This window comes from Periplaneta americana, chromosome 16 (assembly GCF_040183065.1).
Source record: "Periplaneta americana isolate PAMFEO1 chromosome 16, P.americana_PAMFEO1_priV1, whole genome shotgun sequence".
NCBI classification, from domain to species: Eukaryota; Metazoa; Arthropoda; class Insecta; order Blattodea; family Blattidae; genus Periplaneta; species Periplaneta americana.
Window position 1 is genome coordinate 8,162,893 of NC_091132.1, and position 60,948 is coordinate 8,223,840.

General features: G+C 36.3%; 3 protein-coding genes across 5 annotated transcripts in view; 1 reads left to right on the plus strand and 2 right to left on the minus strand.

Annotated features, from left to right (window-relative positions):
• The window catches only part of LOC138716413 (RRP12-like protein), a 53,714-nt gene extending 53,387 nt beyond the window's left edge, over positions 1 to 327 (plus strand). The window contains exon 23 of the mRNA XM_069849483.1: positions 133 to 327. Coding sequence (XP_069705584.1) covers positions 133 to 235 — 103 coding nt within the window. The 3' untranslated portion in view covers positions 236 to 327. The remainder of the gene's footprint in view (positions 1 to 132) is intronic.
• Positions 328 to 10,986: 10,659 nt separating this feature from the next.
• Positions 10,987 to 34,939, minus strand: LOC138691127 (serine/threonine-protein phosphatase 6 regulatory ankyrin repeat subunit B-like). Of its 2 annotated transcripts, none has more exons than XM_069812860.1 (3): positions 34,789 to 34,939; positions 21,817 to 22,412; positions 10,987 to 11,554 (listed from the first exon to the last, which is right to left on the minus strand). In XM_069812860.1, the coding sequence occupies exons 2-3, from the start codon at positions 22,404 to 22,406 to the stop codon at positions 11,068 to 11,070; spliced, it is 1,077 nt and encodes a 358-aa protein (XP_069668961.1). In that variant the 5' UTR covers positions 22,407 to 22,412; positions 34,789 to 34,939; the 3' UTR covers positions 10,987 to 11,067. The 2 variants fall into 2 exon arrangements, with proteins under 2 accessions (XP_069668961.1, XP_069668962.1); XM_069812861.1 differs by having other exon boundaries at positions 21,817 to 22,408; positions 34,789 to 34,936.
• Positions 34,940 to 44,132: 9,193 nt separating this feature from the next.
• On the minus strand, positions 44,133 to 58,743 carry LOC138716407 (cycloserine biosynthesis protein DcsG-like). 2 transcript variants are annotated; one of them, XM_069849471.1, is made up of 2 exons: positions 55,261 to 58,743; positions 44,133 to 48,162 (listed from the first exon to the last, which is right to left on the minus strand). In XM_069849471.1, exon 2 carries the CDS (start codon positions 48,152 to 48,154, stop codon positions 47,240 to 47,242), a length of 915 nt encoding a protein of 304 aa, XP_069705572.1. In that variant the 5' UTR covers positions 48,155 to 48,162; positions 55,261 to 58,743; the 3' UTR covers positions 44,133 to 47,239. The 2 variants fall into 2 exon arrangements, with proteins under 2 accessions (XP_069705572.1, XP_069705571.1); XM_069849470.1 differs by lacking the exon at positions 55,261 to 58,743 and adding an exon at positions 55,053 to 55,248.
• Between the last annotated feature and the right edge of the window lie 2,205 nt (positions 58,744 to 60,948).

The window sequence follows — 60,948 nt, forward strand, 5'->3', positions numbered from 1 at the left end:
TTAGGTCAAGATTCTTGACATAGTGTAGTAATGCTTGCACTCTTGGAGTTCAATCTATGTTTAATTATTTTGCATTTAGTTTATAAACTACCGTCAATACGTTCATTATACTTACAACTTTGTAATTTTCAGCAAAAAGAAGAAGTATGCAGGCCAGTTTGCCAGTTACTGTCATGCTGCTCAAAAAGGTGTACGAAAAGGAGTCAAAAGCAAGAAGAAAGAAGCGAAAAAGTAGGAAAGCAGGCAAAGTGAATCTTGTCATTCTTGTAAATTAAATATAATTTGTTATTTATTATGTAATATATAATAAATTATTTGCTGAGCTAAGCATTCTTCCACTCTTTTCTTGGGATCATTCTGAACAATAAAGCCAATGCACTAAAAATGTCATAAACAGATGTTACTGATTTGGACAGTAAGTAGTATTCTCCAAAATACAGCAAGTTCTTCTTCTTCTCCCTCCTCCTAAATGGTCTGCTTTGTGGGGCTTATCCCATTAGCTTTCTCGCTGACCAGTACAGTATAGTGATGATGTGTTCTGGAGGTGCTGATTTAATTTTTTGCATACTTGAAAGTGATCAGTGTTCATCTTCTTCCTCACAATGCTGCACTCCTTGAGTGCTGCAAGACAGTTATGTTTGGTTTCCAATCTAAAGACTGCTGTAGCTTCTTTCTGTGGTTTGGTTTTGTATTTTCCCATTTCTGACGCATATCATTCCAAGACTTTCCCCTTATCCCTTGTTTAAGTCTGGTTAGGGAACAATGGCGAGGCAGTCGAGGAGGAGTGAAACAGAACCAGAAAACAGCGGTGAAGGAAGAGGGAATAATAGCAGAAGAAACAATACGATTTAAGGTGTGGGGGGAAGTAGTGCGAGAAAAAAAGAAAGAAAAAGTAGACAATGGGGGGGGGGGGGACAAGGATGCCAATGGCAAGTGAAGTGAAGTGAGGAGATGGAAATGAGTGTGGGTGCCATTAGTAGATCATCACGAGTATGAGAAGTGGAGAAGTAATAGAAGAGTAGAGGTGATAAAGATACATTTAGAAGGAACATGAGTGGAAGAGGGAATTAAGTAAGATATGACTTGCATAAATTACGATGTAATAACGTGGGATCGCACTGGATGCAAAATATGTAAAAAGTACCATCTTGCTGAAAGAAATGCTTAACTACAAATATATTATATTACATTACAAGTCTGGTTAGGTGTGTGTGTGTGTGCGTGCGTGTGTCACGCGCATAGGTATCCATTGAAATGTGATGTTCCTCTGAAGATATGCGAGAGTTTTGATGATGTTCTGATTTCAAGTATAGTGGATGATTGTGGTCTGGTCTTTGAGGTTACAACTCGTATAGCTGCTTGAAAGTCTACTAGGAATACTCCCCAAAATAAGTAAAAAAGAATAAATAAACTGATTTCAACCATCCTACTATACAATATATGTTAAAACAATTGCAATAACAACAATATAAGATAGTTTCCTCCAAAAGAATGGCTTCCCATCTACACAAATGGATCAGGAACGAACAACAAAAACGCATCAGCAGGTATACATTGCATTCTGTTTTCCCACTATGTTCCAGTTGGACAATATCAGACAAACTTCACACCTGAAATAGAGGCTATACATATTGGCACTCAACAGTTAATATTAAAAATAAACATGTTCAAGAAAGTGGTCTTTCCGATTCATTTCAAAGCAGCAATACAAACTATAACAAACAAACAGCCGCCATCCAAGAAATCAGAAAGAAAATTCAAATCCAATACCTACAGTATTCCAGTGGATACCATCATATATCGGAATTGTAGGAACTGAGGTGCTACAAAAAGCCATGACAGAAAAATCTGTTACACAATTAATCAAAATTCAAGCAAATACGTAAGGAAATACAAATATTCAAAATCAAATACAAGAAACATCATGGAAAAACACTGACCTGATTTGGGAAAAATTCAGAAGTAAGTAAACCCAGATTAGTTATTGAACATACTTATGTAGCAGCTTATCTTTATGAAATTGGCATCTATTCATCTGACGAATGCAAAGAGGACAGCAATGTCCTATTATGTTCTGGTCTTCATTTAAAAAAACTACAAACAGGCAACATAAATGGATATGCACTCTATTGGACTGCTAGCCAACACATGGACTCATTCTCTAATTTTGGCCATTAGAAAGAGAAGTAGTAAAAAAAAAACCCTTCTAATGAACACACAGTAAAACCTCTGCTAACTGAAAACTAATGTCCTTTTTTTAGCAGTTAAAAGATTAGAAATTGACACATAAGTTGTGAACATGAAAGCATTACATGTTACTTACTTGCTTACAAATGGCTGACAAAAAAAAAAGCAGACATTTTTGTTTTCCCCAAAATTGGGGATATTATTTGCATTAAAAGGACTATCTACTACATTGTACCAAAAAAAAAAAAAATAAATAAAAAAATAAGAGCGAAATTAAATATTTCATAATTCTATTGTCAAAATATGTCATTAAGTAACACACAACAATTAAGAAAAAAGTATGGTAGGTAAGACAAAATAAATCATACACTTAGCTACTTTTCAACATAGGAGCCAAGTCTCTCAGCACATTTCTCCCATCATGGCACTATACTTGTTTTTTTGAAAGATGGGACATGACAGGAGCGTTGCGATCAGAAAAACAACTGAATGTCACATAGCGTGGTAGGCCTGTTGCTATGGTAACAACGTTTGAGTTGCCAAACTTACAGTTTCCATATGGCGAGAGCTTAATAGCTCTCTTGGCGACATTTATTGTGCACACAATGTTAGCATTGGTACGTTTCGTCTTCGATTCTCTGTCGATTTTTGTATTGTTTTCTTACCTTCGCGTCAATTGTCAATGAATGTTTTAACGTCAGCCATTTTAACGACAATTGCTAGCTAGCATCAGCTGGCAGCATGTTCGTCCATATTGGCAACATGGCACTGTAGTTCCAAGCTCGGCCGCTTAACTGTCATGTCCCATCTTTCAAAAAAACAAGTATAGTTTCAAGATACACTGTTCATAGAACACTGTCTTTTGGGAGTATAGACATCTGTGCACAGCTGATAGCACTTCTTCATTGGAATTTAAGTGTTGGCTGCCCAGGAATTTCTTCAATAGGCCAAACAGATGAAAGTCTGATGGTGGAAGATCCAGACTGCATAGCGAGTGCTGGAGCACCTCCCAACCAAACAGAAGCTGCAAGCATTGTCACGGAGCAGCCTGACATTTCCAGCATTGGGTTTGTCATGAAGGGCATGACGCAACTTCACCATGTTCTTTCATACAATGCAGCATTCACAATGACCCCTTGTGTAAGAAATTCCACCACAGAAGACTGTCACTAGAACTTTTTTTGCAGATTGCGTCATTTCATCACCAGTTACGATTTCTTCCAGAAAGGTATGTCCTTCTGCAGCGTAACACCATAAGTGGTCCAAGCATGTCATCATTCGCTCGCCTTTCTGGCCATTTGTCGGTTCTTCGGCACCCAGCAGGCAATTCAGTTTGTCATGCATGATAGTGTACACCATACCGTAAGAAATTTTTAATCGCTCTGACAAGGTTCGCAGATGAATTCGCCGGTCATTCAGTATTGCCTCCTCAATGGCTATGACATTCCATTGCGTTGCAGCTGTTACTGGTCATCCAAAACGTGGTGAGTCAACAAGGTTCACACGGCCTCCTTCGTGGAACGTGCACCACCTGGAGATGTTGCTATGGTCTTCCCCATACACGTCCAACATTTTCCTGCACATTTCAGTCAGGTTTTGTCCTTTCGCCCACAAAAAACGAATTACAACTCTTTGCTCTTCACAAGTTAACGACAATAACATGCGCGCCATCTTTGGTAAGTAGTTTATGCTTGTCGAAAGAGCTATACATAATTGAAAATATGACGTATCTAGCGCGAACTTCAAACTATATATGAGGCGTTCAGAAGTCAACATAATTAACTCCACTTTTGGTTATTTTAGAGTTTCTAAGTTGGCAATGTATTAAATTGACCATATTTTCGGTGGTCAATGTGATTAACTCCATAGTTCAGTAAAAAGCCCACAGAATGCAATATTCCTCTTGACTACAACACAGAATCAATTATGTGTATTCAACTTTAACCTTGAATATCTCAAAACCTTTGGAAAAGGAGTTAATCATGTTGACTTCTGAACGCCTCATATCTGCAAAATTTCACTGTTCCAGCCAAAATAACATCGCAGGAAAAATTGTTGTGTATTACTTAATGATCTACACTCGTATTAATTTTAATATAAAGGGATCAGATGTCCTGTTTTGAACAGGACAGTACCATTCTTCGATCTGTTATTCTGGTATCCCAATAGATTTTGTTGGGACACCTCTTTGTCCCATTTTGTCAGAAAATGAAATTTAATTTTAGTCTCTATTTTCGTTAATGTTACTTACTTACTGGCGTTTAAGGAACCCGGAGGTTCATTGTCGCCCTCACATAAGCCTGCCATTGGTCCCTATCCTGAGCAATATTAATCCAGTCTCTATCATCATATCCCACTTCCCTCAAATCCATTTTAATATTATCTTCCCATCTACGTCTCGGCCTCCCCAAAGGTCTTTTCCCCTCTGGCCTCCCAACTAACACTCTATATGCATTTCTGGATTCGCCCATACGTGCAACATGCCCTGCCCATCTCAAACATCTGGATTTAATGTTCCTAATTATGTCAGGTGAAGGATACAATGCATGCAGCTCTGCGTTGTGTAACTTTCTCCATTCTCCTGTAACTTCATCCCTTTTAGCCCCAAATATTTTCCTAAGAACCTTATTCTCAAAAACCCTCAATCTCTGTTCCTCTTTCAAAGTGACAGTCCAAGTTTCACAGCCATACAGAACAACCGGTAATATAACTGTTTTATAAATTCTAACTTTCAGATTTTTTGACAGCAGACTAGATGACAAAAGCTTCTCAACCGAATAATAACAGGCATTTCCCATATTTATTCTGCGTTTAATTTCCTCCCGAGTGTCATTTATATTTGTTACTGTTGCTCCAAGATATTTGAATTTTCCCACCTCTTCGAAGTATAAATCTCCAACTTATATAGTTCCATTTCGTACAATATTCTGATCACGAGACATAATCATATACTTAGTCTTTTCGGAATTTACTTCCAACCCTATCTCTTTACTTGCTTCAAGTAGAATTTCCGTGTTTTCCCTAATCGTTTGTCGATTTTCTCCTAACATATTTACGTCATCCGCATAGACAAGAAGCTAATGTAACCCGTTCAATTCCAAACCCTCTGTGTTATCCTGAACTTTCCTAATGGCATATTCTAGAGCGAAGATAAAAAGTAAAGGTGATAGTGCATATCCCTGCTTTAGCCCGCAGTGAATTGGAAAAGCATCAGATAGAAACTGGCCTATACGGACTCTGCTGTAAGTTTCACTAAGACACATTTTAATTAATCGAACTAGTTTCTTGGGAATACCAAATTCAATAAGAATATTATATAAAACTTCTCTCTTAACCGAGTCATACGCCTTTTTGAAATCTAAGAATAACTGATGTACTGTACCCTTATACTCCCATTTTTTCTCCAATATCTGTCGAATACAAAAAATCTGATCAATAGTCGATCTATTACACCCTCTTGTATTAATATTTTAAATTATTATACATACTGAAATCCGTTTATGGCAAGGTAACTATTTTTACGTCCATAACAGCTAAGCAGAGAGAAAGGAACTGGCCACCCTACCCCATTATCTCCTGGCCTAGTTGCCTCATAAGTGGTCCCTTCTTGGTATCACTTGTGAGGTTGAGACCTGTCTTCGGACAGTTGACTAAACAACAGCTAAGCTAAGAGTAAAGAGGAAATATAGGAAGCTGTGATAATAATCATTACGAGCAACAACCAATATAGCAATGCCATTGCCCTGCCTGCATTTGTTTCCCTCGCTTGAAGCAAGTCGCTTCACTTCACTAGTTCACTTCATTCCATTCTCTCGGCAACAACAGTTGGAGTATATTGTGATGCGAGATTAAAGATGCTGAAACGAAAATGTATGTTCAGTTGTTCACTACTGCGTTGCAAGAAAGGTATGTCTTATGACTTAGAATTTACAGCGAATTTAATGCAATTCAACTCCCAGTAATTATTTATAGATCAACAAATACTTATTTTCTATTGTAGATACACGTTCACAAAGAAAACACTGACTGATTGTGATGTTCGTTGCATCACCGAATTTTCTGTCTCGTGGAGGGAAGAGCGACATTAACATCTAAAATCAAACAAACATAAAAACGTAGAAATTGCGGCAGCGTTATCCAGAAGTGTAACTTCATTTTTCCGGCCAACTTCAGCAACAGACAGTGAATTGCACTTGGCTGCAATTGACGGAGCCTGGGCTTTTGCATGTGGCTGAAGAAAATCAAAGCTTGCACTCAAATGATTGTGTTTCGAAAGTAGTAAGAAATTGGTTTGAACAGGAATTCTCTTGCGGTCATACAAAGTGCAAAGCCATTGTTGTAAACATACTTCCACCTCATTCTTGTGCAATATTGCAGAAGGAATTGAATGAAATCAGGTTTGTTACGGCGTTTACAATCCTTCTAATCATGGGGAGAAAAAGATTTTCCCTGTTATGGTTAGGTACTTTTTACTGCTACATGGTGTCCATGTTCGAATTTTGGAATTTCAGCCCGTGCAAACCTCTACCATACAACCAGGGATACGAGTCTTCATGAAAAAAGAAGAAGAATTTTATTCTAGGCAAGAAACAAATTTTATATACGAGAAGAAATACTCGTGAATGTACAACAACAACAACAGAAACTCCAATTTCAATTTTTTGTGTTATTTCTTGCACAATTTGCAAATCTATTCTTCATAGTGTTTAAGTCTGCTTTCAGAGTTAATTCGAAAAAGTGAACTACTGCATTGACAAACTCTGCAAATTGAAGACTGGACATAAAAAGGCTCCAAGTGCCAATATCTTCGAAAATTATGTAGTTTTTCCAAAAAGAACAGTCTATGTCCCTGGCTCAATCCACTGAGAAAAATGATATCCCATTGTAATTTTATTTAGGCCCTAGCTTCTCCCATAGATGTGCAAATTATACATTACATTATTAGTTGCACAAGAAAGCTCTGTTTTCTACGGTCTGTCTCTTTGGCACTTAAAGCCTTTTTTATGTTCAGTCTTCAATTGACAATTTTTAGAACTTAAAAGTAATGATGTGGTATTATCCTTGAAGAAAGACCTTCACCTACATATGACTAAAATATATGTTTATCATAACATACTGATGAATTACCTGGTAAATTTTATTTTATTTTTTTAATTTGAGGTAAGTTTGGGATTCAACTACTGTACGTATGATAAACGGACATGTTCCATTTAAAATAACATGTTGATAAATTGATGTTATAACTTAATGTCAAAATTATTATTTATAATAATCTCCCTGTGACATTTAATAACCTTGCTAATAGATATAACTACAATTTATACTTTAAAAGTTATAAAATTGGAAATACAGATACTGGAGTTTACAATAAATTGTTTAGTTTCTATATGTCTCTTTGAAAAGTGGAACACACACTTTGATGGTGAAGTGGAAGCAGTAGGGACAGCTGTTACACAAATCACCAGTCACATAAAATCTTTAACAAGGTGGTGATTTTGAGTGATTCCAAATCAACCCAACAAGTAATTACATCGACTGAACCTACAAATAGCAAAATTAATTAAATTCAGAATAAAATTAAAATTCTCCAAAATCTACAAAAAGAAATGACATTTCAATGGATACCTTCCTGTTGTGAAATCCATGGAAATGAGATAGCAGACTCCTTGGCAAAGAAAGGAACCAAAAATTAAACAGAGGCCCCTAACAAATGTTCCCTTTCATTATGTAACATTGTGAATCAACTATATATTCCAGGAAAAATTCAAAGAAGAACTTCACGACAACAGTATAAATAAACTTAAACCCTGGAACGTTTTATTAAGACTCTAGCATCATCTCATATTTACCAAGAAATAAACCCATTGCAATCTTTCGACTGTCTGGCTGCTCATTTACATAGAATAAACATATATCTGCCAATTACCCAGTAAATTTTAATTATTTTTTTAAATTTTAAGTAAGTTTGGGGTTCAACTATGTACGTATGATAAACGGATATGTTCCATTTAAAATAACATGTTGATGAATTGATGTTATAACTTAATGTCAAAATTATTATTCATAATAATCTCCCTGTGATTCTTCACCTGACATAATTAGGAACTTGAAATCCAGACGTTTGAGATGGGCAGGGCATGTAGCACGTATGGGCGAATCCAGAAATGCATATAGAGTGTTAGTTGGGAGACCGGAGGGAAAAAGACCTTTAGGGAGGCCGAGACGTAGATGGGAGGATAATATTAAAATGGATTTGAGGGAGGTGGGGTATGATGATAGAGACTGGCTTAATCTTGCACAGGATAGGGACCGATGGCGGGCTTATGTGAGGGCGGCAATGAACCTTCGGGTTCCTTAAAAGCCATTTGTAAGTAAGTAAGTAAGTAAATAATCTCCCTGTGACATTTAATAACCTTGCTTGTAAACCTTGTAAACATATACTGGATAATTGGCAGATGACGTGAATATGTTAGGAGAAAATACACAAACAGTTAGAAAAAACACGGAAATTTTACTTGAAGCAAGTAAAGCAATCGGTTTGAGGTAAATCCCGAAAAGACAAAGTATATGATTATGTCTCGTGACCAGAATATTGTACGAAATGGAAATATAAAAATTGGAGATTTATCCTTCGAAGAGGTGGAAAAATTCAAATATCTTGGAGCAACAGTAACAAATATAAATGACACTCGGGAGGAAATTAAACGCAGAATAAATATGGGAAATGCATGTTATTATTCGGTTGAGAAGCTCTTATCATCCAGTCTGCTGTCCAAAAATCTGAAAGTTAGAATTTATAAAACAGTTATATTACCGGTTCTTCTGTATGGTTGTGAAACTTGGACTCTCACTCTGAGAGAGGAACATAGGTTAAGTGTGTTTGAAAATAAGGTGCTTAGGAAAATATTTGGGGCTAAGCGGGATGAAGTTACATGAGAATGGAGAAAGTTACACAACACGAACTGCACGCATTGTATTCTTCACCTGACATAATTAGGAACTTAAAATCCAGACGTTTGAGATGGGCAGGGCATGTAGCACGTATGGGCGAATCCAGAAATGCATGTAGAGTGTTAGTTGGGAGACCAGAGGGAAAAAGACCTTTAGGGAGGCCGAGGCGTAGATGGGAGGATAATATTAAAATGGATTTGAGGGAGGTGGGGTATGATGATAGAGACTGGATTAATCTTGCACAGGATAGGGACCGATGGCGGGCTTATGTGAGGGCGGCAATGAACCTTCGGGTTCCTTAAAAGCCATTTGTAAGTAAGTAAGTAAACATATATTCATCACCCCAGTGTACCCTTTGTAAGGAGCCAAACTCTGTAATGAATAAAAACCATCTGATGAGTTGCACAGGAATTAAGAAGACATAAGCTGATATATCAACTCAACTTACAACATACTATGGGGCTGCTTGTTAAGAAAACTGAGTGAAATTGAAGTCTTGAGCACTGGCAAACAATAACAACAGTCATAAAAAAAAGAGGAGATTATACAAATCACCCAGTGTGTACACAGAATAAGCCATAAATATAGTATGTTTAAAAATTCCGTACACATATTCATTAATGACCCTAAAGGTAGAAACACATTATTGACACGGCACGGCACGAAATGTGATTTCCTGTGCTGTCACGTTCTGCATTCAATGTGTGGTATTCGTTTTCTCCATTTATTTACGTTGCTTAGAATCACACTGTTCCCACGCCAAGGATGCCACGTCCTCTCCAGTGTAGCACTCGTGCCATCACGTTTAGATTTCCTGTTGCACCGGACATCGGTGGATGGTGGAGAGCACGTGCTGTTTCATTATGGAGTAATACATGATTGAAAAAGGCAACATGAATTTTTGTATAATTTTATAATCTGTAATTACAGTGACTGGAACATGAGAAACAAAGAATGGGAAGAAATAGGAAGAGATTTGAATATGAGCAGTGAATACTATAATTATGCTAATTTATCCAGTATTAGTAACTAAATCATCGACTGAACTAACCTTTTTATTTTCATTATTTTTTTTTTCTCGTTGTTGGTAACTCTATAGCATAGATGCTTTATTTTATTCATTCTAAAGTGCATATGAAAACTTTGTTCCAGCTGTTTAAACAAGGTGTGAAATTTACCTAATTCCTCCCGTTTCAAGTTTATGTCATGCACCCACTTCCGACACTTTTTCCTGAATGATAATAGCTGAAGCCACATTTTCGATGTCTTCTTTAAACTCTGAAGAACTGCGGGATCTACTAATCCATTCACCTTCCCTCTGTGCTACAGAAAATCTACTCAATAAAAGAGCGACTGAACTAATTGTAAGTGTGAAGTGACATGGCATGGCGATGTGCACACAATGTGGCACAGCACGTGCCTTCCAATTTATATGATCTCACAAGAGAACGCATGCCATGGCAATAGTGTGATTCCACCTTTACTTCCCAATATTTGGACACAAGTCTCAAGAGATTCAAAATTTACCAGGTGTTTCATGTTCATATCCTCTTCCTTTGTTATGCATGGAGGGGTTGCTGAATCAATGAGATGGTACCAAACAGAGAAATCATGTACTCACAGGAATCGTTCCTAAGGACTTCAACTATCATCCCACAATGAGGAGGATGGCACAAGCCTCAGGCTGCGGACAAAACTTTTGGGCCCTTGTCAGGAAGGAAGGGGGAGGGGGGAAGAGTACACGTGACTATCTGGAAAGAAAGTACACTACAACGAAGAAATTGTCAGTAACTCGGATTTCGGTCATTACCACAATAAACATAAAATTGCAGTAGAAGGAATTGAGACTTATTAATTTTATAAACTATTTATTGAGGACAATATTTGTACAAAAAGTCTTACAGTTAGTTTTTAAGTATTACCTTAGAATTAGGACACTTCTATGTTAGGAGTTGCTTGATTAGTTCTTGCATTGGTTAAGAATTCAGCCACTTCCGTATATCCATTCTGTCTCGCCCAGTCCACTGCCGAATTTCCAAAATTGTCAGTGGCATTCAGATTAGCCCCACTGTTAAGAAGGAGCTTGATCGTGTCCATGTGCCCTGCTCTCGCTGCCAGATGCAAGGGTGTTAATTTCTCGTCTCCCAAAGAATCGATTGTGGCGCCTCTGTTGAGCAGAAGACGGCATATCTCCGTATGACCATACCACACACAGTAATGCAATGGGGTGAAGCCCTGATTGTTGGAGACATCAATATTTGCACCATGTGACATGAGCCACCGAACTACTTCAAGCTTTCCGTACAAGGTTGCTTGAAGCAATGGAGTCCGGCCATATTCCTTTTCTTTAAGATTTAAATTTCCTCCACGACTGACTAACACCTGCACAGCTTTCAGGTTTCCTTTTTGAGCTGCCCTGCAAAAAGAACGTAACAGAAGGTGAATTTTTTGCTTTTGAACTATTGCTGAATTTTATTATGGCAACAGTTTGTAAGGTAGCAGAAAATCATCATTGAAACGAGTGTTCATCATCATCATCATCATCATCATCATCATCATCATCTGGATTTCTATGAGTGATGTTCTTTTCATCTTTGTGATATAGTGCAGAGTTCTGTTGGTTGTATAGTTATTTCTTCTTTTTTTCACATTCAGGTTATAATTAGATAAAATCTTGAAAATAAGACCATATTTTGATCAAATTTTGGAGATTTATCTCGTATAAACAAATGTTAAACATAAAATCAGAATATTTTGCAATTCATTTTTTAGTTTTCAGAGAAGTCTGTATTGTATATTAAAAGTATTTATTTCAGTCACTGACTTCACAACATATGTTTAAGGTGTTAAACCTTTACATTACATGTTTAAAAGACGTATAAACGTTTTCGTTAGTCAGGCCCAACATCATCAGATACGAAGTACATTTCGGTAATATCAATAATGTCTACATAATTTCTACAAATACATTACATATTTAGTGACATGCAAACTGAACCTTATTAAAATCAACATGGTTATGATACATTTTGACATTCTTATATGACAGACCTTATTGTCAATTATTTAAAATACACGTGTAAGTTGCAAAGTATATATGTTTGCAAGTCTTCACACATGGAATAATGAAGTAACTTGATGTAAAAGAATAAAAAATAAAAATAATAAAATATAAAACTAAGGTAGAAATGTTGTGAATGTGAAGAGTTCCAAATTACAGTATTTGAATACATTTATTGTGTTCATATTTCTGTTTCCCATTAATGCACATATACATCTTTTAAACATGTAATGTAAAGGTTTAACACCTTAAACATGTTGTGCAGTCAGTGACTGAAATAAATACTTTTAATATATAACATATAATATATTATATATATACATACATATATATATATATATATATATATATATATATATATATATATATATATAAAATCACATGGTAATATTGCAATCAAAGTGTTCCTGGGATTTTAATTTTTCGAGATCCTGTAAATGACGTGGTTACATACCATTTGGAATAGCGAGCAGTGGGTACAGACTCTCCCATGTCCTTGTTTGGAAAGAAATAAATCAGTGTTGCACTATAATATTTTTACTTCAATGACTGATTTTATTTTTTCATCCTTACCAAGTGACAAATGTCCTGAAGTGAAATCCTGGTTATTCAACTGTGTGTACAATTTTAGGACAATGTTTGTGGGAAATAATGAATTTTAATATAACGAACCAGGTCTTTTCACTAATTGTTTTGTAGTTAAGTACGTTTCTCTTCCATCCAGTGACATTCAATGCAGTTTCCTAAGTATGATATATAAAAAAAAATCTTTCAAATCTGACAATTTAAGCTCCATGTTGCTGTCCAGTGTAATTCTAGAATGAAAACTTAGATCAGGTATAAATTATATTTAATCGTACAAATTATACATTATTTCCATTAAAGTTACATTTCCATGCCTGTTGCAAATTGCGTATATATATAATCTTCATCTTACGATGTTGGATGACGTATATACGTCCGTTGATGTGACATATTAATGAATTTAAATACTATTATGGTCACAATCATGCCATGGTATGAATGAAAAATTTCACAACCTCGAGCGGGATTCGAACCTGCGACTTCCTGTACTCCAGTCAGGCGCTCTACCACTGAGCTATCGAATTCGTCTCACGCCAAAGGCTTGGAATTATCCCTTCATACTGGCAACTCTGTTATAGAGTACTGTCCATAGCATCTGATCTAGTCAGCACTGTTTATGGCTGGGAAGAAACTTTACAAATGTAATCTTCATCTTACGATATATATATATATATATTTTCTAATGCCAGGAACATAGATAACTTATCTTTGACCTTTGGCTTAGTGGATAAAGCATCAGCACGTAGAGCTGAAAACCTGGGTTCAAATCCCGGTGCCGGAGAGAATTTTTCTCCGTTCCATTACTCTTTCATTGTATGATGACGCAGAATATCTGCATGGAAATATCATATGTACTTCGGTACATTAAAATAATATATACAACTTCAAGGTTAAAACAATAAAACTGGATACAACTTAAAAGTAACTAAACAAAATCCTTAAAGAACTAAGACTAAGCAGAGGCATGAGGTTTCTTGCTTCCCAGTATCTAGCACATTCTGTCAGTGATTTTAGAGCTGGGCAGTGTTGGAGATGATCCCTATTCATCGCTTCTTGAAGGTCACAAAGGGTACAGGTTGGATGTTGATAAATACCGAAATGGTGGAGATGCTGCGCCAAGCAGTCATGTCCAGTTGCAAGGCGGAAATGCGTGACTGCCAAACTTCTTGGTCTATTAGGTATTGATAGAAGGCCCCTTCTGCAGTGTTTGCCATATGTTTTTTCTGCAATGTCATGGGAGTGGATGTTGTGAGCAACTTCTTTGATGTCCAACTTTATTGTCTGGAAGGGTGTTGGTTTAGGAGATGTTTATAAAATTTTAGCACCTTTTTTTTTTTTTGCCAAGGCATCAGTCTGCTCATTGGGAAATAAGTTGCAGTGCCCGGGGAGCCACTGTAGTATCATGAGTTTGTGTTTTGCTTGTAATAGTTGTATGGCATTTTGACAGTCTTCGATTGATGAACACTCGGGGTCTGAGGAACCTACAGATTCTATGGCTGCTTTGGCGTCACACAGGATGACGACATTCTTGAATTAGTTTGGTGAAATATCAGTTGAGTTAAGGCTATCCTGATAGCTTCAATTTCACCATCATAAGCTGACCTATGGGTGCCTACTGCTGTATACTGGGTGTTCAGTTCAAAGTGTGTCATGGCTCGCTGTATGCCGTCATGTGGCTAGCCGATGAGCCTAGAGAATTCAATCTTCCTACACTTCCGCAGGGGCGTATAACCTATGAGGCAGAAAAATTGCCTAGCAAGTACGGCGTTCATTCTGAAGAGTACGTACCGATATGTACGGTAACGCTGGTAGTGGCAGGAATGTGAACTGTTTGGAAATACGTACTGTCGGGATATGGGGAGAGGGTTAAGGCGATTTCTTACGTATTTGTTGACATTAACTTCGACGGTCAACATGGACACGGAGCATTTGATTTGTGTTGTGGAATGTTACCGTACACAACCGATGATAACAAATACCCTGCGTACGACTTGCCAGCGCAAAACACAGTTCGAAAGAGGTTATGGTAGCACACAGACCGTACAGACCGCCATCTGTTGCTACGACATTCAAGTTATACCGTACACATTCTCAAGTTCAGATTGAAGAACGCCTTAAATAATAGGCAACTTCTCTAACATATAAGCTGAAACTCGCTTCAAATCGGTGACCCAACAACAGTGACGTCATGACACACTTTGAAATGAACACCCAGTAGAAAGCAAAGATATCGCTGTATATACTGGTACCAACATTAATATCATCCTTCATTTGGATCCGTCTGTATAGACATGAAGCCATTATATATATATATATATATATATATAATCCACAGTGCTGAGCAAATTGTTACATTTATAGTTTCCAACCCTTAAGAATAAATGCCATTTTAAAATTTAAAACATAAATGATAAATAATTAATTACAAGATTATATTTTATAATATAATTGTTAATTAAATTGTGTTTGTTTTATTAAAAGTATTCCCTCCATATTGTGGAAGTCCCGAGTCCTTTCCATAAGTTTGTAGTTATGAACTTTTTCCTGGAGATTTACGAGTTGATCAGTGTTTACAAGGAGTGCGATTCTTTTCCCCCTAACTGTTTCACAAGTAATTTTTAAGTTTGTATGTAATTTATTATTTAATTCTTGCTTTATTTCTAGATTTTCCATGTGCTGTCAATTCATTTCTACCTTTGTAGGTGACTAATCTTCTTAGAACTTTTGTTTCCCATTTCTGAAAGTATGTGATGTAAATGTAGCAGCAAGAGATGAGTATTTGGGAAGAGGTTTTTCCAATGTAAACTTCCCTCAGTACATTCTGTACAGGCAAAGTACACTGCATACAGAGTGAGTAAATGTATGGAGCATTTTTTTTTTTTTACTAATGCCAGATACTTGACTGTTCGTCATTCAATATGAAGTCAGCTGTATAGACCAATCAACAGAGTCGTCCAGGGTGCGCCATAGGAGGCTACACCTGCAATGAGATGAGATGATGATGGAGATTTGTTGCAATTCCACAGGGGAACTGGAGCTCCAGGAGAAAACTCCTGTGTTATTTGGATCATGGCTTGCCCAGCACAATTTATAATACATCTTGATTACACAACTTTTAACACTATATCACTTCGGAATATGTATTATATGTCTTTCTTGTGTTAAATTCTATTGTACCTGATTAACATGTTTCGGTCTGTTATGGACCTTCTTCAGAACTGGTTGTTCCTGGTCTTGGCGCCTTTTGTTTTGTTTCCTGTGGGGGTGTGTTTGTGTGGTGTAACGTTGAGTCAAAGAGTGTGTGTGTTCTGAAATTGAGTTGTATGTTGAGAATTTCATTTGGATGTGTTTTTGTGTGTCTGTATATTTCGTATTGTTCTAGTGTGTTTAGTTTCTGGCTTTTTGGTTGGATGTGTGGAATTTCCATGTCTGTGTTGATGTCTCTGTAGGTGTGGTTAGCACTTGCGACGTGTTGTGGATGTGTTTTGTAATTTTGTTATGGCTGTGATGTGTTCTTTGTAACGTGTTTCAAATGATCTGCCTGTCTGTCCTATGTAGAAGTTGTTGCAGGTGTAACATTTGAGTTTGTATACGCCTGTGTGGTTGTATTTGTTTGTGTTGTTTGTGTGTTGAGATGTTTTTGTAGAGTATTATTTGTTCTGCATGCTATGTTGTAATTTAATTTCTTGAGTGAGGTTGCAATCTTGTGTGTGTTTTTGTTTTCGTATGTTAGTGTGATATATTTTTTGTGTTCTTGTGTTTGTGTTATATTCTTATGTGTTGTCTTTCGTATTAAGTTGTCTATTATATTGGGGTTGTATCAGTTTTCTTGAGCTATGTATTTGATTGTGTTTAGCTCTTCTTTGTAATCATGTTGGTTCATTGGTATGTTGAGTAGTCTGTGTACCATTGTTCGGAATGCAGCTTGTTTGTGTTGTGTATGTGTATTGTTGTTGTTGTTGGTTTTCTGTAGACTTTGAATGTGTGTTTGTTGTCGATTTTTGTTATTGTGATGTCTAGAAAATTTATGGATTTGTTGTTTTCACTTTCTAATGTGTAATGTAGCTTTGGGTGTATTTTGTTTATGTGTTGATGCAGGTTTTGGATCTGTACACGGGGGATCGAACCCGGGTCCACAGAATTATAAGTGTAACGCTCTAGCCTCTAGACCATCATGGCAACTAAAGTATGGAACATACTACAACTTTTTAATTTTTAGTTTTACTTGAAAAGAATTGGTGAATTTAGTATTGTATTTGATTTGAGAAACAGCCTGACTCTATATCAGGGGTTAATTAAAGTAGGGAACTAATCAAGCAACTATAAGAAGTAATAAGTATATATAAGAACAAGGTTGTAGTGAAGAGAGGTTGTTTCTCAACATGGCGGTATGTGTTAACTTATGATACAAAAATAAGTAAATAGGGCCTACATATTAAGTAAGTAAATAAATAAACTAATCAAAAAAACATGAGAGTGAGTAGTCGTTATTCCTTATTTTTTAAAACAAAATTTGTGTTAACTGCTTCCTCACTGTAAATAAATGACGCTCAAAGACAACAGCATTAGAAGTATGATCAATGAACAGGAACAATCTTAGCATTGGAAACAATGCATTAAAATAAATAACAACGCATCTTGCTTACAATTTAGAAATAAATTTCAATTACAGATAAGTTAACAAACTGAAACAAAGAAAACTTTCTTGAGATCAGATGAAGACTGATTTCCAGGAAGACGAATCGAAATGGAATGATTCTTTGAAGGTTCTGCACGTCTCCTAATCTTGCTGCCACTTAAATTGTTGTACTGTTTGAAAAACATGTTCGTTACACTGCTGAGTGTTGGACAAACTATTAGAAGTTGCAGAGAAATTTTTAATTCGTATTGGTTTCATCTATCATCTGTCAAAATATTTGCACTTATTTCCCACACAGCCTGTATTTATAAAATTGCTGTATAATTATATGTTACGTGAGTATTCATGTACAGCAGTATTGGCATTTCAGTCTTGACAGTCAATATCCCAGCTGGCATCAGTTCTACGATCCTATGAAGTGAAGCGAGGGACAGAGGAGTAAGTACAAGATGAGGAATAGGTATGCAGTTTATGACTGTGTAAATTAAGCTTTTGTGTTTTACCTTTACTCATAAACGCCATGATTTTGGATCGCATTCTTTCTATTGATCACTTCCCACTATGTCACATGCAATAGTCCACACCTGTGGAGTAACGGTCAGCACGTCTGGCCACAAAACCAGGTGGCCCGGGTTCGAGTCCCAGTCGGGGGAAGTTACCTGGTTGAGGTTTTTTCCGGGGTTCTCCCTCAACCCAATACGAGAAAATGCTGGGTAACTTCCGGTGCTGGACCCTGGACTCATTTCACCGGCATTATCACCTTCATTTCATTCAGATGCTAAATAACCTAGATGTTGAGACAGCGTAGTAAAATAACCTAATAAAAAAAAATAAAAAGTCACATGCAATATGACAGCCATTACACAAAGCGGAAGAATTTTGATTTGGAAAACTATAACTTACATTTTCATTCAAAATTAAGAATTACCGGTAGTCACTAATGGCCCTATTCTATAGAATTAAACAGTAAAATCCATAAAGTAAGTAACATAATTGCATTACGACATTTTACTAAATTAAGATGATCTTATAAACATAAGTGGCTTACTGTTAATAAGTAAATACAGTATTATCACAGTCTAGTATATACAGTCACGAACCTCAATACGTAGTAAATATGCATACATAGATAGTTGCTAACCACTAGGGTCGCTAATATCGCCTCATTACAATGTGAAATAGCACTGGCACAGTCAATTGTTCCTAGCACCCTCACAACTCAAGCTTCATGACTGTATAGCCTATACTAGACTGTGGTGTTATTCTCGTATAACCTACCTCGCATCTTAAATAAGCTCGTCACTTCTGAAAGAAAACTAATTCGGGGAATGCTACAGAATGATAACGAAATGAAGAATGGTGACGGAATGATGTAAATGTCTAATTTGGAGAAAATTGGAGAACCCCCAACTGCGACCTTGTCTGTCACAAGTGTCACTATGAATCTTTTCAATGAAAAAATCCCAGACTTCACGGGAATCAAACCCGGGCCACCTGCGTGACAGTCTGAAGGTCTGACCATTCAGCCACCACAGAGTATCTTGTGCCTTTAGTGCCCTTATTGGCATGCCCCCTTATTTTCAGAACTGAAAACGAAAGTCGCACAAACTATACACTTATCACACTTAAATTCGATTCTGACACATTACTAACCCAAATACCATATAACAATGTTAACCATTCAAATACCAGCGCTGGAAGATAATGGAATGCGTTGCCATCATAGGAGTTGGAAGGGAAGAAATTCGAGCAATGTTGCCAACTTGATCTCGAATAAGCCGCGCACCCGCTTTTTTTTCTTTTTTTTTGCTGTTATTTATAATTGATTTAACATCTCTGATCATTACGCGAGTAATCTTTTTTGTGAAATCCGAAGGCCTGTTTACTATTGTTGAGGCTGGTTCTATTGTTGTGAACTAGATGGCGTCTGTAGATGTATTACGGATTTCTTATGAATATGATTTTGGTGATGAATGAAGTCGGTGATATTCAGGGATGTTGTGGCCTTACGGTTGCGAAAAAACCCGAGAAATCTCAAGCAGGAAATTCAACCCTACCGGGGATCGAACTCGGGCCCTCTGCTTAAGAGACCAGCATACTGACCCCTACACCACAGAGGTGGTCCCGTATTTTTTACTTTTATTTTTTTTTTGTGGAGGGGGGGGGAAAGTGTGAGAGATATAAGGAAATACGATAATATCAATTGTACATAAATAATAATAGATAAATATCTTATTAGTAAATCTTATTAAAAAATTAATTAGTTTTAAAGGTATAAGTCATTCGTTATCTCGTGAAACCAAAATGCTTGTGTGTGCCGTAGCTCATAGCCTAGATCATATATGTAACAGATATGTCGGGGTTATAGGCTTTGAGGTTAACAACTTTTGCCAGGTTTACTACGCTGCCATCTAGTTATTACATAAGGAGTCACGTCATAATACCCATTTGAATTGCATTAGCGACTGTGCTGCCATCTCGTGTTCGTTTACGGCGGACGGGTGGCGATCCTGGCGGTTGTTCTCTTCAAAGTGCTGCCGATTTTAACGAAGCGAGGAGTTATCTGTTACATATATGATCTAGGCTCATAGTAAGAATCTTATGGTGGTGGGGGTAAGCGAGCTAGTTAATCTACCTGTAAATGAAAGACTAGCGAGGAAGGGAAGCTTCCCAGTCCATTTCTACCCTTCCCTTACGCGCAGGATGGTTTCACGACACGACATACCGAATGGCCTATAAATTTGTTATCAAAATAAGTAACGTTAAAGTAATTCCAAATTAGTATTAATTGTGCAACATATTACGTTTCTGTTCTTGTATAGTCCCTGAATATAAGTTTCACTCGTTCAGGCATCTCAATAAATTGAAAAAAAAAAAAAAAGAGTGTTAAATGTAATCTTTCGTTTGTTGTACAAACCCAATCGCAGAGTCATTTCTTTTCATTTTATTATATCAGCCTGATTGAGGTGGCACAGATGTAAAGCGCATCGTTATTTTAAAACTCATATACTATCTCGTTAAATATCAGTCCTATAAAATTTTTGCTTAAAATGAAACTTGTCAAAGATATTTTTAAAGCAATTTTTGTTATGTAATATTATCCTAAAAATCAATAATAAGCGAGATATTTCGATTTATTTACTTCAGTCCTCCTTTTAAAGAAAGTATTTTGAATGCCATATAGCCTAAAATGTAAGTGGTACCTAACTTATTTTACATCATACCAATTTTCGTAGAAATCGGTTTAGCCATTATTGCAGGCCATTCGGTATCTCGTGAAACCTACCTGCGCGTCGGAAGAAAAAAATGAACTGAGAAGCTTCCCTCCCTCGCTACGCTTCTACTCGTAGTAAGCGAGCTCACTTACCCTCACCATAAGGTTCTTACTATACGCTACGGTGCGCACAAACATTTGGTTTCACGAGATAACGAATAACCGATATCAAACATACAGACGTAGGCTACAATGGGCCTAAACGGCCTAAGTGCAATGATCCATCCCGGATCCAGCCCTCATGAAATCAATGTAAGGAGGTCAGTTTAGCACAATAACCGTCAGGTTGCGGTGCCCCCTCTATAAGAAACAGTAGCGAAGCTCTTTGAGTCTTAGCCTACCCAAAAAAATTAGTTTATTATTCCTAGTAACAGTAGGCCTATAAGTTCATAACAACAATATATCGTAACACTCAGTTGAACTCCGATCCTTCCATATATTACCTTCACTGTTGATAGTCATTACAGTATGTAGAGTTCACTGCGAGCAGCGAGGCTTAAGGCAAAAGCCTCTAATAAGGGCATGGCTAAGACTTTGACTCACAAGCTTGAGGGGGAACCGGGGAAGGGGTATCGATTCGCTACATCTCCGTAGGGGACGAGGCTAGTCTTCCGTCATAAATACGTCGCGCTTTATTGGTGTTCTCTGAAAGCGCCGCGTTGTTGAATTTAGTTCAATCAAAAGTGCGTGCATGTGTGTGTTACATGCTAATTTTGTGTAAAATGGTTCATACTGAGAGAATATTGAGATCATTATTTGTAGAATTAAAAGAGAAAACGTTTTCAAGTTGAACATATGAAACAAAATGAGCTTACAAAGATAGGAGATCGACACCACATTTACGTATTAAAATAGCGGATGAAGGAAGACATATACATTTTCAATTTTCATGGTATAAGAAATATCCTTGGCTAACAGAATGCTCTAAGACAAATAAATTATATTGTTTTACCTGTATTCTGTTTGAGGTGAAAATGAGTGGTCATAGTCCTCTTCTGGGGTCTGTGTCACAGAACATTTGATAGAAAAGCCGATAAACATCTGCTCGATATAAAGACACAAGGTAAGCAGATTTTTCAGCCTACCCAGTATTTACACCTTAGCTTCGCTAAAACCCACCTATGTAAGGCAGTGATGCCGTCCTTGTCCCTGCAGTTGACGTCCAGCTCGGCGTTGAACTGGCGCTCTGTCTCCAGGCTCCTCTGCAACTCCACGTTCCTGTGTTTCTCCTTGCGGATGTCGGCGGCTAGCTCCAGATCGTACTCCTTCTGGCTCGCGAGGTCCCTGGACACCGTGAGGCACCTCTCCTTCTCGCTCTGCAGGTCGCCGGTGATCCTGGCGTTCAGCCGCCTCTCCCGCTCCAGCTTGGCCTCCAGCTCCGACTTCTCCTTGTGCAGCTTGTCGGCGCGCCGGCTCGTCTCCCTAAGCTTCTGCCGCTGCACCTCCAGGGAGTTCCGCAGGTCCGCCAAGCTCTTCCGCTCGTCGCTCAGCAGGCGGTCCAGCTCCACGATGCGCCTGGAGCGCGCGGAGTCCTCGTGAGGGTCTGCGCCCTGCATCTGCGCCACTTCCGCCTGCGCCACGACGCGCTCCAGCTCGCGCACGGTGTCGCAGCTCACGCCGCCCTGGCACAGCTGTATCAGGTGCAGGACCTGCATGACGAGCAGGTGTGAGGGCAGCGTCGTCGGTTCCGGCAGAGGCACGAGCGACATCTCTACCTGGAACATAACACGTTGCTCAGAGCAGAGGCAGTTCCTCGGGGGAGGGAAGGGAGGAACGTCCTCCTCACATTTTTCTTCTTTTGAAAATAAATACCAAATGAAATATATGCCTTGAAATTCGAGGAAGATTCGATAATTTTTAAGTTCACAGCTATAAGAAAACCTTGGTTGATCGAGTTTTAAACCACTCGCACTCATGTGCTGCTAGGAAACTGTGAGAAGGATGCGAGATTGTTTGTGTGGAGGAAAGTCAATCCATTCCTCCTTTACTACAGTTAACACACATAGACAACAGCGTGCTAGCGGCCAGAGAAAGAAGCAGAGTTTTAAAGCAAGTAAATGAATGGATAGGGAGGAGATCCTCCTCTGAATCAGCGCATGGGCGGGAAATAGAAACCGACTGGTCTTGCAGCAAGCTCGCTACCGCTGCCATCTAACGATGCTGCATTCAACCAAACTATAACACGTCATCTAGGAGACACAATAAAAACAGTTTTAACGCAAAGCTATGGAAGACACCATATAAACTTTTTTTTAAATTATAAATCAAAATATATTATTCATTGCACTTTATATAAGCTATATTCATGGTTTGAAACTTTCGAGGATACCTAAAAGTTGAAGTTGGATTTATATAAAACAAAGAGGAAGTAGTTGTAAGTATCGCAGATTTTTTGGCCTCTGAAATTCACTTCCATTCATTGTCTACTAGACAGGACAATAGCCGAGTTGTCAGTTTTGTACAAATATATTTGAAATTGAAGGTACTGCAAACTACATTATTTTTAACATAAAAAAAAAATAATCGGCCACCGACAGCTTTGAACAATAATGGTAGTATGACTTTATAAGAATTGATATTCTTCAAAAGCATGTGATACTGAACTTATAAAATGTACATGTGGCAACACAGACCACGTGGGTGGGTGCAGTGTTTTCGCTTTCCTAACAGATTATTTCTCATTCCCATTTCCGTAAAACGGTTCCGGTTACGTGTTAGTAGCTAGTCTCTTCCAACACGTGTGATGCTGTAGTGTGCGCGAAAAATGCTACGAGGTTGTGAATGTCCCTGTAATTGTTAATTTGTGCAATTATTCAACAATGAATGGAAGTGAAAACATATTACCGGTATTACATTTTGGACAATTTAGGAAACTCAGCTTACAAAAACAGATTATTGCTATATAAAAGGGAAGGCCAAACCCAACACTACTTGGTCTTACATGTATGTATGTAGGCTAATTTGTAGCTTGTTTCTCTCAAGAAGGTGTCATTTTGCGCTGTTAACTTCTTTCTTCCTCTTAAGAAATATGCAGGAGCCGCCACTGGCTCAGAGCCGTTTTCAAGGAATTGACAGTGTTGCCAATAGAGTCCTGCAAAACCGGTTGAAAACCGAAGAAACTTACATAGCGCTACTGAACGCCAGGCTTTATAGGCAGTATGCGAAGTACATCTGCTTGCGTACTGCCTCAGTATTCGGTTTAACGAGTATTCGAGTTGATTCGATCTCTCTGTGGGTGGACGGCTCTGGCGTATAAAATGAAGATCACAGTGAACCATCCAGATATTATAGCTGCGGATCATCAAGAGGAACAAACAGCATGCAGCGTGAAACTACAGACGTTGTAAAGCGTAAATTGTAGAAAAAAAACTTTCAGTATCCACAAATTACCAAGGTTGTAACTTTTGCTTACACTAGAAAACTGAATTTTAATATTACAATAATGACATACTTAAAAAACAGTAAACTCGATCAATAGTAAAACTAAAACAAAAATAACTTTATATCTTCTGAAACCTACTACAACCAATGCTTTTAGTATGTTTACTATGACTAGAGTCTAGCAACTAATTTTCGAGCAATCGAACTCTCAGCTGAGTTGTCAATCATCTGGCCACTGTAGAAAAGTCGAACCACAGGTATGACAAATACTATCTATGGCCCACTTTGACATGCTTGACCTAGGGAGACAGACCTGAGTTCGTTGACGTCTTACATCTGTATTACAAGAAGAAAAAGCGGTGTGCAACTAGCGGCGATGTTGCCAGACTGCTGAAACTTCCAACTCAATTTTCTAATAATCGTGCATTTAATCACAAAACGTAATATAGGTTTTCCATTCATTTAAGTGAACCTTATCGCCCCGTACAATCTGCAGGGTTATTTCACTTCTACCCTGTATATGAATAGCTACTGTTTTGGAGGAATGCATGTAGAGTTAATAATTATTTAATTTTATGTTTTGTGATTAATTGTAATTCTATTTTGGATTTATTTACTTATATCTCACATTATACATTATGTTCATTTCATTTTCTACATACTAAATTGATGGAAAGATCACCAAACAACTCTAGCCTCTCTAGCAACACTTGTGAAACGAATATTGGCCATTCCATGAATAAGTGTTTCCACCGAGCGTAACTTTAGATTAGTAAAATAGGTTTATTAATACATAAACACAAGAAGTCAACTCTGATCATGTAGTCTATGATAATAGGCCCTAATAATAATTGTGAACATCAAATAGTTGATATTAGCACGTGTGTAATAAAATAGTTCTTTGAATGACGCTTGTTTTCTCTGAAGTAGATCCTTTCTATACAGAATGATTTATTTCTAAACCTTGCTATTCTTTTGTTATTCGTAGTTTAGAAATGTGTAAATTATACTTATTTTGCACAGAACAAAAACCATTGGGAGCCAAAGTAATCGTATTGTTGAAAATAACATTACTGTTTATCTTTTTACATTGATTTCTTAATAAATAATATTGCAACTGATTAGAATAATTAAAAAGCATGCAACTATTGTTTTAGAGGTAGGCCTATACATTTTTTTTTAGTTTAAAGTACAAACGTCATAATGGACTGTATGTACTTATTTCCTATTTTGTTTTATAATGAATTGTAATTATATTTTTGAATATGTTTACATTATGATATTTCACATTATATATTACGTTTATTTCCTTCGATGTCACTGTGTCCATTGTTCATTTATTTGTTACTAGTCAAATTACTGCAAGTTCGAAATACAAAAATAAATGTATTAAAGTGTCAAATTATTTGCACTCCTATTTGAAACAAACATATTTTTGTAATTAAACAAAATAAATATCCTTCAATATTATTACTCTGTTTGTATACCGAGAAAATGTTAAAGAGTTATTGTATGATGAAATGTACCTGGTATTATTTGGAGATCGTATTTTCTTCCTCCTTACCATTTCTTTCTGTATGAGATTTGTGTTCTAAATAATTCGCGATCTTACATGAACTTATGTAATATCGATCATTGGGTTATACAAATCGAACAAGATTCAGTCAATATGTGACGAGAAAGAGTTACGACGTAATCAAATGATGAAGTTATGACGTATACTGTTTAACACTGATATAGAAAAGCGCCATCTATATAGCGTTTATTGGTAAGAAAAATATACATGGCTTGTGCACGTCTTGTTCTGTGAAAAACTATAACATTGTTTAACATATCTATAAGCAAATTTCATTAGTGAAACTCTAAAAGTTTAAAATATAAACGATACTTATAAAGTTACTGCAAGTTCAGAATAATAAAGAAAATATATGTGTTATAGTGTCGAATGAACTGTAAGAATACTTGCAAACACTTTTTTTTCAATAAGACAACGTAAATTTCCTTGTTACTCCGGTTGTGTACTCGAAAAACGTTAGTTTCATGTAAATGCGCCTGATGTTCTGTCTACTCTGCAATACATCAGGCGTAACCGTTCGATAACCGAGTTATTCGGCCCGATGTTCATCGTAGCCGGTTGTAGCTCCGACCGGTCGAATCTAAACCGGTTGTGTGCGCAGATTTGCAGGTCTCTAGTTGCCAAGCAGACACATTCGATACAATTCAGTTCCTTTATCATGGTTCGAATGATATTACAATTTATAGTTAATTTTCCTGATCTAATTGAAACGATGTTTACGAAAAGTATATCAGTCACTTAAGTACAGTTTTGAGATATAAAAGAAAAACTATTTGAATGTTTCCATGACACTTCTATACGTATGATATTGGAAAGAATACCTCAAGATACACATTTAAAGCTGGCTACTTCAATTAAAACAATAATCGTAATTTATAATTGATGGCTCCAGATCCTTTCTGAAATCAATGCAAATAAAGGATAAAATATAGTAATGAATCACATCAAATTAGTGAATATCTATTAATGTAGACAAATTAAAGTAATGTAAAAACCAATATTTTAGTTATTTGTTTTTAGTTGGTTATTTAACGACACTCTAGCAACTACTGGGTTATTCTTAGCGTCGATGGAATTGGTGATAGCGAGATGGTATTTGGCGAGATGAGGCCGAGGATTCGCCATATATTACCTGAAATTCACCTTATGGTTAGAAAACCTCGGTAAATCCCAACCAAGTAATCAGCCCAAGTGGGAATCGAACCCTTGCCCGAGTGCAACCTCGGATCAGCAGGCAAACGCGCTACCTCCTGATCTGCGTCGGTGGCTTTTAGTTATTAGGTCTACTGTGTGTCAAAATTAACATATTTCTATTATTATTTTTTATTTTTGCAAGTTTTTTTATACATTGATGGCCACCATGATTTAAAATCTAATATATCTGTTCCTTGCACCTCCTGCGCCATGAAATTTCCAACAAAACAATATATGCGCAGTGCACAGCCAACTTTTGAGTGCAGAAAGGACCTCAGTCCTGGACTCGGGATCTTTATGCACTGAACCAGAAATTCAATCCTATGTTTTCAACCTTGATCCCCGTAGATTTGTGTATTTTCTATGCCAAAGGTAAATATACCTCCAGAGATTCAGAATCTGCTCATAACTGAATTTCATAAACAAACATGTGACTCAGATCCTTTCTGCAATCATCAATTCAATTAATCTAGGTAAGAATGGGTTCAGCACAGCCACATAACCAAGATCTTCATAACTTCAATCAATCAATCAATCAATCAATCAATCAATCAATCAATCACTCAATCAATCAATCAACTAACCAACCAATAAATAAATAAATAAATCAATCAATCAATCAATAAATCAATCTTGACATCCAAAGAATATAGTGAATTACCGGAAAATATAAGAGCAAATACTAGTACAAAAAAAAAAACAATTCAGTACCGGTATGTGTTTATGACAGAAGTAAAAAGAAAATATGTAATTTGGACGGAGTTTCGCAATAATAGACCAACCGACAATTTGAAAAAAATGAGATATTTGCACAAATGTGTTGATGACATGCTAATTTAACTCGGAAAAAATCAAGAATGCAATATCTTAATTTTGCTGCTATTTATAAGCAAAAATTCGTTTATTGCATAAAATTCATTTATTTATTTTGTTTTGAAATATTAATTAAACTGCTGGTATTTTATTAAAAATTGGTTAGCCTCTTTTGGTATTATTTATGCTATTTTTTTTTATAATAGTATGAATGTTATAATACTTCTTGAATAAAATGTTTTATAAAAAAAAACAGATTTATTTGAATGGCCAATATCTCGGAACAGGTTTTTGGCGCTTGGTCTATCATTGTGTAACTCCGTTCATTTATTAGTCAATAAGGAAATTGTTTTCTGTAATTTTATGAAATAGTTAAATTATTGTCTATAAAATAATATGAATGAACTGGTAGAATAGATTAAGTACGGTAGTTATTTAAATTATTGTAATAGGCATATATTTTATTAACAGATATATATTCTGTAGGACCAAAAAGTATTATTAATCTTTACGTATATATCTATTATTTGTGAATTTATATATTCACCATTATATTGAATGTGTATTGTCCCAATTATAAGCTTAGCTATGCTCAAGGAGTTTATGTAAAACAAACACAAATAAACAGAACAAAACGAACAAAACCAAACAAAGCAAAATCAAAACAAAACCAAGGAACAAAAATAAAAAAAAAAACAAAACCAAAGTAAAGCAAAACAAAGCAATCTACGTGAAGGTTAATTTTTTATCCTACAGAATATTATCTGTTATGGTAACAATAATTGATATTAGAGGAGAAAAATTCGCTCCGGCGCCGGGGATCGAACCCGGGTCCTTGGTTTTACGTACCAAGCGCTCTAACCATTGAGCTACGCCGAAGTTCAATCAAGTTCAATAGTATTCCCGCTCGAAGTCAATACAGACTTCAATTATTATCGTCTTACAATGACTTCGCTTGGGAAACAAAACAGATACTGTCTCAGATCATATATATAACAGATTGCTTAACCCTATGTTAAAATCGGCAACACTTTGAAGAGAACAACCGCCAGGATCGCCACCCGTCCGCCGTAAACGAACACGAGATGGCAATACAGTCGCTAATGCAATTCAAATGGGAGTTATGACGTGACTCCTTATGTAACAACTAGATAACAGCATAGTAAACCTGACAAAAGTTGTTACCGTCAAAGCCTATAAGACCGAGCAATCTGGGTATTTATAATCTAGGTTACTATACAGAAGGCATTGCAAATTCTACTATTGTCGTATAATCATAATAGCATTGATCTTGTTTGTCTAGGCTTGGAATAAACATTTATTGAGAATACATTTAGGAAAATAATAGGCCTATATAGGCTAAGGAGTAACACATTAATGGACTGGACATCAGAAACGGAAACTTGTGAGCTGGGTATGTAGATAAACTTTCAGAGTCCATGATTTCAGTAGAGAAGTTAACATTACTCGCTTGTTCACTGAATGTTGTGTGTAATTATACGTAGTATTAAAAAGGCGTAGTATGCATTCTTGAGATAATTCTTGGACACTAAACTTCTTAGGTGTTGTACCAAGTAAATAGTCTACATAACCTAATGCATAATGTATTTATGTGCTCTTCCCAAATCAATTTTGGATCAGTTGATGGTAATGAACTTCAGAGCAGCATGTAGAATATTGTACAACATCCAAAGATATATTCCTGACTAATGCTAATTTAGTAATGTTCTATTACAGTTAGTAATAATTTAAAGAGAGTAATTTAGAAAGCACATTGTCAGTAGTGAACAATCGTATCTAATGAGTTACAGTGTTTGGAACTGACAAGGATGTTCTCAGCACGTTCACGACAAGACGATAAACAACTCAAGCATTCTGTAATTATAGCAGCCATGTATAGTATATATATGTAGTCTTTTCAGATGGATTTATGAACGATGTTATGGACGACATGTACAAAATGCCTATCTGACTACCAGTAGCCTACACTATATATACTCTACGTACAACGAAACTAGAATAGATTTACAGGTAGTAGTATTTCGGTGTTCAGTTCTCTTTTGAAGCCGTTTTAATTTCTGGTACGTACCTGATATAGCCTACTAAAACCAGAGAATATAGATACAAGTGTTAGGTTAGGGGTGTGGAATTCCTGTATGGCAATGCGCTGAACCAGTTAGCAGCAGCAGCAGCAGCAGTAGTAGTAGTAGTAGTAGTAGTAGTAGTAGTAGTAGTAGTAGTAGTAGTAGTAGTAGTAGTAGTAGCAGTGGCGGCCGATTAGACATTCTGGTGGTGGTGCCAAAAATGAAAAAAGGTTTTACGCAAATTACCCTAGTGAAACTGATAATCGCAGCTCACGTTTACATTATGTTAAATAAAACACATTAATTATACCAGCTATTTTACCAGGTGTATAGTTAATAATGCATCTAGTAACAGTTACAATAACATTTCCGAAACTAATAACGAAATTTACAGATACAGATAATCAAAACTTTCACAGTATTGTTAGTCAAATACAAATAAATTTTATCTATACTAATAATAAATCTGTAGCCGTAATTTTTCTGGTAATTTTCGATTTTCTAAAAATAATTGGTCCTAACATATATAATTAACCACCCTGAAACCGAAAATCGCTTTTTTGAAATTTTTGTTTCTATGTATGTCTGTCTGTCTGTATGTTTGTTACCTTTTCAAGCGATAATGGCTGAACGGATTTCGATGAAAATTGGAATATAAATTAAGTTCGTTGTAACTTAGACTATAGGCTATATGGCATTCAAAATACATTATTTAAAAGGGGGGTTATAAGGGGGCCTGAATTAAATAAATCGAAATATCTCGCTTATTATTGATTTTTGTGAAAAATATTACATAACAAAAGTTTCTTTAAAAATCATTTGCGATAAGTTTTATTCCTTAAAAAATTTTGATGGGACTGATATTTAATGAGATAAATGAGTTTTAAAATTAAAATAACTGCCATCTAAGGCCGTGTAATGAATTAAAAAACAAATGACTTCGTCTATAAGGGGCCTTGGACAGCAACAATAGAAAGCTATGAAAGATAGCCTACAGAGAATGTTTCTGTGTTTGTATGAAGTAATATCGGAAGCAAAATTAACCGATTTGTATAATTAATTATTATTTCACTATTGGAAAGTGTAGTTTCTCTAGATGGACATAATGCTATAATGTTATCACAGTAACTTCTGAGTGAATCGAGGACAGGTAAGATTGAAATAGCTTCTTATGCACAGAAAACTTGATAGGCTATTCTGTATATTCGTTTCCTGTATTTCCTAAACTAATTTTTATGACCAAATGAGTGGTCTGTGGGTCAAATGATCGCATTTTATTTTTTTAATTCAATCTAAATTAAGTAACATAATAAACGATTTATCCTTCTATCAAACATGAATGTTCCCTGGATCAAATGTCCTATTTTAATTATGTAATTACTTTATATTTATTTCTAACGGGTGCAGCGGAGAGCACGGGTACGGCTAGTAACCAATAAAATTACTGGCAAAAACATACGAGATAAACAGTGATATAAATAATAAACGAACACGTTTGCATTTTATTTAACAGGCCGATGAATCCAAGGCAGCGGCCTGCATAACACATGTTCATGTCCTGCACAGATCTCATGTATCGTTAACAAAAGCATCAATACTATAGCAACAGTGTAGCGATATTTAGTTGCCGCAAAATAAAACAAATATTACACAACATTAACAAACAGTCTTACATAATATGAAAAAAATATTTCTCTTTCTAAAAAGAACCATGACTATCTCTGCATTCAATATAGTTAAACTGATAATACTTTACACATTCAAATCCAAGTTATGTGCATTAGTTATGAATTGCCAACATTACATTAACATTTGGCGCGGAACTTTAACTTGTGTTTTCGTGCAAGTCTGCGGTTGATGGTTCCCTTCCTAAGTCTCCAACAACCCTGCCATCTAGCGAAATTTCTGCATTACTGTGCTCTAGCGGGCGGAATATTAACTACTGAGTCAAACTGAATTCGGTTCAAAGTCTGCCATAAGAAACGTATATAAACTAGAATCAGTAGCCTTTTGTACAGTGTTATATGGACGTAAGCAGTGCCACACAGAAGTGGCTCCAAAGTTCGGAAAAACACTGCAAGAGTGCGTCCCGATCTGTGCGCGCGCTCGTTCAGATGAAATACGAATAAAAGTGTAGAAATAAACTACTATTACAACTGCTTTTTAGGATATTATTTTTTGTTTATTTCATTGGCGGTGCCATGGCACACTGGCACTACCCCAAAAGCCACCCCTGAGTAGTAGTAGAAGTAGTAGTAGTAGTAGTAGTAGTAGCAGCAGCAGCAGTAGTAGTAGTAGTAGTAGCAGCAGCAGTAGTAGTAGTAGTAGTAGCAGCAGCAGTAGTACCGGTAGTAGTAGTAGCAGCAGCAGCAGTAGTACTAGTAGTAGTAGTAGTAGTAGTAGTAGTAGTAGTAGTAGTAGTAGTAGTATTCGATTTAGCGATGCTTTTAACTGTGCTGTTATTGACTGTGCATATTAAGAATTTTACTATATTTTAAAATTCATCGCCCCGCACGAGCTTGAACCCGCAAACCTCTGACTCAGCAACTAGCACGATAATCATTATACCACCGCAAATATCTGCCTGGTATTGAGAGCAATTAAGCATACACGAAAAGTGAAATACAACGTAGTAACTGAAGAAGTCTCGCTTTAAATATACGAGAACTTTTTTACATAGGCCTGTACCGCAGTTTTCCTGTAGACATCCACTATGTTCACACTCCGAGTACAGTCCCGTGAGAATTAATCGGAACAGAACAATAACAGAACATTTTACATATACGTATATATTCTTATATGAGGTCTTGCCATCCTCATTGAAAAATGGATGACTATAAGTAGTCATACTGTAAATATCTATTAATTTGAGGAAAATTCGTTCCGGTACCGGGAATCGAACCCAGCTGTGAACGCTGAGCGCTCTTTCCATCTGAGCCACATCGGGCCGAACTCCTCTCATTGTATTATCAATAGCTTACTATCTGCAGTTAAGACATTCAAGTCATATATGCAGGAGCGCATATTTAAATGACTTTCAACAATTGTTAAAACAATTGTCTTTAGAGACAATTAATATTAGGTACCCTACACAAAACTGGCTTCATTTATACACCGACGGATCCTTGATCTCCAGAGAACAAGGTCCCGGTGCAGGTGTTACGTGCTGTCTCTTCTCACTTTATAGATCTCTTGGATATGGAACAACAAGTTTTGATGGTGAAATCATTGCAATAAGGGAAAGTCTCTGGAATCTTCTATGCCACATCAATAAATTTAGGAATGCAGTTATATTGTCAGACTCCAAAGCAGCTATTCTACCAATCGTTTCTAAATACACACCTTCATCTCAAACAGCAGAAATAACTAAAATGCTCTCTCAATTAATATCACTCAATAAAAGAATTGTATTCCAATGGATACCATCCCATTGTGGAATCCTGGGAAACGAGAATGCGGATGCTTTAGCAAAGAAGGGCAGCACTGCTACTTACAGACCTGTTACTAAATCTACGTATTACTCTGTGAAGAGATTTATTAAATCTACATACTTAGACTTCAACAAACAAAATTTGATAAAACAATCCCAAGGGAAAAAATGGAACTCTCTGCATCAAAATCCACAGTTAATTCCCGATTTACCACGAAAATCGTCTGTAGCTGCATTTAGATTGGCAACAGGCCATGATTGTTTGGCTAAACATCTGCATAGAATTGGAATATATCAGTCCCCTAACTGCCCATTGTGCAACTCAAACCAAGAAATGGATTCGGAACACCTCAAAATCTGTGCTTCAGTGGCTGGTCATGATAATATTTTTGAAAAATATTGGAGTGCAAGAGGTCAAATGACTTTATTGTCAAACGCCTGGCATTACAAAACAACAACAACAACAATGACTTTCAACAACAGTTTATGAATACCGTTAACATCGATACAACTTATGCGGGATCATTCATCAATAATTATAATTATTAATCCTTTTCACTCGCAGATATCATCAAGAGGCGAATATTCTGAACTTTCGAACGGGGTAAAGTTGCTCACGCCATTCTCCACATCATATTTGTATGAAAAGGGATGATTTTCTTTGATTCAAAGGATTTTCTTTTTAATTTATATTAAAATCAAATACGGAAACAGATTTAATGTACGCTCACATTTACGACTTAAGTCAACCGCCATTGAGCCCAATATACTACAACGGCAGGCCCAACCACAGTAGGTATATACTGTGGCCCAACCATAGTGAATATAGAACGCATCTGGTTAATTAGAATAATTCAGTTTTTTAATAACCTATTAATTTTTTTCAGTGTACTAATTTAACTTGTGAGAGGATGAAGCTTAGCATCCTTGTAGGTGGTTGAGAACTTTTGCTATAACGCATTTCAATCTCTACCATAACGAGTTTAACTAATAGGCCTGTTGTAACGTAATTCAGTCTCTATCACGGCGAGTTTGGACAATACTGTGACTGTAACGCATTTCATTGAAGAAATAAATAAATAAATAAATAAATAATAATAATAATAATAATAATAATAATAATAATAATAATAATAATAATAATCCTGAGCCTGATAATCGTGACTTTACCGTGTGGTTTATAAAAATCAATTTCAAAATACTTCTAATTCAGTTACTGTATACAAATAATGTGAGTTTTGGCCCTGAATATTTATTTTGCAGCAAAGCTTTATTATATACAAATGTTGGTGAATTTTGTGCATTCCTAGTAAATGCATAATCCACTCGTGTTACTATTTTTCGAGTCGAAGTTATTGAGATCTCATACAATTACCGGTACTTTATGTTAGGCCTGTAGGCTATTTACTTTCAAGTACTGAATAGTAACAAAACCCTTACTATACTCTGAGAAAGGCAACATTGGAATAAAGACAGCGGACAATCCAGAAACTGTTCTTCCCGCACGAAGAATGACGCGCCACGTACGTCTATCTGAGTTTAGAAATTAGCCTTCCTCTGCGGTGCCGCTAAGCCTTATTTACACTCCATATTATAAAGGGACAAGCACTCACCTGTACCCGGTGCTCAACTGCTGCAGTATCTTGTGCAGTTCGCCTGCACGACTGAAATGCATTGAATGCACTCGGCGGCGTGCCGGGTCAGAAGAGAGCCATCCTCTGATAACACCCTGATAAGCCTACTAGTCTCGACATTGCACCCATCAATCTGAGGTCGAGTCGTATCGCTGTACTAGACCCAAGCCTCCATGTTATGAAAGGACTAATCATACGATGAACTGAGTGCCTTTTCGCTGCAGTAGACTTTTACTGCACGTCTTGCTTTTCACTATTGATAGCAACGGAGTAGAGGTGAATGTGATCACTGCACGGTTGATATTTAAGGCGAAGAACCCCTGTTTATATCTCATTATTATCGTTGATCCATTTTTGTTGATTAAAAGATTAATCTTTATTATGAGAATCTTGAGAAAGGCTAGCCCCAAATCGAGGGAAATAGCATATCTAACGTTAGTGCGACCGTTAATGGAATACGGAACTACATGTTGGGATCCCTATAGAATATACCAGATAAATTCCTTAGAAAGAATCCAGTATAGAGCAGCTAAATTTGTTAAAGGTAAAAGAGAAGATGGAAACGATACGATAAAAGAACTTAAATGGGAAACTTTGGAAAACAGACGTAGGAAAACTAGCATAACATCATTGTATAGAGCACATCTAGGTCAGAAAGTATGGGTAGACATAACGGCTCGGTTAGAAAAGCCAACGTACTATGGTAGGAACGATCATGATTTTAAAATCAAATGTAGGAAACAGAAAACGGATGTAGGTAAATTCTCATTTTTAAATAGAACTATGAATGATTGAAATGACCTACCTGCAGCGGTCTTTGAGGGCTGTCCTTCCTTAAGGAGATTCAAGAATAACTTAAAAAGTTGTGTATAAAGTGCAAATTAAAATTAAGGTGACATTTAACATTTAATTTTTTAAGGTGACATGTATTTATTTAGCCTGATGAGTTACTTCTTTGGTTTGAATTGTAAATTATTTAAAAATAGCGTGTAAGAGGGCCTTAGACTAGAAATGTTTAGTTTAAATGTAGTTCTGTTTATAAGTACAGTATGCATAAGGGTGTAATTATTTGACTTATTTGAACTGTTGTATCAGTGAAGCGAGGTGAGTCAGTAAAGTTATGGTTTTACAGTGCAGTGAATAGTTCCGATCAGTGATAATTTATATTGTCAATGAAATGTGTTCTATAGTGTGAGTGAAATGTGTTATAGAGTGTCAGTGAAATGTGTGCTAAAGTGTCAGTGAAATGCGTCATAGTGCCACTACAGTGAGTGAGATGAGAGTAAAGTGAAAGACTATTGAAACTTATGTAGGGCCTATACATAATTATGTAGGTTGTATTGTAAAATTAGGTATTTTATTTATGTTTTATTATTAATTGTAATTATTGTGTTAAATTGTATTGTGTATTCTTATTCTATTGTGTATAAAATTGTATTGTGTATTGTATAATAATTGTAAATTTTATTGTGTATTGCTTATCATTTTATTGTGTATTGTTTGTATTGTGTATACCACTGCCACTGGGTGCTTGCCCACTTGCAGTGTAAATAAATAAATAAATACATACATACATACATACATACATACATACATACATACATACATACATACATACATACATACATACATACATACATACAAATTGCCTTAGGGATAACAGCGTAGACAAAGTATTTTGAGGCAGCAAAATATCGAGACTTCTTAGCCTTGAATTAATTTATTTTTATAGACATTTATTTATACCTACACGCTTTAACATCTGTGACAATATTGCGTGTGTAGGATCTTTGGATGAATCAGTAGGCCGTGGACTATTGTTGGGTTTCTATTTCTATTGCCGTGTGTGTTCATGTACTGTAGCTGATTTAGATTTTCTTTTAATGATTATGATATTGGTGATTAAGGTGGTGATGAATCATGGTATGTAATTTCAAAGGCAATAAACATAAAAATGATGTAATAGAATTAAAAAGTGATCCTACAGATTCATTTCAGAAACAGATCAAACAAGCCATTAAATAAACTTCAACAATTATCCCGAATTCCAATGCGCATAAATATATGGTACAAAACCCTTGTGCACCATTTTTAAGAACCCTCCCGAAAACACATAAAAGTGTACTTTCCATGAGACCAGTGGTGAATAGCGTTAGGGCCCCTAATCACAAAATTAACAAATTCTTACATAATTTCTTAAAAAATGCCTTGCAGCTTATAAATTAAGATCGAAGAACATAGATCACAACATCATAGAACAAATTGCCAACTTACTTTCCGTTTCCATAAAACAGAATTATTTTTCTTTCAATGACAAAATTTTTCAACAAACTAAAGGCTTAGCCATGGGCGATCCCCTATCTGGTCTCCTTTCGGAAGTGTTCTTACAAAGTTTGGAATGTAAACAAGTTCCCAAGTTAACTACTCAGTATAACATACTCTTCTATGCCCGTTACGTAGATGATACCCTCATACTTTACAATAGTAGTAGTGCAATCCACGAAGATGTTCTCAAAAGTTTTAATAACCTGCATCCTAATTTAAAATTTGCTTGTGAGACAGAACATAATAGATCTATAAACTTTTTGGATTTGAACATAGCCATTCGAGGCTCCACTGTTTGTTATAATATTTATAGGAAACCTACAACCACCAGTCATTCCATCCAATTTGATTCCAATCACCCCTACACACATAAGATTAGTAATTTCCGTTTTCTAGTTGACCGGTTGCTCAAAGTCCCCCTAAACAGAAACAATTATCAGGCTGAATATAGATACATTGTAAATTTAGCACAAATCAATGGCTTTAATAAGAATTTAATTAGCAATGTGATAAGAAAACGCTTAAATAAATTTAAAGCAGAAACCAAAACTAATAGCACTATAATAAGTTCTGTGAAAAAGACTAAAACCACCCACTGGAAACCCATGACATTTTTCGGTAATGTGTCATACTAATTAGGTAACCTTTTTAGAAAAGAACAAATTAACGTAGCATTCCGTACCAGCAACAAACTTAATAATATAATTCCCAATAACATTCAAAATTACAATAAATTTGCCAATAGCGGTATCTATCTATTACAGTGTAAAAACTGTCCCAGTAAATACGTTGGCCAAACAAAAAGGAATTTTCGCACGCGATACAAGGAGCACGTCTCTGACTTCAAATTCAATAGGAATAAATCAAAGTTTGCCACGCATCTCATTTCCCTTAATCACGAACTTACTGGCATAGAAGAAGCCCTTCAGGTCTTAAAGACTATTAACAATCATAATATTATATGAATGCTGCGGAGGAACTATATATTACCACCTTTTCTAATAATAATGATAGCCCGCTCCTTAACGAACAATACCCAAATTCAAATAACCCGCTGTTTAAAATCACACGCAAGTAACGTTCACTCATCCACTAGTCGTGCAACGTATACAGTTTTCGTCATACGCTGCCACTTAATGTAAAGATCAGTCGTGTCGCCGGCCTCATGGATTTCAAGACGTTCTTCCATTTTTTGTAAGTATTGTTTTAGAAGATTTAAATAATACTTAAATGCTTCTAAATATTCTTTCATTCTATCCTTACAATTTACAGGATTTTTCCTGCTCTCCATAACGGCCACACGACCGACCTGTTCGTAGCATCTTCAAATCTATCTTGAAAACTGTATCTGCAATGACAGAAGAGTTTTGCTGTTTCCTTGGTTCACACACGCCTCTTTCAACACAGTGATTCTACACACATCGTGGAGGCTTTTTGCTATATTCTATTCTCTGTTTTTAAGTGATATTACAGTTGTAACTTTGGTTTTTAACGTCATATACCAAGTCTACACACATCGTGGAGGCTTTTTGCTTTATTCTATTCTCTGTTTTTAAGTGATATTACAGTTGTAACTTTGTTTTTAACGTCATATACCAAGTGTTCACTTTTTATAACATGTTTCATTCGACCTACACGACCTGAAGATGCCAATCAAAATTGGCGAAAACGTTTGTTTTTAAAATCTGTGTAAATGTTATTATAACATGTTTTATTGTGTATGACTTGAGGCTTTCCCGGCGTTTGATGTAGAATAACTCTTCTCGGGTTCTCAGCCAGGTGAGTTGGAGATTAGCTTCCAAGCTTTCGACGGCTAGCTCTGCCATCTTCTTCTTCGTTCCTGAAGATCCAATTACTAAAAGAGTATATATGTAAACAGCGTAAATAGAACAAGTATAATTAACTCAAAGATAGTGATAGTGATAGAGAACATTCAACAGTGAATAACATAAAATAATATAACAGAATAATGAATAATAACAAAATCACGAAACAGTGAAGCAAAAGACAATGGGACACCAATGAACACATAATTGATAAACAAGCTTCAATAAACCATGTAATATGACTATGCGTTATGGGGCATGGTGATAATTAAACGAAAGAAAAAAGTTCACTAGAACAAATTCAGTCCTAGAGGTGAAAATGTTTTGACCGCCGCACAGAAAATAAAAGTAATTTTTCGGAAATTCAATTTCAGGGAAAATATCGTTATTCAGGCCGGTGTGCTACAACTAATATTAAAACAAATAAATGAACACAGGAATGCAGAAGTTTGGGGGAAAAATCCAGAAAAGGAGAAATTCTCCCCTTCAATTCGAATATTGGTGGTAAATAATGACCCTATGCACAAATAAAGAAATTGAATATACAAGTTGAGGCTTTCTCTGATGATGATGGAGACGAGACGTTGGATATTTCTAAATCTATTAGGTCTCTCCGTAGACATATTTTATAGTAAAGAAAAATTAGCAAAGAGGTCTTCTCGGAAATTAACCTTTCTTCTACCGAAGGATTTAGACATTTAACAATCACGTGTTGGTAGTAGCTGTATATTTTAATGTCATTAATTATATTTATTTGATCTCACTGGACTAAAGTTTACGTCTTATTTGCTGATTCCAGTTCAGGCATTTTTAATTTGTTATACCTAACGAATTATTCCCAGTCAGTAGCTTTATTTAGCATATAGCGTCTGAGTAGGAATAACGAACTAGGGCTTCATGTCTGTGACGTTAAAATTTTCATTCATTATCAGTGAGAGCGAAATAAATACGCTGGCGTTTCATTTAAAATTAGAAAAAATTTAACGTCAGTATTGGTATTAGTATGAGTAGGGCCTATTAACATATCACGTGACCGGTAGCAAACTTACTTATTTCAGCAGCACAGTTAAAAAATTAAATGTTTCTCTCGCTACTTAAATTTTTTTAAATAATCAGTAACAACATGATTTAATTATTAACTGATTAGCATTAAGTATGATTATAGCTAACGAGGTTATTCTCAAGATTTCTCCTTGTGGTTTAGACAACTTCATTACACTTAGACTTATTCTTCGTAACTTAACGCTGTATTTCAGTTACATGATCTTATGTTGTGACATTTTAGTGTGTAATTTTTATAATTTGAACACTTTTCAATTTATTGTAGGTTGTAATACTCAAAACTAAGAGCTTGTATCAATATTTCCACAGAGATAATCATGAAGTTAGCCGTCGTGAGGGTCAGTGGTCCAGAAGACAACAACGCAGACATAGTTGCAATTCAACGGAAGATGTCGGAAGAGGGTCTGGAATGCGAGGTTCAGAACTGGGACGATCCAAACGTTCAGTGGTCTGAATATGCCCTCATTATTTTGACCAGTCAGATTGACTATGTGTCACATGTGGAGGAGTTCCTGCAGTGGGTGACGAGTTTGGAAGACACTCAGAGCCCGTGCAGATTGAGAAATAGCCCAAAAGTGATTAAATGGAATTACAACAAGAAGTATCTTCTGGAACTTGAATCCAAAGGCATCAAGATTCCGGCCACCATCTGTTTGGATCCAACTTGCACACAAAAAGAGGATATCTCAAAAGCAATATACAACGGTCTGCAGAATTATGAATGTGCTCTGAAAGAAGTGGTAGTGAAGAACATCGTTGGTGCCGACGGGGTGAGTGTCTGGAGGTGTAAGGTCAGTGATGACAGGACAATGGACCAGGAAACGTTGGATAAGATCCAGCAGCATCTGATGTCTCCAGGCGGAAGGTTTGGCATCATGGTGCAACAATACCTACCGGAGATTTTTACAGAGGGTGAATGGTCGATGGTTTATTTTGATAAGAACTTCAGCTATGCTGCAATCAAGAAGCCTGCAGCCAACCAGTCTACGGAATTTCGAATCCACGAACAATATGGCGGCACACTTCAATTTGTACCTCAAAACAGCGTGCCAAAAGCGATTTTGGATTTCGGAAATAACATCATAGCCAAGATGGAGGAAGGGTTGCTATATGCACGGGTTGACGTCGTTATGTTAGCTGGCAATACGCCTTGTCTTATAGAACTGGAAGTGCTAGACTGTCGATTATATTTGAAAGAATCTGCACATATGGACAGATACTTCAACGTTATCCAGAAGTATCTCTAATGATCAAGTCTATTCTATCCGTCTACATTCCTAATTCTACATGAATTGAAACACTCTTCTTAAATCTTCTATAGTGGTGGTGGATATGATTTCTTATTAGGAAGTGGTTCCCAAACTTTTTGAAGACGCGACACACGGTTGTGAGAGCTATTTGTTTGTGATCCTCACTACCTAACAGGTACTTGAACCCCAATCAAAAAATACAAATCCTTGTAAAATAAAAAAATGATAATTTTTACTCAAAACCAGTGGATACTACCCAACTTCTGATGTATGGGTATCCACAAGACGAGAAATCGGAAGATGCAAAACTATTTTCCAGTACCTCTTTGACTTCTTAAACTGACCTTCCTGGTTGATACAGTCTATTTTTCCAACATTTTAATAGTAATTTGAAAAGGCAAGATGTTAACAAAATAAACTTGAACAGCAAGAGATAAAATCTAAGGATTTGTAAGGAAACTTGATTTCTGGTCGACATAACTTGGCAAAAATAAACTTGATTAATTCCGATGTTTTAAAGAATTCATGGAAAATTTAGCATGGTACATACAGTATGATTCGACAACCTACTGAATTTGTTTTTGCGGATATGCAATTAAGTTTGCACAATTTTGAATAACAGCTTTTTGAGTATTTCCTGAAGAAACCCAAAATAATTACGACAGTCACAGATCGATACTGAATCCGTTTTTAGACAGAGTTGTGTTCAAGTGGTTAAAAAAATACATATTAAGGAAGGACTTAATGAAACTTGTAGGCCTACCTACTGATGGAATGTTGAAACTATGCTTTTTTTGCAGAGCGTAGACCAGTTTTTGATCAAAATAATACAAGAATATCTTATCTTGAGTTTACAAGAGAACCTCTTAAATTTTTGATAACATTTTCAAACTCGTCTTTATTCAAAATAAATTTCTAGACTATGATTGGCATCAAAACAAAAGTGACAAATCTACTTGAAAATGAAAATGATAATATCAATGTGTGTATCGAATATAAGCTTAGAATTCAGATTTGAGAAGCTAATTTCTTAAAAATAGGCACATTATTTTAAGATAGCATTAATTATATTTTTTTTTTACTTTGTAACTACTGAAACATTTCTTTATTTTTATGTCCAATGTTATGTATGTTTCTGTTTCTAAGTACGACATAAATGTAGACTTACTGTATGTTAATAAGGCCTTTTTTGTCTTATTTTGTAAATCATGTCGCGACCCTTTCCCCCAGGGTAATCACTGTTTGTAGTATGTATTGGTTTCTAGAAGGTAACGGTACAACACAAATGTCATTGTTGTTCACACATCGATCACTGCCATATCGCACGTAATGTCTGGACAGATTTACAAACCTACAAAATTAAATGACATACCAGTACTTCTGTGTTATTATTATTATTATTATTAGTAGTATTATTATTATTATTATTATTATATATTTATGCAGTAAATTAATAAAAACCTTGTCTGATATGAGAGATATAGACTGGATGTCTGTCATTGTTGTAAATTTACAAACAGCTAAATCTACTTCGCTGACAGTGCACTGTTGTTCCCCCCGCTTTTAGATCAACATGTTCTGACAGGTAATCTATTTCCGAACGTGCAAACAGACTTGCGAATTAACATGGAACTAGCTATTCATATAGGTATGAGAATAAATAAAGCAAAGAGGAAAGGAAGAATGAAAGATGAAGGGGAGAATTATTAACCTTGACATGCAAGGAATCCAAATCCAAGCTTCACTTTTTATTTTCGAAGTTGGTAGTTTATTTACAGCATTAACTTTTGAGAGAACCAAAACCAGACTGTAAGTTACACAACAATTTACGAAACCAAGGCTCATTAACAATGAAAATTAAACATAACATAAACGTTAACTTAAACATGTAAACGTTACGGTAAAATCAAGAAGTCATATACCATTCACGGTGGGAACATAAAGATAACCGCAAAGATACTTTGTAACCATGGAAACATAATAACGACACCATTTCCTCATATTCTGTCATATACTTCAGCGCTCCACGATTGTGTTCTGTTTGCAAATCACGTAAGCATAAGCATGAAAGTTTGGAGTTTGCAAATCCCATTTGGTAACCTGGCCGCAAACTTCTGTGTTTATGATACGCTTATGTTTAATTTCCATTGTTAGTAGGTAGACGTTCTTGCAACTCAGGGTAAAGAATGAACAACACGTTCTTGTAACCCAGTACGTGCCTACAAAAATATCTTAATGTTCAAATACTTGAAATATTCTATTTGGATAGATTTCTTAAATTAATTTAATCCCACTCTTATCAAGACACATACATACATACATACATATATCAGCATCGGAAACCCCTACTACCACCAATGATGATAAAGGGAAACGGGAGAACCCGATAATAACTCTTTCTGCAACGTCTGCTTTGTTCATCACAAATTCCATCACGACCCGACCGAGAATCGAACCCGAGCCGCCTGGATGAAAGGTCAGCTCGCTAGGACTGTAGCCAGAGACGCGGCATCCATTCCTGTCAAGAATCTGTAAATATATTCCTCCAGTCAACTGAACGCACAACACAATAGGGTTAATAATTATCTGAAGTCAAAGAGTAGAAAAAATAGCAAACCTGATAATGTCTGTATCCTTTTGCTGTTTGTACTTAATGATAACGGCGAAGCTCTTTATTGTACATTCACTTAATAGACTTAACTGAAAGAAATGTGTATATATATATATATATATATATATATATATATATATATATATATATATATATATAATGTTATGTTTTATTTAACGACGCTCGCAACTGCAGAGGTGTATATATATATATATATATATATATATATATATATATATATATATATATATATATATATAGGGTGTTTCAAATATACGGGGCATAATTTCAGGTATGTATTTCCCACATGTAGACAATCAAAATAGTTCATTACAACATGTGTCCGGAAATGCTTCATTTCCGAGTTATGACCTTCACAACATTGAAATTCACCGGAACGTTTTTCTTTCCCAGGTCGTTGTCATTACAGAAGATGTTCAAAATGTCCACCTCCTGCTTAAATACAGACCTCACATCGATGTCTCATTGAACTGCGAACACGATCCCAAACTCCAGAAGTATTGCGTATGTCCTCAGAACATGCTACAATTCGATTCCGAAGGGATTCCAAATCAGGCACCGGAGACGAATAAACCAATGATTTTAAATGGTCCCACAAGTAGAAATCGAGAGGGTTCAGATCAGGTGAGCGTGGAGGCCAAGCAATTGGGCCACCTCTATCTCTGCCAGCTCTTGATTTGAATACATGTCGCACAGTCTAACGCCTACACAACACTGAATGTAACCTTCGCCTCGGAATGAACTGTCAGAATGCCCTCTTAATGTCTCCTTTGACGGCAACGACCTGCGGAAAGAAAAACGTTCCGGTGAATTTCAATGTTGTGAAGGCCATAACTCGGAAATAAAGCATTTCCGGACACATGTTGTAATGAACTATTTTGATTGTCTACATGTGGGAAATATATACCTGAAATTATGCCCCGTATTTTTTAAACACCCTGTACAGTATATATTTAATTTTTGTATTTAATAATTTAGCTATAAGTGAAGATTGTAATTGGTTGGCCTGTTATGTTCATATCTTAAAATAAAATGAAATAAAACAACACTGTGACACCCCACCTTGGCCTATACTTTATAGGCCTATGACATACAAGTCATGTTCCCATCCCTTCATATGATGTTTTCATCCAGTATCCGCATTGGTAGTAGGCCTAAGCTACTTCTACAAATTAGCGCGCGGTTCACTCTACGTTCGGTTCAGTATTGTTAGATTTCAGAACCTTGCAAAGCAGTCCTAAATATTCTCCCAAGCACACACATCACATTCACTCTAATACATACTGACAAAGAAAGCTCACCAAGTAATAATGGATTTTCACAACGATTTTTCGTCATACGTTCCATTTGAAATAAGAAAGTCCCTCTATAAATTTCTACGTCCGAAAAGAGCCTAGTTTTCGAGATATGATTTTTTCATAATTTTCAATCCAGAGCTATAACAGCTAATGCAAACAGTGCTATGTGCTAGACATATCAGGAAATAATCTCATCTAGCTGTATACCGAACTGTCAAAATCTCCTTAAATAATATAAGTTATGAAAATTACACCAGATAGGCCTACATAATATTCATGAAATTGACTATAGAACAGTCTTTGAAAAGAAAATGTAAACATACCTGAAATTACTGACTGTACTGTTCACAGTATTGGAAATCGTTAAAATGCTCAAAACACAGTGAAATTTTGCACCACGAATATTTCAGAAAAATAAATTTCTCCTGGCTTAGTTCCCTCACAAGGGGCGCCTTATTGGTGTCACTTACTTGTGAAGTTGAGACCTATCTTCGAACAGTTGACTAACAACAACAGTCAGCTTTAGAGCTTAACATGAAAACAGAATTCTACAGGAGTGGTAAATTTATCAGGTTTGTTGCTTTATTCCATACCGTACTTACATATCTACGAGATGAAAACTAATTAATGTTAAGACTGCAATTTTGTTACTTTATCTCTCTGATGCAATATAATATCCGTGCGAATTAACAAAACACTAACAGAGAACTTCCGAATTAAATTTTTCCAAGCCCTAAAGCCATGAACGTCAAGAGACTGAACAATCGGAATTGTGTGCTTTGGAATGTCAACACTTTCACCGTTTTCCCTTCTGGAGTTATTCTTAGTCTCTCTACCTCGGTAACTGGTCCACAAGTCTACCAAAAGAATGCTAAGATCACAGACAGTAGCCCCTAAATGAGTGTCAAGCGTTTATTTTAAAAAATCATATCTCGAAGGCTAGACCTTCTCCGGATGTAGAAATTTAGAGAGGTTTCTTATTTCAAATGGAACGTACGGGGGAAAATCGTTCTGTAAATAAATTATCACTTTATGAGCCTTCCTTGTGAGCCATTCTTAGCTTATTTTACTATTTCTCACGACTGAAGTTATCCGGTCAAAAAACGTATCTTACAGGTACAGTACAAAGGTGGAAAAAATGCTCAGAAGAAAATCAACAGCATGCGGTTCACTACGAAGTATGCATCTTCTCAGAAGTCGGCATCTGCACTTTTCCCTTAAATGGGGAGGAGAAAAATCTGTGAATGTGCACCACAGATATCGTCTAATGTGCCGAAGATGTTCTCGAGGCGTGCTTACATTCTGATGCTCCTCCACGTTAAACTCTTTTTGTGCGAGATCGTGCGTATTTGCTTGGTTTCCGCACAAAACCAATCCGCGGGAAGTCTAAAAATTCCACATTCAGTATTCCCAACCTAACACACATAACAATTTCCCTCTTCCTACCGCTTAAGTGACATATTGATTTTACTGCTTTAGGCTTTTAACATATTATTTTTAGAGACGTTCAATATAGTAATAATTATAAATTGGAAACTTACCACTGCAATTTCACCTAAATTGCACTGTTAATTATTGTTTTTAAATATTTGCAAAAATTAAGTAAACTCTACAACTCCACTAAAGTAGCTGCATTCGTGATGCAAGTAACATTAAGGAAGCCGTGAAAAAAAAATCAACAAGATTCCAGACTCATCATAGACTGGGGAAAAAGAAGACAGACGTATATCACGGCCTTCTGGAGTATAGTAAACACAGAAAACATTTTAAAGCAACAATGTTGAAGATAGATATTTTTGTTTTGCAAATTCGGCGTCATTGAACAAAAATCAAGATGGAGATTTCATTGCAACTAATTAGAAATTCCTCTTTCAGGTATGTAATAAACGATCTTCGCACAAAATAATGTACGATACACGAGCGGTATGTTTTCTTTCAATTTTCGGAAATTAAAAAAGCTCAACTACGTTTCGCTTTTTCAAACTTTTCCTCGAACATGAAAACTTCAACATACCGCTCTTGTAACGCATATTACTATTAAAGGTGTCTCAGGATAGCACTGAAGTACTTGTCCATGTGTGAGGGCTCACTCAAAAACAAGAAACAGTCCAGCACCTCCAGCTCCATGAGACAAGGAGTGTTGTCTGCCAGCATGACGACGTCCACCCGAGCGTACAGCAAGTCGTCCTCCACTGTTGATATAACACTGTGTCCGAAATCAATCAACGCTTTTGGCACGCGATCACAAGAGACAATCTCAAATGTGCCACCGTAATGGTTCTGAACTCGAAATTCCGTGGTCTGATTGGCTGCAGGTTTCTTGATTGCAGCGTGGCTGAATTCTTTGTCGAAATAAATTAACGACCATTCGCCATATGTCAAAATCTCCGGCAAGAACTGCTGCACCATGACGCCGAATCTCCCTCCTGGAGACATCAGCTGCTGCTGGATCTTGTCCAGTGCTCTGCCGTCGTTGGTTTCGCACTTCCATACTTCTTCCCCGCCTGCTCCCACGATGTTCTTCACAATGATTTCTTTTACGGCACCTCCGTACTTCTGCAGGCCGTTGTGTATCTTCTTACCGATATCTTCTTTCTCAGTGCAAGTTGGATCCAGCCAGATGGTGACCGGAATCCTGATGCCCCTGGATTCCAGATCCAGAAGGTACTTCTTGTTGCAATTCCACCGAATCATTCGTGGATTATTTCTCAATCTGCATGGGTTTTGAGAGGCTTCCAAATTCTTCACCCACAACAAGAACTCCTCCGCCTGTTCGACGTAGTCAACCAAAGAGGTCAGAATAATCATGGAATATTGAGACCACCGAACATGTGGATCATCCCAGTCCTGTACATCGCACTCGAATCCCGCGTCCGACATTTTTCCTTGGATTGCAACTATGTCTGAGGAGGTGTGTTCTGGACCACTGTGTCTCACAACGGCTATCTTCATAGTTGTATCTGTTGACAAAAGGCGTTGTGTTGAACAGTGCATTCCATGCCAAACTATAAATGAATCGGTTATTTCGAAAACGTAACATGTACAGTTCTGCGCAAACTTCTTTAGTAGCATTTATTACGTTAATCAAACTAAAAGTCAGTTTACTATTCATTTCTATAGATTAAACGTGTGACTTCTTATGATTTTAATAAAAATATGTTATAGGAAAGAGTAAAGAGCATTCGGTTGAAAAAAGTAACATGCGCGAAAATGTCACATGTTACGTTTTCGAACTAACCGATTCATCCAGAAAGATAATGAGAAACAATTTAATTGAAATCGGGATTAATTTTAAAGTTCTTGTTATCTTAGCAGAGTATAGCCCTACGGTCTTACTAATAAAAACTCTATATACAGACGTTTAACTGTCTTATACTTATACAATGAGTAGCTCGTTTATAAGTCGTGTGTAAATTCCTTACTAATAATCACTACATACGTCATGTATAACAGTATAACTGTTACACAGTTACGTCATAGTTTTGTCATTACTTCGTTACGAAAGGTAATAGAATATCTGAGGTTCTCTATTGGATCCGGTAGAGCGCTCTAGTGTGGCGTGTTAAATATCGATAGTATAACTGGCTCTAATCGATTACCACACTACATTTTGGTCAAAGAGTACAAGCTACAGCAATATTATTCTAATAATTCTATGATCTTTGGTTTGTTCTTCTGTGGTTACAAGGTAAACATCATCATAAAATGACAGTCGATACGAACAGCTGTTAAAGGGGCGGCCATTTTTTCCCTATATATAACGCTTAAACAAGGGGTTTCGTGTATATAACTACTGCAAAGCAATTCCCATTGTATAGTTACAGCCTGTTTATACGTCCATAGCTTATTCACGGTTTATTAGTAACGTTTTCTGTCTCAACTCTGTATAAGTCTCGTATAAAAACTATACACGGTTTATTAGTAAGACTGCTACTTAAAAGCTATCTACTTGTGGAACGTAAGAACAGTCCTCAGAATGGTTGGAATGGAAGGGATTTTCTGAAGGGGGCATTACGATCCAGCACTGCGGCTTTCACGCTCTAACCCCGAGAAAACCCCCAACTGCGACTTTGTCCGCCATAAATGTCACTATTAATTTTTTCAATTAAAAATTCCAGGCCTGGCCGGGACTCGAACCTGGATCTCCTGCATGACAGGCTGAAGGTCTGCGTCTTCAGAATGGTTACTGTGCTCTAATCTGGTTCGTAGCTAATGATTACATCACGGAATTGAATTACAATTTTCGGGAGGGACACTATCAAACAGCACTGCGACCTTTCACGATCTATTGCGCTAACCCTCAAACTAGGCGCATTCTCAAACCCACATCAGCTGACTACACTGAGGTTCGCTGCGTATCCAGGTATCGAGGAGGCAAACCCACTTCGTCCCTAGGCCAGCTCCCTCCGTGCTTCGCCAACCGGAATGCCATGGAATGACAACGAAATGGAGAAATGTTGACGGGATGATGTAGATGCCTAATATGGTGAAACGTGAGAACCCCGAGACAAACCCCAACTGCGACCTTGTCCGCAATAAGGAACTCGAACCCGGACCGCCTGCGAGACAGGCTGAAGGTCTGACCACTCAGCCACCGCAGGGGTGTGATTACATCATGATATGATTAATAAATTACAAGCGTTTAGTAGCTGGAGAAGAATTTAATTCTTGAAGTCTACTGTTTACGTAGACCCTAATTTATTTTCCTACCAGTCATCTGGTTTGAAAAATTACATCTATGCTAATAATAAATCTGTAGCCAAACTTTTTCTGGTAATTTTCTATTTTCCAAAAATAATTGGTGTTAACATGTATAATTAACCATCCTGAAACCGAAAATCGCTTTTTTGAAATTTTTGTTTGTATGTCTGTCTGTCTGTCTGTCTGTCTGGATGTTTGTTACCGTTTCACGCGATAATGGCTGAACGGATTTCGATTAAAATTGGAATATAAATTAAGTTCGTTGTAACTTAGATTTTAGGCTATATGGAATTCAAAATACATTATTTACAGTAAAAGGGGGGTTATAAGCGGGCCTGAATTAAATAAATCGAAATATCTCGCTTATTATTAATTTTTGTGAAAAATGTTACATAACAAAAGTTTCTTTAAAAATGATTTCCGATAAGTTATATTCTATGCAAAATTTTGATAGGACTGATATTTAAGGATATACAAGACTTTTAAAATAACAATACAATACATTTTCATCGCCACCACAGATTATAGCGTTGTTGTTCCTGCAGTAACTCCTGTGTGCAAAATATAAAATTTTTGAGCAGGAAGAAAAAAGCAAATTTATTCATTCCATGGCAATGGTACATAGGAGATCGTGAATTCTTAGATTTTCGAAAGAAAGAAATATAATTACATATCACTATATATGCTGTAGCACTATTTAAGTTATTTGTAGGGTTCAGAACCATAGTGGGCCAAACGCCATTTACTGAAGACGTAGAAAGCAAGGGTTAAAATTAAGTTATTACCATAATTCAATGGAACCATATACCAAGTAATATAAAGTATACACAATAAAACTAAATGATATGTCAATCTTCATTAAACTATGGTTGCCTAATAACAATTAAGAAACATGTTAAAGGAATTGTCATTGCACCAAATGAGTGATCTCTGGATGAAAATTATCACATTTTAATTTTTTAAAGACAATTTAAATTAAGTAACATATTAAACGGTTTATCCTTCTATCAAACACGAATGTTCCCTGGATCAAACGTCCTATTTTAATTATGTAGGCCTAATTACTTTATATTTATTTCTAACGGGTGGAGCGGAGCGCACGGGTACGGCTAGTGTAAAATATAATTAGAGTAGGAAGTAATATTAACCGGCAACTTGTCCCAAAAGTCAAATTGATCACTTTATATATATATATTAACGTAATCTCAATTAGGCTTCGATTAGTTATTTATAAGCAGAAGAGACACCTCGTGGCTTGTGCACATTGTATAACCTGGCGCAGCAGAAGGGAACAGTTCGTGCTCTATTGGAATACAATAGGCCTAGATACACGCCGAAGACGATACAGTTTGCGATTTTGCGACAAGTTTACTGTCATAAATAAACCAGCACTGCCTCATCAAACAATAAAGAATGACCCACAAGGAACAGAGAACACAGATCACACACAGATAGAGAATGCATCTTGTAAACCGTAATGACTAGTAAATGGCGTACCAAAGCGAAATTATGAATAACAATATACTCGTAGCATCTAAAAGAGATAGCCTAACTTTAAAAATACGGAACATCCCGATTCTCCTGGATGTAGTAATAGTAATAGGCCTAATATCATTATCATTATCGTAGTCCGTCGTTTGTCGTCAATGTCTGTCGTCATCATTAGCACTAGGCGTCCCTACGTCTCAGAGTTGGGGTAAGTTAACGCAGTGTCTTTCGTTCGTTTGAACTCGTGCTTATCATCACGGTAAGTTAATCCTCAGCATTTGGGTGGCTGAAAGCCACTCCTTTGACTTCGAAACACAACTATCTGCTAAAAAAAAAAATAAAGGTATCATTTTCTTTGTTAAAGAAAAATTGCATTATTTTAAAGACATTTTATTTTCTGTCTGAAGAAAATCCACCTAATATAACTTTGGCAAGTATCAGCCTTATTATTTCACTATGCTAATATGATAGTGTATTACGTTTTTGTTTTACATATTTTTTCATTTCATATATTGTTGCAGTGAATAATAAACCACATTTTCAAATTTTCAAAGGAGAATAACTGCCTGTTGCTAGAAAACACAGCCTTATATCTAAAGAAACTTCGTTCGACTTATGCAGAAACAATGGGGAAATATTTGAAATATTTTACACAAGCATTATTTATCTCAAAATCTGAATCATTATTACAAATTTCGTCCTCGGCATCTTGCTGTTATTCTTCTTTACAAGACGTTGAATGTTGCCTGTTACGAATAGCAGTATTCGGTCGTAATGTAACCGATCAAAACTAAAGTTCACTGCTGAACGAAACACACTGAAATCTCCCATCCAACGCAATTACGTACTGGTACCTAAGTCAGAGGCGCATGAAGCGCGTACAATTCTTAGCCCAAATTATCACTAACATAATCATTATTATTTTCATTTAATCTGGCAGATCTAAGGCCAACAGGCCTTCTCTTCCGCCCGGCGAGATTAATTGAATATAATAACCTTATCTATTACAGTAATAAGAATTATAATAATACCGGTATCTAAAACATACAACAATAATATGACAGTTAATTGTAGTAGTAGAAGTAGCAGCAGCAGCAGTAGCAGTAGTAGTATTAATAGTAGTAGTAGTAGAAGTAATAGTAGTAGTAGTAACAGTAGCAGCAGTAGCAGCAGTAGTAGTAGTAGTAGAATTAATAGTAGTAGTAGTAGTAGTAGTAGTAGCAGCAGTAGCAGCAGCAGTAGTAGTAGTATTAATAGTAGTGGAAGTAATAGTAGTAGTAGTAGTAGCAGCAGTAGTAGTAGTAGTAGAATTAATAGTAGTAGTAGTAGCAGCAGCAGCAGTAGCAGCAGCAGTAGTAGTAGTAGTAGAATTAATAGTAGTAGTACTAGTAGTAGCAGCAGTAGCAGCAGCTGTAGTAGTAGTATTAATAGTAGTGGAAGTAATAGTAGTAGTAGTAGTAGCAGCAGTAGTAGTAGTAGTAGAATTAATAGTAGTAGTAGTAGTAGCAGCAGTAGCAGCAGCAGTAGTAGTAGTAGTAGAATTAATAGTAGTAGTAGTAGTAGCAGCAGCAGTAGCAGCAGTAGTAGTAGTAGTAGTAGAAGTAATAGTAGTAGTAGTAGTAGCAGCAGCAGTAGCAGTAGTAGTAGTAGTAGTAGAAGTAATAGTAGTAGTAGTAGCAGCAGCAGTAGCAGCAGCTGTAGTAGTATTAATAGTAGTGGAAGTAATAGTAGTAGTAGTAGTAGTAGCAGTAGTAGTAGTAGTAGTAGAATTAATAGTAGTAGTAGTAGTAGCAGCAGTAGCAGCAGCAGTAGTAGCAGTAGTAGTAGAATTAATAGTAGTAGTAGTAGCAGCAGCAGTAGCAGCAGCGGTAGTAGTAGTAGTAGAAGAAGTAATAGTAGTAGTAGTAGCAGCAGCAGTAGCAGCAGTAGTAGTAGTAGTAGTAGAAGTAATAGTAGTAGTAGTAGTAGCAGCAGCAGTAGCAGCAGCAGTAGTAGTAGTAGAAGTAATAGTAGTAGTAGTAGTAGCAGCAGCAGTAGTAGTAGTATTAATAGTAGTAGTAGCAGCAGCAGTAGCAGCAGTAGTAGTAGTAGTAGTATTAATAGTAGTAGTAGTAGTAGCAGCAGCAGTAGCAGCAGTAGCAGTAGTAGTAGTAGTAGTAGTAGAAGTAATAGTAGTAGTAGTAGTAGTAGTAGTAGCAGTAGCAGCAGTAGTAGTAGTAGTAGAAGTAATAGTAGTAGTAGTAGTAGTAGCAGCAGTAGCAGCAGTAGTAGTAGTAGTAGTAGTAGTAGAAGTAATAGTAGTAGTAGTAGTAGCAGCAGTAGCAGCAGCAGTAGCAGCAGTAGTAGTAGTATTAATAGTAGTAGTAGTAGTAGCAGCAGTAGCAGCAGTAGTAGTAGTATTAATAGTAGTAGTAGTAGTAGTAGCAGCAGTAGCAGCAGTAGTAGTAGTAGTAGAAACAATAGTAATAGTAGTAGTAGTAGCGGCAGCAGTAGCAGCAGCAGTAGCAGCAGCAGTAGTAGTAGTATTAATAGTAGTAGTAGTAGCAGCAGCAGTAGCAGCAGCAGTAGTAGTATTAATAGTAGTAGTAGTAGCAGCAGTAGTAGTACTTGTAGTAGAAGTAATAATAGCAGTAGTAGTAGTAGCAGCAGCAGCAGTAGCAGCAGCAGTAGTAGTATTAATAGTAGTAGAAGTAATAGTAGTAGTAGTAGTAGTAGTAGAAGTAGTAGTAGTAGTAGAAGTAATAGTAGTAGTAGTAGTAGCAGCAGCAGTAGCAGTAGTAGTAGTAGTAGTAGTAGAAGTAATAGTAGTAGTAGTAGCAGCAGTAGCAGCAGCAGTAGTAGTAGTAGTAGTAGTAGAAGTAATAGTAATAGTAGTAGTAGTAGCAGCAGCAGTAGCAGCAGCAGTAGCAGCAGTAGTAGTACTAGTAGTAGAAGTAATAATAGCAGTAGTAGTAGTAGCAGCAGCAGCAGTAGCAGCAGCAGTAGTAGTATTAATAGTAGTAGAAGTAATAGTAGTAGTAGTAGTAGTAGTAGAAGTAGTAGTAGAAGTAATAGTAGTAGTAGTAGCAGCAGTAGCAGCAGCAGTAGTAGTAGTAGTAGTAGAAGTAATAGTAATAGTAGTAGTAGTAGCAGCAGCAGTAGCAGCAGCAGTAGCAGCAGCAGTAATAGTAGTATTAATAGTAGTAGTAGTAGCAGCAGCAGTAGCAGCAGTAGTAGTAGTATTAATAGTAGTAGTAGTAGCAGCAGTAGCAGCAGTAGTAGTACTAGTAGTAGAAGTAATAATAGCAGTAGTAGTAGTAGCAGCAGCAGCAGTAGCAGCAGCAGTAGTAGTATTAATAGTAGTAGAAGTAATAGTAGTAGTAGTAGTAGTAGTAGTAGAAGTAGTAGTAGTAGTGGAAGTAATAGTAGTAGTAGTAGCAGTAGCAGCAGCAGTAGTAGTAGTAATAATAATAATAATAATAATAATAATAATAATAATAATAATAATAGATAATAAGACGTATGGCAAACCTACAAAGAAGAATCGAGATACTCGAAATTATAGCAATCACGCATCTGTGTGTGACGTTGTGCGTAGAATGATGAAGGAACGGGGAAATTTATTATAGCTGTATGAGATAAAGATGTCGTGAAAGAAATTAAATCTCTATACCTTCCTTACCTTTAAAACAAACGATGTGACAAATCACTTAAATTTAATTCTTTATATGAGCTGAAATTAAACACATTTACAATTAATTACAAAACAAGAAGTAGTGTAACTTCTGTACATAATAATATTTATCACGTTACACGACGCTTTGTTTTTAAGCCTATTACAAGAATTACTTATTCCCTAGCTAGAAGATGACTGAAATAAAATTACTCACTGCAAAAGATACTTTAAATAGTACACTTCTTTTTCAATGTAGCCTGTACAGATAACGAGGCAGATAAGTACTAACGTCACATTTCGTAATACTAGGAGATGACGCAATGCCAATTAACATTGCTTAATTCCCTCGTAAGTTTGCAACATTCTCCTCTATTCCGTAAAACTCGCTGTAATTTTCTCACGGATAATAACACACAATTAGGCCTATTAAATTAGAACTGACAACGTAATTTAACAAGAGACTTCCTTGTTACACATACCTAGCATGGAGTTTTAAATCCCCCTGGGGGCCTAATCGAGATCTTTACCTGGACTTGCTTACCCGATTTCATACGAACAAACACGGCAGCTCTCTGCGTGGCTTCGATTTCTCACTTGGGTTGATTACCTGGTTGGGTCTTTTCCAAGGTTTTCCTCAACCGTAAGGCGAATGTCAGGTAATCTATGGCGAATCCTCGGCATCATCTACCTATCACCAATTCCATCGTCGCTAACTAAACTAGTAGTTGATACAGCGTCGTTAAATAACCTATATGAGAAGAAAGTAGAAAGAGAAACAAATGACAGTGTGTGCGTTTTAAAATAGCTCAAACTGCATCCCTACATTCTGTAGAAGCGCAAAACTGAGATTTGTTACACTTATTCAGGCGTTATTTATGGCAATTTATCTCTCTTATTATTGTGTGTTAGACCTACGCATTTATTAAGGAAATACATGAGAAATTCCTTGAATATTCAAGTTCAGGTTGTTAAGAAACAAGAGTCCAAAATACCCAGTCTCTTTGAAGAACTTCTTATAAGGAGAGATGCTGCGTTATAGGACTCTACAAATTGAACATCTTTCACTAAAAGCTAAGCAAACACTTCACATAAGGTCTTGTACGCAAAAGCATGAGATTTAAGAACCTTACCTTGCACCGAAAGTGCAACAGGCTCCAATGAGCAAGTGAACAATCGAGAATGCACGTGCGGGAAGGATCGATAAAGTCTCTCTTAGATTTTTAAGGAACTGTTTCTTATTTATAAGGATTGAATACGATTGTGCGTGAAACAAATTTTAATGCAATTGATATGTTATATTATTTATTAGTGATTATTTTCTTTTTATTCCTTCATTGAATATACACCATAGGCCTGTTATTTATGTACAGATATTGACAATGGAATTACTGTGTTTCATCTTAATTAGTTTGATGGAGAGCCTCTAATAGCCTATGGGTCTATGATAAGAGAAATAAGAAGTATAATTATTCATGCAAGAAAGTAAATCTATCCTTCTAGCAAACACCATGATCAATTACAAGACTCTGATCCATTGCTAAGCAAGTGACGTCAAAATAGTATGACGTAACTCATTACTGTTGCGAAGCAAGTGACGTCACATGTTGAAACTTGATAACATTTGATCCATTTGACATAAGCGTTTTATGTTGAAATAAATACGTATAAATGTAGCCTATTCATCTATCAGACAGTGTATTCTTTTAATCTTTTTCTATCTACGTATCCACACATGAACCTATATACCATCCATATTCATTATGCCTCTCTATTTACCTACCAACTAACCTACACATCTTAATGTTGGGAATTCACTTCTTGAAAACTTGCTATAAATTTGTGGAACTGTCACAAATTTGATATATTATCATTGTGGAAAGAGATTATTTTGCTCCTATGAGGGTTCAATTGTCCTCTAAATCCCTACATTAACAATACAAATTTGGCCAAATTTATCTGCTAACCTAACGCGGAAATACACTAGATTTAGCTGGAAAACCGCTGAATTGGCAACACTGACAGACCTATGCAACTATAGATATCGTATCTGAATTCCAACCCAACCATCCATCCTTTTCTCTCATTCCTCTTATTTACTTACGTACTATCTAGTTGTCCGTCTTGTCTGTCCATAACGTGTGGAAGGGAACTCAATATCGAAAACCTTGTAATAAAGCACAAGAAGATGCGGAATAATAATCTCTTGGCCATTTTTCTATATTTCAGCTTTACAGGAAAAAAAAATATATATATATGTGACGGTAAGATCTGCTTTTCATTTCATCCCAAAGAGAGAAATCTAAGGGTTTGAGTTTTGAAATCTCCGCGTCCAATCCAATGGAACGGTTCACATATAGCCAAACCCTGCGGTTTATGTAAAGGGACGCACCATCGGGAAGAAACTACATGCTTCATGGCCATCAAAGTGCCACGGTCAGAATATATGTAAGAAATTTGATTTAGTGTAGTAGACGTAATCAATTGTGGCCTACAATCCCTGCCCAAACATTGAGAGAAAAGTGCACCAGAAATCAGCTTGACGGGCTGCGTGTGGATTTTCAGCAGTCCGCGTACGAATGTTGTGAAAATTAGTAATGATATTTTTCATGACACGTGCCTCATCTGTTATTAAATAGTAATATGCGTTACAAGAGCGGTATGTTGAAGTTTTCATGTTCGAGGAAAAGTTTGAAAAAGCGAAACGTAGTTGAGCTTTTTTAATTTCCGAGAATTGAAAGAAAACATACCGCTCGTATATCGTACATTATTTTGTGCGAAGATTGTTTATTACATACCTGAAAGAGGAATTTCTAATTAGTTGCAATGAAATCTACATCTTGGTTTCTGTTCAATGACGGCAAATTTGCAAAACAAAAATATCTATCTTCAACATTGTTGCTTTAAAATGTTTTCTGTGTTTACTATACTCCAGCAGGCCGTGATATACGTCTGTCTTTTTTTCTCCCAGTCTATAAATGCGAACTTAAAACAAACGGTAAGGTTATGTAATGATTTATTTTTCATTTTAATATTTTAACAATATTATTTATATAACATATTGCAGTAATAACATCGGCAAGTTTGTCGATTTTTTCACGGCTTCCTTAATGTTACTTGCATCACGAATGCAGCAACTTTAGTGGAGTTGTAGAGTTTACTTAATTTTTAAAAATATTTAAAAACAATAATTAACAGTGCAATTTAGGTGACATTGCAGTGGTACGTTTCCAATTTATAATTATTACTATATTGAACGTCTCTAAAAATAATATGTTAAAAGCCTAAAGCAGTAAAATCAACATGTCACTTAAGCGGTAAGAAGAGGGAAATTGTTATGTGTGTTAGGTTGGGAATACTGAATTGGGAATTTTAGACTTTCCGCGGATTGGTTTTTGTGCGGAAACCAAGCAAATACGCACTATCTCGCACAAAAGAGTTTTACAAAATCTATATTCTGATTCAGAAGCGACTCACTGTTTTTTTTTCTTTTCCAATTCTACTAATTTTAACTATAACTTTTGCAAACACAAATATGTTTTATTAACAAATGTAGGCCTATAGGGATTTTCAATAGTAAGAGGCAACTTTAATTCAGGTTTGTCAAAGCGAGCCATAAATTTAACGGTATTTTCCATAGCCACGATTCGACTCTTCTGCAGTGGTCAGATGATTGACAGCTCACCAAAGAGCTCCAAGTTAAAGATGGCTTGACTCAAGTGGAAGGTAGCTTGGAGTTCAGGTTGCGATGGCTGTGGGCGGAGCAGGAGAATCGATGGCTTCATCTTCAAGACATTATTTTGACACAAGGGGGGAAAAAGGATTACGCCAAAGTGCAGAGGATAATGTTTACTGTTTAATCTAAAGATGGGAAACATTTAATAATCAGCATTACTACAAAAATAAGGATAAGAGATAATATGGAAATGCTAGCGAAGACGACAGAAGAAGATTCACCAACTGTTTACAAACAGAACATAACTGCGGTGAAGTGAAAATGGCGGAGACTCTATACTGTTTTCGCTGTAACAAAAATCCTAATGTAAACATAAGCACGTTGCTGTCATACCCATGATTGGCTCCCAGTCGAAACACTCACATGACGCAGGAAAATATAGTTCGTATTTGGAAACCACAATCTTGTATTATTTGAAAATAAAAAAATTGAATTGTTAAATACGATGAAACATATAACTTCACTCATATGTAAAACGCTATGTAAAAGAAAAGCTACTTTTATATTTTGCTATGTACTATGAACGCGGATGAATACCAACAGTAATACCGAGGTAGTCTGTTCTTGTAACAAGCTGGCGTCACTTGAGCTCGTAGTTGTTCACGTAAGCATGTGGTACTGTAGTACGGCTTCTGCATCCTCGGTGTGTGTGGTTATTAGTCGTAAGATTGGAAACCCTCTCAAAAGCGGAAAAACAAATAGTATTAAAGGTACGGTATATAATAAGTTATGTGATAATTTAATTACAGTAATTATAAAATAAATGTTTCCTAAGCAAACGAATGCATAGTAGTGAGGTTAGGCCTACTTGACGAGTAACGGGAAATGTCTAACATGAAACAGAATGTACAACAGTAGGCGGGAACACGTACTGAGAATCTATGGCGCCAAACTGCAGCCAATGAAGCCTCACTTCAGTCACGTGCTATTGTTTACATTAGAATTTTTCTTACAGCGAAAAGATTATACTGAAGGCTAGATAAGATTTAGCTTATTTAATTGCATTGCATGTATTCTGTTTCAGAAGAAACAACTTTTTTTTTTTTTTTGCTTTACTATTTTTAACTTTAGGTACTTTTTGAAAGTGTATAAAACAATGTTATTATTGTAATTTTATAGTACAGTTTCTCCAGGGAAGCAAAAAGTATAATCATGGTAATTTGTGAATACCGATTTTTTTTTTTTTTTTTTTTTTTCAATTTTAAAGTACAGTTTCGTACTGCAAAATACTTACGAACGTAGATATTTTCTTGTGCAATAAGAACAGTGTGATTTCAGTGATTTCAAAAAGTGAATATTTACCACAAACATATTTTCCATATTTCAAATTAATAATAAAAAGAGACATATTAAAAATTTAGAATGTATTATTCATTATGTGAGAGGGAAAATAATATATTACGTAATTAACTACTTTGATATTTTACAATAAGCACGTTTAATATCAGATTCCGAGTAAACCGCTTGTGTGAATCTATTTAAACATGAAAGGACACAATTATTGTGCACAGAGTTTTGAACTTTAAGCATAATATAATGCACTGAACGTAAGAACGTTGTAACATTCGCAAGTGTCCCAAGGACGTAGTTCGTAGTAGGTAGTTCATACGTAGGTTTGGGCGTCACCAAGATTGCTTCACTCGCCACAACCCTCTCGTAGTGGCCGGCGTCCTCCAGAAGACTCTTTAATTATCATCATTTTCTACAAAATCTTACAAATTCTGGCACTGGCTTATTGCACAAGGAATGGGGTTCTTCGCACCATCATGACACGAGTTTTGTTGTTTCTGTTTTTTTTTTTCTGTTGTAATTACATATTTTTAACGAATTAATTTAAGCAAATATATGTTTTATTAATTTCTATTTGTGGAAACTCATATAGGGTTTATTCAATGTTATTACGAATGTGAACGCAATTTTTCACCAGTAAAATATTACTGTTACAGGAAATGGTGAATATTATTTGAATACGATTCAAAATTAACTTATATTGGTTTCAAAACATTGAAAATATCACATCTATACAGGATGGTGCAACTCTTCACATCCTTAACCCAGTAAAAGAATTTTTAGATAACATTTTTGTTGGTCGTGTTATCAGTAGGCACTTTCCTGTAACTTGGCCTGCAAGATCGCCAGACATTACCCCAGGACATGATTGATTGTGGG

What these genes read in the sequence shown, in the direction of transcription:
- LOC138691127 (XM_069812860.1), bottom strand. Translation starts at nt 22,406, where the DNA reads ATGTCGCTCGTGCCTCTGCCGGAACCGACGACGCTGCCCTCACACCTG. An exon ending in GGCATCACTGCCTTACATAG is followed by an intron (nt 11,555 to 21,816) that starts GTGGGTTTTAGC and finishes TTCTTTTTGCAG; the next exon opens with GGCAGCTCAAAAAGGAAACC.
- LOC138716407 (XM_069849471.1), bottom strand. Translation starts at nt 48,154, where the DNA reads ATGAAGATAGCCGTTGTGAGACACAGTGGTCCAGAACACACCTCCTCA.